Source organism: Lolium perenne, chromosome 1 (assembly GCF_019359855.2).
Source record: "Lolium perenne isolate Kyuss_39 chromosome 1, Kyuss_2.0, whole genome shotgun sequence".
Lineage (NCBI taxonomy): Eukaryota > Viridiplantae > Streptophyta > Magnoliopsida > Poales > Poaceae > Lolium > Lolium perenne.
The window spans coordinates 170,854,756-170,926,844 of record NC_067244.2 but is presented as its reverse complement, the minus strand read 5'-3'; the positions used below and the strand labels follow the sequence as shown (position 1 = coordinate 170,926,844).

Here is a 72,089-nt window from a genome sequence, read left to right as displayed (position 1 = left end):
TTATCTACATGTTTTATGCACACTTTATGTCATATTCGTGCATTTTCTGGAACTAACCTATTAACAAGATGCCGAAGTGCCGATTCTTTGTTTTCTGCTGTTTTTGGTTTCAGAAATCCTAGTAACGAAATATTCTCGGAATTGGACGAAATCAACGCCCAGGGTCCTATTTTGCCACGAAGCTTCCAGAAGTCCGAAGAGGAGACGAAGAGGGGCCACGAGGGGGCCACACCCTAGGGCGGCGCGGCCCCCCCCTTGGCCGCGCGGCCCTGTGGTGTGGGGCCCTCGTGCCGCCTCCTGACCTGCCCTTCCACCTACTTAAAGCCTCCGTTGCGAAACCCCCAGTACCGAGAGCCACGATACGGAAAACCTTCCAGAGACACCGCCGCCGCCGATCCCATCTCGGGGGATCCAGGAGATCGCCTCCGGCACCCTGTCGGAGAGGGGAATCATCTCCCGGAGGACTCTACGCCGCCATGGTCGCCTCCGGAGTGATGAGTGAGTAGTCTACCCCTGGACTATGGGTCCATAGCAGTAGCTAGATGGTTGTCTTCTCCCCATTGTGCTTTATTGTCGGATCTTGTGAGCTGCCTAACATGATCAAGATCATCTATCTGTAATTCTATATGTTGCGTTTGTTGGGATCCGATGAATAGAGAATACTTGTTATGTTGATTATCAATTCATGTCTATGTGTTGTTTATGATCTTGCATGCTCTCCGTTATTAGTAGATGCTCTGGCCAAGTTGATGCTAGTAACTCCAAGAGGGAGTATTTATGCTCGATAGTGGGTTCATGTCTCCGTGAATCTGGAGGGGTGACAAGAACCTCTAAGGTTATGGATGTGATGTTGCCACTAGGGATAAAACATTGGTGCTATGTTCAAGGATGTAGTCACTAATTACATTACGCGCAATACTTAATGCAATTGTCTGTTGTTAGCAACTTAATACTGGAGGGGGTTCGGATGATAACCTGAAGGTGGACTTTTTAGGCATAGATGCATGCTGGATGGCGGTCTATGTACTTTGTCGTAATGCCCAATTAAATCTCACTATACTCATCATAATATGTATGTGCATGGTCATGCCCTTTTTATTTGTCAATTGCCCAACTGTAATTTGTTCACCCAACATGCTATTTATCTTATGGGAGAGACACCTCTAGTGAACTGTGGACCCCGGTCCAATTCTCTATACTGAAATACAATCTCTTGCAATCTTTGTTCTCTTTGTTTTACGCAAACAATCATCTTCAACACAATACGGTTAATCCTTTGTTACAGCAAGCCGGTGAGATTGACAACCTCACTGTTTCGTTGGGGCAAAGTACTTTGGTTGTGTTGTGCAGGTTCCACGTCGGCGCCGGAATCTCTGGTGTTGCGCCGCACTACATCCCGCCGCCATCAACCTTCAACGTGCTTCTTGACTCCTACTGGTTCGATTAAACCTTGGTTTCTTACTGAGGGAAACTTGCCGCTGTGCGCATCACACCTTCCTCTTGGGGTTCCCAACGGACGTGTCAACCACACGCATCAAGCAAATTTCTGGCGCCGTTGCCGGGGAGATCAAGACACGCTGCAAGGGGAGTCTCCACTTCTCAATCTCTTTACTTTGTTTTTGTCTTGCTTTGTTTTATTTACTACTTTGTTTGCTGCACTAAATCAAAATACAAAAAAATTAGTTGCTAGTTTTACTTTATTTGCTATCTTGTTTGCTATATCAAAAACACAAAAAAATTAGTTACTTGCATTTACTTTATCTAGTTTGCTTTATTTACTGTTGCTAAAATGGCCAACCCTGAAAATACTAAGTTGTGTGACTTCACAACCACAAATAATAATGATTTCTTATGCACACCTATTGCTCCACCTGCTACTACAGCAGAATTCTTTGAAATTAAACCTGCTTTACTAAATCTTGTTATGCGAGAGCAATTTAATAGTGTTAGTTCTGATGATGCTGCTGCCCATCTTAATAATTTTGTTGAACTATGTGAAATGCAAAAGTATAAAGATGTAGATGGTGACATTATAAAATTAAAATTGTTCCCTTTCTCATTAAGAGGAAGAGCTAAAGATTGGTTGCTATCTCTGCCTAAGAATAGTATTGATTCATGGACTAAATGCAAGGATGCTTTTATTGGTAGATATTATCCCCCTGCTAAAATTATATCTTTGAGGAGTAGCATAATGAATTTTAAACAATTAGATACTGAACATGTTGCTCAAGCTTGGGAAAGAATGAAATCTCTGGTTAAAAATTGCCCAACCCATGGACTGACTACTTGGATGATCATCCAAACCTTCTATGCAGGACTAAATTTTTCTTCGCGGAATTTATTGGATTCAGCTGCTGGAGGTACCTTTATGTCCATTACTCTTGGTGAAGCAACAAAGCTTCTTGATAATATGATGATCAACTACTCTGAATGGCACACGGAAAGAGCTCCACAAGGTAAGAAGGTAAATTCTGTCGAAGAAACCTCTTCCTTGAGTGATAAGATTGATGCTATTATGTCTATGCTTGTGAATGATAGGACTAATATTGATCCTAATAATGTTCCGCTAGCTTCATTGGTTGCACAAGAAGAACATGTTGATGTAAACTTCATTAAAAATAATAATTTCAGCAACAATGCTTACCGGAACAATTCTAGTAACAACTATAGGCCATATCCTTATAATAATGGCAACGGCTATGGTAATTCTTATGGGAATTCTTACAACAATAATAGGAGTTCACCCCCTGGACTTGAGGCCATGCTTAAAGAATTTATTAGTACACAAACTGCTTTTAACAAATCTGTTGAAGAAAAGCTTGGGAAAATTGATATACTTGCTTCTAAAGTCGATAGTCTTGCCTCTGATGTTGATCTCTTGAAATCGAAAGTTATGCCTAATAGGGATATTGAAAATAAAATTGTTACTACAGCAAATGCCATCCAAGTTAGAATTAATGAGAATATAAGATTAATGGCTGAACTGCGTGCTAGGTGGGATAGAGAAGAAAATGAAAAACTAGCTAAAGAGAAGAATGTAGCTAAAGTTTGGACTATTACCACCACTAGTAATGCTAATGCTACACATGTTGCTGCACCTCCTACTATTAATAATAAAAGAATTGTTGTTAGCAATGTTTCCACTTCTAATGCAAAGCGCGAGAAACTGCCTAAATCGCTAAAATCATTAAACCGCTGTGATAAAGCTGCTGAAATTTTTTCCAACATTGGGGATGATGATCCCATTGCTTTAGATTATAATGGTTTGAATTTTGATGATTGCCACATCTCTGAAGTTATAAAGTTCTTGCAAAAACTTGCTAAAAGTCCTAATGCTAGTGCTATAAATTTGGCTTTCACACAACATATTACAAATGCTCTCATAAAAGCTAGAGAAGAGAAACTAGAGCGCGAAGCCTCTATTCCTAGAAAGCTAGAGGATGGTTGGGAGCCCATCATTAAAATGAAGGTTAAAGATTTTGATTGTAATGCTTTATGTGATCTTGGTGCAAGTATTTCTGTTATGCCTAAGAAAATCTATAATATGCTTGACTTGCCACCATTGAAAAATTGTTATTTGGATGTTAATCTTGCTGATCATTCTACAAAGAAACCTTTGGGGAAAGTTGATAATGTTCGCATTACCGTTAACAATAACCTTGTCCCCGTTGATTTTGTTGTCTTGGATATTGAATGCAATGCATCTTGTCCCATTATATTGGGAAGACCTTTTCTTCGAACTGTTGGTGCTATCATTGATATGAAGGAAGGTAATATAAAATATCAATTTCCTCTCAAGAAAGGTATGGAACACTTCCCTAGAAAGAGAATGAAGTTACCTTTTGATTCTATTATGAGAACAAATTATGATGTTGACACTTCGTCTCTTGATAATACTTGATACACACTTTCTGCGCCTAGCTGAAAGGCGTTAAAGAAAAGCGCTTATGGGAGACAACCCATGTTTTTACCTACAGTACTTTGTTTTTATTTTGTGTCTTGGAAGTTGTTTACTACTGTAGCAACCTCTCCTTATCTTAGTTTAGTGTTTTATTGTGCCAAGTAAAGTCGTTGATAGAAAAGTTCATACTAGATTTGGATTACTGCGCAGAAACAGATTTCTTTGCTGTCACGAATCTGAGCTGTTTTCTCTGTAGGTAGCTCAGAAAATTATGCCAATTTACGTGAGTGATCCTCAGATATGTACGCAACTTTCATTCAATTTGAGCATTTTCATTTGAGCAAGTCTGGTGCCTCGATAAAATTCGTCAATACGAACTGTTCTGTTTTGACAGATTCTGCCTTTTATTTCGCATTGCCTCTTTTGCTATGTTGGATGAATTTCTTTGATCCATTAATGTCCAGTAGCTTTATGCAATGTCCAGAAGTGTTAAGAATGATTGTGTCACCTCTGAACATGTTAATTTTTATTGTCGCTAACCCTCTAATGAGTTGTTCTAAGTTTGGTGTGGAGGAAGTTTTCAAGGATCAAGAGAGGAGTATGATGCAACATGATCAAGGAGAGTGAAAGCTCTAAGCTTGGGGATGCCCCGGTGGTTCACCCCTGCATATATCAAGAATACTCAAGCGTCTAAGCTTGGGGATGCCCAAGGCATCCCCTTCTTCATCGACAACATTATCAGGTTCCTCCCCTGAAACTATATTTTTATTCCATCACATCTTATGTGCTTTGCTTGGAGCGTCGGTTTGTTTTTGTTTTTTGTTTTGTTTGAATAAAATGGATCCTAGCATTCACTTTATGGGAGAGAGACACGCTCCGCTGTAGTATATGGACAAGTATGTCCTTAGTTTCTACTCATAGTATTCATGGCGAAGTTTCTCCTTCGTTAAATTGTTATATGGTTGGAATTGGAAAATGATACATGTAGTAATTGCTATTAATGTCTTGGGTAATGTGATACTTGGCAATTGTTGTGCTCATGTTTAAGCTCTTGCATCATATACTTTGCACCCATTAATGAAGAAATACATAGAGCATGCTAAAATTTGGTTTGCATATTTGGTTTCTCTAAGGTCTAGATAATTCCTAGTATTGAGTTTGAACAACAAGGAATACGGTGTAGAGTCTTATAATGTTTTCAATATGTCTTTTATGTGAGTTTTGCTGCACCGGTTCATCCTTGTGTTTGTTTCAAATAAGCCTTGCTAGCCTAAACCTTGTATAGAGAGGGATTACTTCTCATGCATCCAAAATACTTGAGCCAACCACTATGCCATTTGTGTCCACCATACCTACCTACTACATGGTATTTTCCGCCATTCCAAAGTAAATTGCTTGAGTGCTACCTTTAAAATTCCACCATTCACCTTTGCAATATATAGCTCATGGGACAAATAGCTTAAAAACTATTGTGGTATTGAATATGTAATTATGCACTTTATCTCTTATTAAGTTGCTTGTTGTGCGATAACCATGTTCACTGGGGACGCCATCAACTACTCTTTGTTGAATTTCATGTGAGTTGCTATGCATGTTCGTCTTGTCTGAAGTAAGAGAGATCTACCACCTTATGGTTAAGCATGCATATTGTTAGAGAAGAACATTGGGCCGCTAACTAAAGCCATGATCCATGGTGGAAGTTTCAGTTTTGGACAAATATCCTCAATCTCATATGAGAAAATTATTAATTGTTGTTACATGCTTATGCATAAAAGAGGAGTCCATTATCTGTTGTCTATGTTGTCCCGGTATGGATGTCTAAGTTGAGAATAATCAATAGCGAGAAATCCAATGCGAGCTTTTTCCTTAGACCTTTGTACAAAGTGACATAGAGGTACCCCTTTGTGACACTTGGTTAAAACATGTGCATTGTGATGATCCGGTAGTCCAAGTTAATTAGGACAAGGTGCGGGCACTATTAGTATACTATGCATGAGGCTTGCAACTTGTAAGATATAATTTACATGATACATATGCTTTATTACTACCGTTGACAAAATTGTTTCATGTTTTCAAAATCAAAGCTCTAGCACAAATATAGCAATCGATGCTTTTCCTCTATGGAGGACCATTCTTTTACTTTCAATGTTGAGTCAGTTCACCTATTTCTCTCCACCTCAAGAAGCAAACACTTGTGTGAACTGTGCATTGATTCCTACATATTTGCTTATTGCACTTATTATATTACTCTATGTTGACAATATCCATGAGATATACATGTTACAAGTTGAAAGCAACCGCTGAAACTTAATCTTCCTTTGTGTTGCTTCAATGCTTTTACTATGAATTATTGCTTTATGAGTTAACTCTTATGCAAGACTTATTGATGCTTGTCTTGAAGTGCTATTCATGAAAAGTCTTTGCTTTATGATTCACTTGTTTACTCATGTCATATACATTGTTTTGATCGCTGCATTCACTACATATGCTTTACAAATAGTATGATCAAGGTTATGATGGCATGTCACTCCAGAAATTATCTGTGTTATCGTTTTACCTGCTCGGGACGAGCAGAACTAAGCTTGGGGATGCTGATACGTCTCCGACGTATCGATAATTTCTTATGTTCCATGCCACATTATTGATGTTATCTACATGTTTTATGCACACTTTATGTCATATTCGTGCATTTTCTGGAACTAACCTATTAACAAGATGCCGAAGTGCCGATTCTTTGTTTTACTGCTGTTTTTGGTTTCGGTAAATCCTAGTAACGAAATATTCTCGGAATTGGACGAAATCAACGCCCAGGGTCCTATTTTGCCACGAAGCTTCCAGAAGTCCGAAGAGGAGACGAAGAGGGGCCACGAGGGGGCCACACCCTAGGGCGGCGCGGCCCCCCCCTTGGCCGCGTGGCCCTGTGGTGTGGGGCCCTCGTGCCGCCTCCTGACCTGCCCTTCCGCCTACTTAAAGCCTCCGTTGCGAAACCCCCGATGCGAGAGCCACGATACGGAAAACCTTCCGGAGACGCCGCCGCCGCCGATCCCATCTCGGGGATCCAGGAGATCGCCTCCGGCACCCTGCCGGAGAGGGGAATCATCTCCCGGAGGACTCTACGCCGCCATGGTCGCCTCCGGAGTGATGAGTGAGTAGTCTACTCCTGGACTATGGGTCCATAGCAGTAGCTAGATGGTTGTCTTCTCCCCATTGTGCTTCATTGTCGGATCTTGTGAGCTGCCTAACATGATCAAGATCATCTATCTGTAATTCTATATGTTGCGTTTGTTGGGATCCGATGAATAGAGAATACTTGTTATGTTGATTATCAATTCATGTCTATTTGTTGTTTATGATCTTGCATGCTCTCCGTGATTAGTAGATGCTCTGGCCAAGTTGATGCTAGTAACTCCAAGAGGGAGTATTTATGCTCGATAGTGGGTTCATGTCTCCGTGAATCTGGAGGGGTGACAAGAACCTCTAAGGTTATGGATGTGCTGTTGCCACTAGGGATAAAACATTGGTGCTATGTTCAAGGATGTAGTCACTAATTACATTACGCGCAATACTTAATGCAATTGTCTGTTGTTAGCAACTTAATACTGGAGGGGGTTCGGATGATAACCTGAAGGTGGACTTTTTAGGCATAGATGCATGCTGGATGGCGGTCTATGTACTTTGTCGTAATGCCCAATTAAATCTCACTATACTCATCATAATATGTATGTGCATGGTCATGCCCTTTTTATTTGTCAATTGCCCAACTGTAATTTGTTCACCCAACATGCTATTTATCTTATGGGAGAGACACCTCTAGTGAACTGTGGACCCCGGTCCAATTCTCTATACTGAAATACAATCTCTTGCAATCTTGTTCTCTTGTTTTCTGTAAACAATCATCTTCCACACAATACGGTTAATCCTTTGTTACAGCAAGCCGGTGAGATTGACAACCTCACTGTTTCGTTGGGGCAAAGTACTTTGGTTGTGTTGTGCAGGTTCCACGTTGGCGCCGGAATCTCTGGTGTTGCGCCGCACTACATCCCGCCGCCATCAACCTTCAACGTGCTTCTTGACTCCTACTGGTTCGATTAAACCTTGGTTTCTTACTGAGAGAAACTTGCCGCTGTGCGCATCACACCTTCCTCTTGGGGTTCCCAACGGACGTGTCAACCACACGCATCACCTGTACAAAGGTCTAAGGAGAAAGCTCGCATCGGATTTCTCGCTATTGATTATTCTCAACTTAGACATCCATACCGGGACAACATAGACAACAGATAATGGACTCCTCTTTTATGCATAAGCATGTAGCAACAATTAATTTTCTCATATGAGATTGAGGAAGTTTGTCCAAAACTGAAACTTCCACCATGGATCATGGCTTTAGTTAGCGGCCCAATGTTCTTCTCTAACATTATGCATGCTCTAACCATTAAATGAGTGGTAAATCTCCCTTACTTCAGACAAGACGGACATGCATAGCAACTCACATGATATTCAACAAAGAGTAGTTGATGGCGTCCCCGGGAACATGGTTATCGCACAACAAGCAACTTAATAAGAAATAAGATGCATAAGTACATATTCAATACCACAATAGTTTTTAGGCTATTTGTCCCATGAGCTATATATTGTAAAGGTAGAGAATGGAAATTTAAAGGTAGCACTCAAGCAATTTACTTTGGAATGGCGGAGAAATACCATGTAGTAGGTAGGTATGGTGGACACAAATGGCATAGTGGTTGGCTCAAGGATTTTGGATGCATGAGAAGTATTCCCTCTCGATACAAGGCTTAGGCTAGCAAGGTTATTTGAAACAAACACAAGGATGAACCGGTGCAGCAAAACTCACATAAAAGACATATTGTAAACATTATAAGACTCTACACCGTCTTCCTTGTTGTTCAAACTCAATACTAGAAATTATCTAGACCTTAGAGAGACCAATTATGCAAACCAAATTTTAGCATGCTCTATGTATTTCTTCATTAATGGGTGCAAAGTATATGATGCAAGAGCTTAAACATGAGCACAACAATTGCCAAGTATCACATTATCCAAGACATTATAGCAATTACTACATGTATCATTTTCCGATTCCAACCATATAACAATTTAACGAAGAAGATTCAACCTTCGCCATGAATACTATGAGTAAAGCCTAAGGACATATTTGTCCATATGCAACAACGGAGCGTGTCTCTCTCCCACACAAAGAATGCTAGGATCCATTTTATTCAAACAAGACAAAAACAAAAACAAAAACAAACCGACGCTCCAAGCAAAGTGCATAAGATGTGATGGAATAAAAATATAGTTTCACTAGAGGAACCTGATAATGTTGTCGATGAAGAAGGGGATGCCTTGGGCATCCCCAAGCTTAGACGCTTGAGTCTTCTTGAAATATGCAGGGGTGAACCACCGGGGCATCCCCAAGCTTAGAGCTTTCACTCTCCTTGATCATATTGTATCATCTCCCTCTCTTGATCCTTGAAAACTTCCTCCACACCAAACTCAAAACAACTCATTAGAGGGTTAGTGCACAATCAAAATTTACATGTTCAGAGGTGAAATAATATTTCTTAACACTTCTGGACATTGCACAAAGCTACTGAAAGTTAATGGAATCGAAAAATCCATCAAGCATAGCGAAACAGGCAATGCGAAATAAAAGGCAGAATCTGTCAAAACAGAACAGTTCGTAAAGACAAATTTTATTGAGGCACCAGACTTGCTCAAATGAAAATTCTCAAATTGAATTAAAGTTGCGTACATATCTGAGGATCACTCACGTAAATTGGCATAATTTTCTGAGTTACCTACAGAGAATTAGGCCCAGATTCGTGACAGTAAAGAAATCTGTTTCTGTGCAGTAATCCAAATCTAGTATGAACCTTACTATCAACGACTTTGCTTGGCACAACAATGCACAAAACTAAGATAAGGAGAGGTTGCTACAGTAGTAACAACTTCCAAGACTCAAATATAAAATAAAAGTGCAGTAGTAAAAACATGGGTTGTCTCCCATAAGCGCTTTTCTTTAAAGCCTTTCAGCTAGGCGCAGAAAGTGTGTATCAAGTATTATCAAGAGACGAAGCATCAACATCATAATTTGTTCTAATAATAGAATCAAAAGGTAACTTCACTCTCTTTCTAGGGAAGTGTTCCATACCTTTCTTGAGAGGAAATTGATATTTAATATTACCTTCCTTCATATCAATAATAGCACCAACAGTTCGAAGAAAAGGTCTTCCCAATATAATGGGACAAGATGCATTGCATTCAATATCCAAGACAACAAAATCAACGGGGACAAGGTTATTGTTAACGGTAATACGAACATTATCAACTCTCCCCAACGGTTTCTTTGTAGAGTTATCAGCAAGATTAACATCCAAATAGCAATTTTTCAATGGTGGCAAGTCAAGCATATTATAGATTTTCTTAGGCATAACGGAAATACTTGCACCAAGATCACATAAAGCATTACAATCAAAATCATTGACCTTCATCTTAATGATGGGCTCCCAACCATCCTCTAACTTACTAGGAATAGAAGTTTCACGATTTAATTTCTCTTCTCTAGCTTTTATGAGAGCATTTGTAATATGTTTCGTGAAAGCCAAATTTATAGCACTAGCATTAGGACTCTTAGCAAGTTTTTGTAAGAACTTTATAACTTCAGAGATATGGCAATCATCAAAATCCAAACCATTATGATCTAGAGCAATGGGATCATTATCCCCAATGTTGAAAAAAATTTCAGCAGTTTTATCACAAGCAATTTCAGTAGTTTTAGCAGTTTCAGGCAGTTTTTCGCGCTTTGCATTAGAAGTGGAAACATTGCCAACACCAATTCTTTTATCATTAATAGTAGGAGGTGCAGCAACATGTGTATCATTAGCATTGCTAGTGGTGGTAATAGTCCAAACTTTAGCTATATTATCTTCTTTTTCATTTTCTTCTCTTTCCCACCTAGCACGCAATTCGGCCATCAATCTTATATTTTCATTAATTATAACTTGGATGGCATTTGCTGTAGTAACAATTTTATTATTATGATTCTCATTAGGCATAACTTTCGATTTCAAAAGATCAACATCAGCAGCAAGACTATCGACTTTAGAAGCAGGTATATCAATTTTCCCAAGCTTTTCTTCAACAGATTTGTTAAAAGCAGTTTGTGTACTAATAAATTCTTTAAGCATAGCTTCAAGTCCAGGGGGTGTGTTCCTATTATTGTTGTAAGAATTCCCATAAGAATTACCATAACCGTTCCCATTATTATAAGGATATGGCCTATAGTTGTTACTAGAATTGTTCCGGTAAGCATTGTTGTTAAAATTATTATTTCTAATGAAGTTTACATCAACATGTTCTTCTTGAGCAACCAATGAAGCTAACGGAACATTATTAGGATCAACATTTGTCCTACCATTCACAAGCATAGACATAATAGCATCAATCTTATCACTCAAGGAAGAGGTTTCTTCGACAGAATTTACCTTCTTACCTTGTGGAGCTCTCTCCGTGTGCCATTCAGAGTAATTAATCATCATATTATCAAGAAGCTTTGTTGCTTCGCCAAGAGTGATGGACATAAAGGTACCTCCAGCAGCTGAATCCAATAGGTTCCGCGAAGAAAAATTCAGTCCTGCATAAAAGGTTTGGATGATCATCCAAGTAGTCAGTCCATGGGTTGGGCAATTTTTAACCAAAGATTTCATTCTTTCCCATGCTTGTGCAACATGCTCATTATCCAATTGTTTAAAATTCATTATGCTACTTCTCAAAGATATAGTTTTAGCAGGGGGATAATATCTACCAATAAAAGCATCCTTGCATTTAGTCCATGAATCAATACCATTCTTAGGCAGAGATAGCAACCAATCTTTAGCTCTTCCTCTTAATGAGAAAGGAAACAATTTTAATTTTATAATGTCACCATCTACATCCTTATATTTTTGCATTTCACACAATTCAACAAAATTATTGAGATGGGCAGCAGCATCATCAGAACTAACACCAGAAAATTGCTCTCGCATAACAAGATTCAGTAAAGCAGGTTTAATTTCAAAAAATTCTGCTGTAGTAGCAGGTGGAGCAATAGGTGTGCATAAGAAATCATTATTATTTGTGGTTGTGAAGTCACACAACTTAGTATTTTCAGGAGTACCCATTTTAGCAACAGTAAATAAAGCAAACTAGATAAAATAAATGCAAGTAACTAATTTTTTGTGTTTTTAATATAGCAAACAAGATAACAAATAAAGTAAAACTAGCAACTAATATTTTTGTATTTTGATATAATACAGCAAACAAAGTAGTAAATAAAGTAAAGCAAGACAAAAACAAAGTAAAGAGATTGGGATGTGGAGACTCCCCTTGCAGCGTGTCTTGATCTCCCCGGCAACGGGGCCAGAAAATCTTCTTGCTGCGCGTGGTTGACGTATGTCTTTTCCGTTCAACACGCGTCCGTTGGGAACCCCAAGAGGAAGGCGTGATGCGTACATCAGTAAGTTTTCCCTCAGTAAGAAACCAAGGTTTATCGAACCAGTAGGAGCCAAGAAGCACGTTAAAGGTTGATGGCGGCGAGATGTAGTGCGGCGCAACACCAGGGATTCCGGCGCCAACGTGGAACCTGCACAACACAACCAAAGTACTTTGCCCCAACGAAACAGCGAGGTTGTCAATCTCACCGGCTTGCTGTAACAAAGGATTAGATGTATAGTGTGGATGATAATTGTTTGCAGAGAACAGTAGAACAAGTATTGCAGTAGATTGTATTCGATGTAAAAGAATGGACCGGGGTCCACAGTTCACTAGTGGTGTCTCTCCCATAAGATAAATAGCATGTTAGGTGAACAAATTACAGTTGGGCAATTGACAAATAGAGAGGGCATGACAATGCACATACATGATATGATGAGTATTGTGAGATTTAATTGGGCATTACGACAAAGTACATAGACCGCTATCCAGCATGCATCTATGCCTAAAAAGTCCACCTTCAGGTTATCATCCGAACCCCTTCCAGTATTAAGTTGCAAACAACAGACAATTGCATTAAGTATGGTGCGTAATGTAATCAATAACTACATCCTCGGACATAGCATCGATGTTTTATCCCTAGTGGCAACAACACATCCACAACCTTAGAACTTTCTGTCAGTGTCCCAGATTTAATGGAGGCATGAACCCACTATCGAGCATAAATACTCCCTCTTGGAGTTAAGAGTAAAAACTTGGCCAGAGCCTCTACTAATAACGGAGAGCATGCAAGATCATAAACAACACATAGGTAATAGATTGATAATCAACATAGCATAGTATTCTCTATCCATCGGATCCCAACAAACACAACATATAGCATTACAGATAGATGATATTGATCATGTTAGGCAGCTCACAAGACCCGACAATGAAGCACAATGAGGAGAAGACAACCATCTAGCTACTGCTATGGACCCATAGTCCAGGGGTGAACTACTCACTCATCACTCCGGAGGCGACCATGGCGGTGAAGAGTCCTCCGGGAGATGATTCCCCTCTCTGGCAGGGTGCCGGAGGCGATCTCCTGAATCCCCCGAGATGGGATTGGCGGCGGCGGCGTCTCTGGAAGGTTTTCCGTATCGTGGCTCTCGGTACTGGGGGTTTCGCGACGAAGACTATATGTAGGTGGAAGGGCAGGTCAGGGGGCCACACGGGGGCCCCACACGCTAGGGCCGCGCGGGCCCCCCTGGGCCGCGCCGCCCTTGTGTGGCGGCGCCCCGTGGCCCCACTTCGTCTTCCCTTCGGTCTTCTGGAAGCTTCGTGGCAAAATAGGCCCCTGGGCGTTGATTTCGTCCAATTCCGAGAATATTTCCTTACTAGGATTTCTGAAACCAAAAACAGCAGAAAACAGCAACTGGCTCTTCGGCATCTCGTTAATAGGTTAGTGCCAGAAAATGCATAAATATGACATAAAGTATGCATAAAACATGTAGATATCATCAATAATGTGGCATGGAACATAAGAAATTATCGATACGTCGGAGATGTATCACTACCTTTTAAACAACACTTAGTCTAATTTGGGATTGAAATTTTATTTTTATATGTGACTAAACAAATATCGGTGCAACACCTTACAACGATTTGTTTATTATTTCTCCATACAAAACTATATATATATCTATATATATCCTTGGTTCTTCTTAAGTACTCAAGAATATTCTTACTATTTTTTAATGATCATCATATGAATCATTCTGGTACATGCTCATAACACTTTTAGAGCACATGATATCTGATTGTGTACATATTATTTGTGATCTATAATCACTCATATGTTTTTACTCATTGAGTGTCAGATACACTCAAGTCTTGTTAAACCTTCACATGACAAGAACATTTTCTTAATATTTCTATATTGAACTACTTCAATATCCATTCTATGTACTTTGACTTAAACTTATTATGTGTTTCAATCTATCTTCATAGATCTTGACACTAAATTTGTTTCAGTCCATATCCTTTCATTGAAGTTAATTTTCAATGAAACCTTTTAATCAAGTATATAATTACATCATTTATAACCAACTATATGTCATCTACATAAAGTATTATAAATATGTCTCATCGCTCCCACTTAATTTCTTGCAAATGCAAGTCTCTTCATCGTTTCTGATGAAATCAAAAACTCTTTGACTATTTCATCTGGTGAAGATTCCAACTCCATGATACTCACTTCATCCAATTAAAGTTCGTATACCTATTTAGTATTCCACGGACTAGCAAAACAATTGGTTGTATCTTGTATACACCTTTAATACACACGTCTGACAAGTAATGTGTTTTGCCATCCTACTAGCATATCTCACAAAAGAAATATGTAGTGATTACTAGAATAATCCACATAGACTATAAAGATCTAATCTTATCGTAGTCAACTCTTTGAACTTTGTCGTAAACAACTTTTCGACAAGTCGAGCTTCTTCAAGGATATTTCATCCAAGTCCATCAATTTTATAGATCCATTTACTTTCAAAAAGTATTCATCTATCTTGGATTTCATGGCGTATAGCCATTTTAACGGAGTCAGGGCCCATCATAACTTCTTTGTTTGTAGTTGGTTTATCATTGTTCAAAATCAATCCTTTGTCCACAAATCATTTATTTGATCACAAAGTAAACCATACCTACAAGGTTCAATATGTACTTCGATCTCCATGGATAAAACACTTTGTAGTCATGGGAGCCATGATCGTCGTGGCCGCTTCCGGAACCAATTCCGATGCTGCGCTACTCTGATCATTATGCTCAGGTTCATAAACCTTATCAAGTTCTATTGTCCTCCCACTCAAATACTTCGCTAGAAACAATTTCTTGGAAATAAATAAGAAACATCGACAAACACTTTTGTCTTTGTATCCATAGTGAAAAGAATTCCCAATCAATACTTTGGGATAACCAACAAAGACATTCATCCGATTTTGGTTGTAAACTCTTAGACAATTTTTTTAAAGAAAGGACTATTAGGGTTTATACCCATGCCATAACTTGTATGGTGTCATTTCAACGGATCATGATGATGCTCTATTTAATGTAAAAGCGGTAGTCACTAAAGCATAATCCACACAAAAATATAACGACATTCAATATTTTATCTCATCATTGACCCAACATGGTTTGGATACATCTCTCGGATACTCCATCATCATTATGATACTCCAAGAAACATGAGTTGTAGAATAATTTCATAACTCTCTTAGATGTTCACTAAAACTCGTAATTCAAATATTTCCACCATGATCCAATCATAGATATTTGAATTTTCTATTACGATGATTTCCACTTCATGCTGAAATTTATTTGAATCTATTCAAATGTTTCAAACTTCTTCCTTATCGAATATATCCACATATATATATACTCAATTCATTGTTGGAAGTTTTCATGAAGTAGAAGAATCTCCCGCACACAACTATGCCCAGTCAGCCACATACATCATCATGTATGTTTTCACTAAGTTAGTTGCCCGTTCAACTCTTGGCCTATGAACGGTATTTAGTCATTCTGTTTTAGAAAAGATTTGCAAGCGCCAAACGATTCAAAAATCAAATGACTCCAAAAATCCATTTGCATGGAGTTCCTTCATGCGTTCTTCTCTAAAATGACCTAAATGGCGGTTCCACACATAAGTGGAATTCAAATCATTTGCCTTATAGCATTTTAGCGTCAGTGTTATGTATGTGTGTTTCACCATTAAGATTTATAATAACTTATCCATCATACATGGAGTAATGTCATAATTTGAACAACTCATTGTTTTCATTTGACCAGAGCAAAATAACAATTATTAAGTTCTTTATTATAAATTCTAAGGGCTAGATAGAATGCCAACGACGAACATAATAACACTTTATTTTTGTTCCAGACGTGCATTCCTATCATATTCCTTGTCAGTCACTTAGGCCATTGTATTTTTGTATTGCGTTGTTTTGTATGACACTTCATACCAACCAATATGGTACTAATACCCAAGAATTTCATTGTGTGACCAAACAAGGAATACATCCATAACATGTATATCATTTATATACACCTGAGCTGGACTTTCTAGTCTTTTCTTTTCTTTCTGCCAAAATATCTTTTGTAGTTTCTCTTTTAGCTTTCCTCATTATTCAGAAAAACACTTCAACATCATTAACTTCTAGGTTTGTTGGTCAAATACCAATAACCTTGAGGTTCTTACTTTGAAGTTGATCATCATATGACAAGTGTTCCAGATTTCACTTATTAGTAACTTTGTAATATGATGAACAATTTCACTCATAATTTTATCCATCATATCATGACGACTTTCCGAGACCATGTCTGTACATGCTAGGCTCGTAAAGTTTTAACCTTGGTATTCGCATGTGCAAATCTGGCTTGCACCCGTTGTATGCACACGTAGAATCTATCACACCCGATCATCACGTGATGCTTTGAAACGACGAGTCTTAGCAACGGTGCATACTAAGGACGATAGTTGGAGGATTGTGACGCCTGGCGTCTTCAACCTTCATACATTCCCATAAAACTTATGAGTTTATGTAGTGTCACCAAATTATATTCTATCATCTTACAATAAGGTCTTAGATATCACATATATCTCATACCTTGATTATTTCTGAAAACTAAATTTTTAGCTCCTTACTTTTCAAACAGATTTGAACTTCAAGTTTCACGGAGACAAGATAACTTTAGGTACTAATTGAAACCATAGTTATTTGAATCAACAATGTGAGGTTTACTAAAAGTTTGCAATGGGACTTAATCATTTCTTGATACTTTAACAATACGGTACCAGTCCGTAAAGTTTCTTGTCAAATTTTAACAGTATTTCTATCTCAATTATAAGACTAGCGCATGGTAGAATACGGATGCCAAAACTACAAAATTAATTCAAAATACTACTCAGACTATGTTTATGATAATTAGTTCATGTTTTAATCAAATTACTAATGAACTCCCACTTAATACAACATCCCTCATAGTTGTTAAGTGGTACATGATCCAAATCCACTACACCAAAACCGATCATCACGTGAGATGATGTAGCTTCAATGGTGAACATCAACATGTTGATCATATCATCCATATGACTCGTGTTCAACCTTTCGGTTTCCGTTGTCCCGAGGCCATGTCTATACATGCTAGGCTCGTCAAGCAAACCCTAGTATTCCGCGTGTGCAACATGGCTTACACCCGTTGTATGTTGAGTTTATCACATCCGATCATCACGAGATGCTTCAAAACGACGAACTGTGCAATGGTGCATACGAGGGGAGAACACTTTATTATCTTGATATTAATGTGAGGGGTCATCTTATAATGCTACCGTCGCGTTCTAAGCAAAATAAGATGCATAAAGGATTAACATCACATGCAATTCATATGTGATATGATATGGCCCTTTAGTCTTTGTGCCTTCGATCTTCATCTCCAAAGCACGGACATGATCTCCATCATCAACGATGTAGCGTCAAGGTCCATGGCGCCGTCTTCATGGTTGTTCACCTCATGTAGCAACTATTACAACTACTTTGAAATACTACTCAACATGAAATTTGAAGACAACCATAAGGCTCCTGCCGGTTGCCACAATACAATAATGATCATCTCATACATATACATCATCACATCATGGCCATATCACATCACCAAACCCTGCAAAAACAAGTTAGACGTCTCTAATTTGGTTTGCATATTTTACGTGGTTTAGGGTTTTCGAGTAAGATCCAATCTACCTACGAACATGAACCACAACGGTGATACTAGTGTTGTCATTAGAAAGCGTAAATTGAATCTTCACTATGGTGGGAGAGACAGACACCCGCAAAGCCACTTATGCAACACAAGTTGCATGTCGAACGTGGAGCAAGTCTCATGAACGCGGCCATGTAAAGTTAGACCGAGCCGCTTCATCCCACCATGCCACAAAGATGCAAAGTACTCAAACTAAAGACAACATAAGCATCAACGCCCACAAAACAATTGTGTTCTACTCGTGCAACCATCTATGCATAGACACGGCTCTGATACCACTGAAGGGATTCGTTACATAGAAAACAAAAAAATTCCTACCGCAAGAACGCAATCCAAGCCAAGATGCAATCTAGAAGACGGGAGCAACGAGGGGATGAACGAGACTAACCCTTGAAGATTTCCAAAGCCTACAAGAGGAGGCTCTCGTTGCTGCGGTAGACGATCACTTGCCGCTTTCAAAAGCGCGTAGAAGATCTTGACGGTGCCACAATCAGGCAGCACCTCCGTACTCGGTCACACGTTCGGTGTTGATGAAGACGACGTCCTTCTCCCCGTTCCAGCGGGCAGCGGAAGTAGTAGATCCTCCTTGGAATCCCGGCAGCACGGCGGCATGGTGGCGGTGTCGATGGAGATCTCCGGCGGAGCTTCGCTAAGCGTATGCGGGAGAGGTGGTGGAGGAGAGGTAGCTAGGGTTTGGGGAGAGGGGGCTTGGGCGCTGGCCCTCAAAGGGGTGCGGCCAAGGTGGAGCCAAGAGTGGCCGGCCAGCCCCTCCCCTCCTCTCTTTATATAGGTGGAATACCCCAAAGATTAGGTCAAAAGTCTCATAAGACCCCAACATAAAACCTCGTTCAACCTCGTTCTCCTGATCGACTGAACCATTTACATACGATACCGATTCTCTTTGTCACGCGATATTTTACTTGTCCGAGGTTTGATCATCGGTATCTCTATACCTCGTTCAACCTCATCTCCTGACAAGTACTCTTTACTCGTACCGTGGTATGTGGTCTCTTATGAACCATTCATATGCTTGCAAGCTAATTAGATGACATTCCACCGAGAGGGCCCAGAGTATATCTATCCGTCATCGGGATGGACAAATCCCACTGTTGATCCATATGCCTCAACTCATACTTTTCAGATACTTAATCCCACATTTATAGCCACCCATTTACGCAGTGGCGTTTGATGTAATCAAAGTACCCTTCCGGTATAAGTGATTTATATGATCTCATGGTCGAAAGAACTAGGTAACTATGTATCGAAAGCTTATAGCAAGTAACTTAATGACGTGATCTTATGCTATGCTTAATTGGGTGTGTCCATTACATCATTCACATAATGACATAACCTTGTTATTAATAACATCCAATGTTCATGATCATGAAACTATGATCATCTATTAATCAACAAGCTAGTTATACAAGAGGCTTACTAGGGACTCCTTGTTGTTTACATAACACACATGTAACAATGTTTCAGTTAATATAATTATAGCATGGTATGTAAACATTATCATAAACACAAAGATATATTATAATAATCATTTATTATTGCTTCTTGGGCATATCTCCAACAGTCGCTCCCCAGCCGCGTCCCCCAAACACCGCCCCCAAACATTAAAAATACTTCTTTTTTGGCATTTTTATTTTAATTTCCACAAACTAATACATAATTAGGAACGTGGTTTACAGGAAGACACAGTTTGGAACATGGTTTTCCACAAACTAATACATAGTTTGAACCATGTTGGACACAAATATAAAATTTTGCAAAAAACTAAACCTAACTAGGCCGTGCATCGAAGGTTTCCTGTGTTCACTGCTAAGAAAGAACAATCGAGGGCACACTCAGTCATCCAAACTGGAAAATCCAGCGGGAGGATGGTGCCGTTGTTGGTTCTACCGATGAGGCAAACATCCAGAAACTTTCGTGCACGTATTCGCTGCGAAGAAACAGCACTCTTCATCATCAGTCATCCTCCTCGTCGGTGTTGTGGCCGTGGTAGTTCCAGCGGCAGCGCGTCTCGTCGAAGACCTTGACGCTCATGTCCCTGTCGCCGAAGTAGGAGAACAGGAGGATGAAGCCGGCTTCGAGGCTGTGGTGGCGCGCGAACTTCTCTCAGCCGATGTTGAGGTACATCTTGCCGCGCGCGTCGTAGATCACGTCGACGATCCACCGGTAGTAGCCGCACGCAGTCTCCCGCAGATGCATCGTGTGCGGGCGGTCGTCGCCGGCGACGTACTCGGCGAAGGAGTCCGGCAGTCTCTGGATGCCGCGTGGGTCGCCCTTGAGGACGAGGACGAACTCGAACATCACGCCCGGCTCCACGTCCATCTCCGACGGTGAAGACGACGGCGTGGAATGCGACGACGAGCGTGACGCTGTGCCGCGACCACGACCACGGCCACGATCACAGCCGCGAGCTCGGCCTCCGCCTCTACAAGACATGGCGTCGTCTCTTGTTGAGATGGTGGCGGCTAGGGTTGGGGAGAGAGGCGCTGGGATTTGTTTGTGAGAGGGACAACGAGAGGCGGCCCTTTTATAGGCCGGATGGAGGCGAGGGAGCGGTGGCGCTCATTAACGCCGACACACAGAGCTAGGCGCGACGAGACGCGTCGCTGCGCCTCTGCGGGAACTGCAACGTCGCTGCGGGAACTGCACCGTCGCTGCGTGCCAATAACTTTCGTCGCGAGGTAGGTTGCGGTTAGGTTAAAATTTATTGTGCCGCTGACGGGTCGGCCCCGCCACTCCCCACCTCGCTTTTCCGTGTGTCCGGCGTCCCCGGTGCGTCCCCTGTGGGGCGGGGATGAGCTCGGGGCGCCGGACACCGTATCGTGGCGCGCCGGACCAAAACAGGCTTTGAGGAACGCAGCTGAAACCGTTTTTTTAATCCGACACGGCTAAATTGCTTTGAGGGACGCTTTGGGAGACTCGACTGAATATGCTCTAACTAACTTGAGCTGAACGGAACAGAATACACCTGCCTTGCCTGCTGTTCAATCGAGTACTCCACTACAGTACATATACTGGGTATACGGGGATACTCCAGTCCAGAAGTAGCTTGTGTGCGATGCGAGCTCGCGAGCCGAAAGCGGAAAGGGGAAAAGCAAAGCGAGGGTGTGCTGTGCTGGGTGGCTGATCCATGTGAAGGACGACCTTTCTAGCCTTTTCACCGCTGATGCCACGCCTCTATGTAATTAACCTCCGTCAGCCAAATCTCAATCTCGTCTGTGCCGTCAGCACCAGCTCATGAGCATCTCCGAATGTGACGTTCAGACAAGGTGATACCATTGCTACTGTAATGACTACCTCACTTTCGAATGTGACGTTTAGACGGATTTTACTACTTGGACAAAGACTTGTGGCATGGAATACCCTAATTCAACGGCTCGGAGATATTTATTTATAGCTTGAACCAGACGAATTTAGATGGAACCTTCATGTAGATGGTACTTTTTCCGTAAAATCTTTCTACAATGCGATCCTTCTTTCTGATTTACCAGTTGATAGCAATAAGAAGATTTGGAAGATGAAGATACCATTAAAAATTAAAATATTTGGATGGTATCTTCGTCGTGGGGTTATTCTCACCAAAGACAATCTTGTTAAGCGGAATTGGCATGGAAGTACACGGTGTGTTTTTTGTCATCAGGACGAAACAATCAAACACTTATTCTTCCAGTGCCAGTTCGCGAGATCTATATGGTCAGTCATCTAAGTAGCGTCTACCCTATATCCTCCGACTAGTGTCGCCAATGTCTTTGACAATTGGCTTCATGGTATAGATTCAAGGCTTAAGATGCTTCTTAGGGTGGGGGCGCTAGCAGTTATCTGGGCGTTTTGGCTATGTAGAAATGACAAGGATCTTTAATGACAAAAATTGCTCTTTGTTGCAGGTCATCTACAGTACAGGTATTCTCCGTTCATGGTTACCTCTTCAGAGAGTGGAGAACCGAGACCTATTTACGGGGGTCTGTACACGGTTGGAGGCTACGACGAGGGATACTTTTTTCCTACATGGGTGGCAGCATAATCTACAGATAGATGCGCCACCTATACCTTAGGCGTTATATGATTCATCGTTCCGATATGTATCTCGCCTAGTTTTTAATATTCATCCTTTTGGACTTGAGACAACAAAATGGCTATGCAGAGGCTGATTGTAATTGCTTCTTAAAATAATAAAGCATCCTTTATCGAAAAAAACCAGCTCATGAGCACGTGTGTCCCTCCTCCCTCCACGTGTCTGCCCGCGGTCTCCGGTGAACGACAACTTTTGTCTGCGTGTCCGCCCGTGTCAACTCCTTCTGACTCATCAACTCGCTTGCATAAGTGCACTGGCCATGCACGTGCACTGTGATAAGTACACCGATCAGGCGATAATGACTGTAGTGCGGCAAGCTGCTTGTCTCACACTGTCTGCAGTCGAATTAATTCGAGCGCTGGCTAATAGTGGGAGCAGTGGTGCTGGTACATCATCTGCCCATCCGTGGAGCATCTCTTTTTTACTTAAAAGGCCGCGAAATTTTAGGGGAGACTTGTATAGGATCAACTCATTAGGTGGGATCGTAGGATCAGTTTATAAAAATTATATTACAAAATGCAAAAAAAAATTAGGAAAAAAAGTTTAGAACATACCTATAGTCTGTATTTGCAACTCCAAAAAAATTTAGCTCAAAACTCTATCACCATTTAGAGGAACAAAAAACACAAATTCTTCTGTGAATAGTGTCAACCTTGGGTGAATAGTACTTAACACTATTCACTCTCAAACTTATCTTTTTTGAATCTCTAAATGTAGGTCGAATTTGAGGTAGCAAATTTTTGTTGTTGCATATATAACACAGATGTGTGTCGTCACTTTATTTGAAAATATTTGGACATGTTTCTTGTATTATAAAAAATTGATCTCATAGATCCTACTCAAGTTGTCCCCAAATTTTGGCGCCGTGTGGGTTTTGCGCTACCCTACGCGTCAAAGCTGACACGCCGCTTCCAGCGCACGCGCACCTAACCGCCAGGAATTTTCACCATCGCTTCGCCACCTCTCCACCTCGCTCCACGCGTCGCTCCGGCTGCGCTTCACCTCGCTCGCGCGCCGCTCCGCCTCCACGCCGCCCTTGTGCCTCCCCGCCGCCGCTCGAGCTCCGGCTACCACGGCGTCCGAACTGAACGTTCTACGCCGAGATCTAGAGCGGCGGCAAGCGCATCGGACTCGGGACGTTCGAGATGGCCCATGAGGAGGCGCGCGTATTTAATTGTGTGAAAATGTAATTGTGGGTTGAATGCATTTTGTCACGGCGGTTTAGCACATCTACAAAAGCTGTAGCGGGCGCCCGGTGCATCAAAATGACGCGCATTGTAAATCTAAATATATAGCGTCTGATATAGCGCGAATCGGGAAAGATTACAAGAGCGACAAGTGCCACGGGCCCAGCTGTTCACGGCGGGCCACCATGTGACTGACAAGTTGCAGCTTAGTGGATATTTTATCTGTTTTTTGCTGCAGGATTGGCACTCCTATATTTGTTCATTTGGAAAGCCAAGGAACAGGGAGCGTGGACCTCCACCACCTGTCGAGCGCTCTGCACTGCATATTTGCATGTGGGTCTACCACAAGATCCATATGTCAGGATTAGGTTAATGCCGCCACTAATCAGCTGTGCCTAGGTTTCACAAAAAAAAAAACTGTTCTACGCGGTCAGTCCTGTGCACAAACAAGAATCTCCGTCCATGATAAAAACGAGTTCTACGCGGTCAGTCGTGTGCGCGCTCTCGGGACCGGTGGCTCCTCAAAAAATACAGTATGATAAAAGGGGTATCTTCAAAAAAGGATTTCACCAACAAGTTATGCATAGTTTTCTAATTGGAGTGATTCTAAGAGGAAGGGATAATGTATCGGAAAGTAGGAAAGGCGCGTGGTTAGTGGCATCTCAACCAACCGAAGAGGTAGGATCGAAGTGGAAACGCTGAACCGTTCAACGAAATATGAAACGACAACTGGAGCAGAAGCGTTGACCGTCTTGTGGCAGCATGTCGAGCGCGGTGCTCGCATATAAGCCGGTCAATCTAAATCTAAATAATCTCCGTGGAGGGGTGGACGATCGATCGAGAGAGGACGGCTTTGGGATTTGTTGACCCCTTTTGTGGATGGATGGATGATGGGGAAAGCGCGGTTTCACGTCCCACGCGCCAAAATTGTGGTCTTGCCGCGATGCCCTTTTGGTCTTGTTGATGATTACTCCTCCAAGTCACTCAACTGGGTGAGTAGCGACATCTCTCCATCAGGCTAATTAAACACGCAGCTTCAGGTCCCTTCGTCCAACTAATACAACAACCAGTGATGTGCTCGTATACTGCTGCTGCTAGTTTAGTTTATCCGCGGCAGGGTAGAAGCTAGGAGGAGTGGCTAGCGGTAGTTGTCAAGACATGAGTTTAGCGCTGGTGGGATGGAAGTCAGCCCCTGGCTGATTTGATGCGTGACGCGATGTGACCAGGCATGGGTGTGCGGCCGAGATACCCGGGCCGCCCGGCTCGTAAAAATAAACGGGTCGTTTAAATTCCGTCTTTTTGGGCTGCGACGGGGCGTACGACTGTTGCGATGCAGGGCTAGGCGACAGAAGCAACAGGAGCAGGCCGCAGGTGCAGCAGAGGAGGGATGAGCAGGAGCGACGCACGCGCTGCCAGGCACAGCACACTAGGTATAGGGCGGGAGGTATCCAACAGAGGGCAATTTTTTTAAAATAATACGATTTTTTAAATTATTTTTACAAATATTACGTGATTTCAAAAAATTTCATATCTAGTACTTGGTCGGTCTGTAGGATGCCGATCGGTCAGCTGGCTGCCGATCGGTCATCTAGTGGCCAACCAGGGTAGCTACGTTGATAATCGAGGTACTAGTACTTGAAGGTGCTAATCAGGCAGACCATGCATGCAGTAGTACGTGCATGTGTGCTAATCAGTAACACCAACTTAGCATATGTAGAGCATGGTCGGCTACTAGCTACGTAATCAGCCGGACACCAGGAGACTGATGGCCGATTAGGTCTGCCATCTGACATAGCACACACAGCCGACACCCTATCGGCCAACTTCAGACCGATCGGTCAGCAGCTGACCGACCGAGTCACAAAAGTGAAAATATTTGAAAACGCGTGCTACAGCTGTAAAAAAATAAAAATATCGTATTATTAAAGAAAAATTCGCTCCAACAGAGGCGACGGCGATCCGTGGGCTGGGCGGTGCACGACGAGAAGCCCTGGAGCAGAGCGAAATCCGCGGCCGTGCGCTACTACCTGCACGGAATTCAGAGCTACTAGCTAGGTCTAGGTGGAGGAGTAGCTCGCATTCTCTGTCTGGTTTCCGTGGCGCCACCATCCCCTATCGTTTGATTCCGCAGCACCTACTGGAAGGTAGAGCGAGTAGCACTGTCGGGGGGGAAGACCCCGGATAGGGCAATGGACGCGGAGCAGCCGGCTGGCCACTGGCCGGCTCGCGGCAAAAGCCGGCTGAGGAGCAGCCGGCTTGCGCTGTGGCCGGCTGGTCCGGAAGCATGCTGTATCTAGGTCCTAGTCGGCATGGCTACGGCCACCAATTCTGTAGCTCGGCCCGCTTCTACAATACATATCCGATCGGGGTTTGTACCTCGAGACCGACTCGAGGTCGGCGAGTCTTGCCTTGGAAGGAACCGGGTTGGTGATCCGGGTTCCGAAAGTCCACGCCGACTCCATCTTCCGTAAACGCGGGGCACCGTGGAGCAATAGTGCCACGCGCCGGACAGGCCGTCGGGGCTTACGACGATCCGTCTTGCTACAAGTGGGCGACGGCGACAGTGGACACCTCCTCTCCATACCTCTGACCGTGGCAGCCGGATGGGACAGGCCACGATGCCTCAACGGCTCCTGACGTCACCGCCTCGGGAAGGAGCAGAAGCCGAGGCCGGCCAAGCCGGCCAGTAAACTATAGGGTCTTATATGTAAAGTGCCGGCGCCTATATAAGCCGCATTACCCCCTCTCGTGCAGGGGATCGATCATTCTTACTTCACTCCACTCACAGAGCTGCCCTGAGAGAGAGACGATCATCTCCCTTAGCCTCCCAGGAGCAGCCGGACACAGCTCTAGGAGCACCATTGTATTGTGTGATCATCATATACACTCATAGCAGGAGTAGAGGTTTTACCTCCATCGGAGGGCCTCGAACCTGGGTACGTCGCCGTGTCGCTCGTGCCCATACCCGCATCCGGATACCGCCGAGAGATCCCTCAGGAACCACTTCGATTAGCCACCCTATGGCATATGCCGTGACGACACCACGACATTTGGCGCCCACCGTGGGGCCCTCAGCATCCTCGGCCGGTGTTTTCATCCGGACGGGCCTCACCATCACCACCGGCGAGCGAGTCGCTTCAGGCTTGATCTGGAGATTCGGCTCCCTCGACCGCGTCGCCGACAACGCTGGCTGCTTCGCTGACCGGCCCTTCCCGGCCGGCGGCGCGTCATCTCCTTCGGCGGCCACGACGTCTACGTCACTACCGTCGCACCGCCGCGCTACCCGCGGCAGGTCCTGCGCTGCGCAAGCCCTCCTCCGCGAGCCGGCAGCAGCGCACCCGCCAGCCCCGTCGTCGTGCAAGTCATGATGGCTGGCGAGGAGCTCCCCACCAAGAACCCGCGCACCCGTGGCCCCAACCTGGAGCGTAACGTCGACCCCAACGCCTCCGGCTCGGGCCCAAAGGCGCCACCGCCACCGTCCCGGCTGGACGAAGTCCGGCGAAGCCGAGCACCCCGCTCACGCCGGCGGCGACCCCACCACCATCGAGGCAGATCTGGAGGCGCACCGCTAGCTCCTCCTCAAGCAAACCGAAGAACCGGCTGCTGCTAAGCGCCGGATGGAGATCACCCAGCGCGAGTACAACCGCGCCCACGGCCTCACCTGTGCGGCGACGGTCCCGGCCGAGCCGGTCGGATCCGCCGCAGAGGCCGCGACCTTGGCGCTCGAGATCGCCCGCGACGGCGCTCCTTCGCCGACTCGTCCGCGGAGCTACCCGTCTACAACACCCCCGACAAGAACATGCGCGCGGCACAAGCCGCCGCAGAAGAGCTGAACCGCCTTGAAGGCGAAGAGTTACGCCGCCAAACCATGCGGGTGATCGAGCTGCTCAACGCAGCCAACAAGCGTGCGGCCGACCCCAGGAGTACGTCAATGCCCCCGCAGCTTCTCACGCTCGTGGCGCTGCAGTAACGACAGGGGAAGGCGCCGGGGACACGGCCGAGTCCGCCTCCCCGGCACCAAGCCGGCACCGTGACTCCCGGGCCACGCACGCAAGTTCGGGCCGGCCGAGCCACCACCGAGCGGCAGCAGCCGCAGCCGGCCTCCCCGAGCCGGAACCAGGAGCAAGACTCCGAGCCCCGCCGTCAGCACCGGCCGGCTCCAGAAGCAGCCGGCACACGCCAGCCGGCACGCTCCCGGCTGGGCCCCCGTATCGAGCCCACCGACGCCAGAGACCGCCTCGATCGGCTGGTCGAATCCCGCATCGCGGAAGAGGAGGCGCCGGCTTGCCCCAAGTGCTTCGGGCCCCGCATCGCCAACGAGCCCGTACTCGACGGCTTCCAGCTTCCCCGCGACACGCCCAAGTACGACGGCACCGCCAAGCCGGAGGACTGGCTGCAGGACTACTCCACCGCAGTCGGCATCTCTCGAGGCAACAAGCGATGGGCGGTACGCTACTCCCCCCTGATGCTGGTCGGCTCCGCCCGCACCTGGCTCAACAACCTGCCAGCCGGCAGCATCAACGGCTGGCTGGATTTCGAAGAGGCTTTCGTCAGCAACTTCACCGGCACCTACCGCCGGCCGGGTCGCCCTCAGCAGCTTGAGATGTGCAAGCAGGGCCCGGACGAGACGGATCGCGCGTACCTGACGCGCTGGTGCGAGATGCGCAACTCCTGCGAGGGCGTGCACGAGATCCAGGCCATCAGCTTCTTCATGGGAGGCTGCCGGCCAAACACCATGCTGTGGCACAAGCTGCGCCGTAGTGACCCCAAGTCGATGGCCGCCTTGATGGCCATCGCGGACAAGTACGCGCTGGCCGAAGAAGCCGGCAAGGCGCCGGCTGACCCAGCACCGGCTCCCTCCAGGCGGGACCACCACAAGCCGGCTGAGCACAAGCCGGCAGACGGCGCCTCTCATGGCAGCCGGCGGGACAACTACCGCGGCAAGCGTCACAGTGACCAGCCGGACCGCCGGTACGGCTCCGCCCACGTAGCCGCCGTGGCAGACAACGCGGCAGGCGGCAGCCGCCGCCAAGCAAGACCGGCCGGTGGAAGCCGAAGTACACCTTCGAGCAGATGCTCGACTCGCCGTGCAAGTACCACAGCGGCAAGAACCCCTCCAACCACACCACCCGCGACTGCCACTTCATGAAGCGGCTGACAAGCGGTGAACCTCTCCCGCCTCCACCCCCGCCCCCACCAGCCGGCGGGCCGGGTGGCGCAGCCGGCGCGGAGAACGCCAACCTCGAGCACCACGAGGCTAACCAAGTGCACCATGCCGGCCGATATCTGGCCGAAGATGCTACCTACATCATCTTCACCTCCGAGCCTGAGGACAAGACGAGCCAGCAAGCTGGGCATCCAGGAGGCCGAGTTGCGCCCCACCCCCACCGTCTTCCACGGCATCGTGCCAGGCCACTGCTGCCAGCCGATCGGCCGGATCACGCTGGAGGTGATGTTCGGGAAGCCGGATCACTTCCGCACCGAGAGAATCGAGTTCGAGGTGGTGGACCTCGTGAGTCCCTACCACGCGCTCCTGGGCAGGCCGGCCCTGACCAAGTTCATGGCGGTGCCCCATTATGGGTACCTGAAGATGAAGCTGCCTGGCCCCAAGGGGGTCATCACCGTAGCCGGCGACTATCGCCGCTCCATGGACTGCGCCACGCAGAGCTCCAAGATGGCCCAGACGCTGGTCATCGCCACCGAGAAGCAGCTCATCCACGACGCCGTCGCCCTCGCCAAAGCCGCGCAGACAGACATGCCGGCTGCAGGCAACCCGGCTGGGACGACTCACTTCCAGCCGGCCGACAACACCAAGAAGATCCTGCTGGACCCGGCGCAGCCGGACAAGTACGTCACCATCGGTGCCGGCTTGAGCAAGAAATAGGAAAGCGAGCTCACCAGCTTCCTCCGTGAGAACCGGGACATCTTCGCATGGACTCCAAGAGACATGCCGGGTGTGCCGAGGGAGTTGGCTGAGCACCACCTCCACGTCCGGCCTGAAGCCAAGCCGGTGAAGCAGCCTCTCAGGCGCTTCGCCGAAGAACGAAGGAAGGCCATCGGTGAAGAAATCGCCCGGCTCCTAGCTGCCGGCTTCATCATGGAAGTGCTGCACCCGGACTGGTTGGCGAACCCGGTCCTGGTTTTGAAGAAGAACGGCTCCTGGCGCATGTGTATCGACTACACCAGCCTGAACAAGGCGTGCCCGAAGGATCCCTTCCCCTGCCGCGCATAGATCAAGTCATAGACTCGATCGCCGGCTGTGAACTGTTGTCTTTCCTAGACGCCTATTCGAGCTACCACCGCATTCCTTTGAATCCGGCTGATCAAATAAAGACTTCGTTCATTACCCCGTATGGGGCTTATTGCTACACGACTATGCCGTTCGGCTTGAAAAATGCAGGCGCCACCTACCAAAGGTGCATGCAAAAATGCTTGCAGGATCAAATCGGCAGAAACGTTCACGCATATGTGGATGATGTCGTTGTAAAGACCAAGGAGACGACTACCCTCCTTGATGACCTGAGAGAAACCTTCACCAATCTGAGAAGATTTCGGATGAAGCTCAACCCGGCCAAGTGCACATTCGGCGTGCCGTCTGGCCAGCTCCTTGGCTACCTCGTCTCAGCGAGGATCGAAGCCAACCCGGACAAGATCGGTGCCCTGGAGAAGATGGAACTGCCGCAGTGCCTCAAGGACGTCCGTAAGTTCGCCGGCTGCCTGGCTTCCTTGAGCCGCTTCAGCCCGGGTTGGGGGAGAAGGCACCGCCCTGTATCAATTGATGAAGAAGGCGGACAAGTTCGTCTGGTCACCGCAGGCGGAGGAAGCTTTCCGTGACTTGAAGCGCGTGCTCTCAACCGCGCCAATCCTTGCAACGCCGGCTTCAACGGAGCCGATGCTGTTGTACATCGCAACCACCAATCGAGTGGTTAGCGTTGTCCTGGTGGTGGAGCGCAAAGAAGACGGCAGGGAGCAGCTGGTCCAGCGTCCAGTCTACTACCTTAGCGAAGTGCTCTCCCAGTCAAAGCAAAACTACCCCCACTACCAGAAGGTCACCTACGGCGTCTACATGGCGGCCAAGAAGCTCAAGCACTACTTCCAAGAGCACCTCATCAAGGTGGTTGCCACAGCGCCCTTGGCGGAGATCATCGGCAGCAAGGATGCCAACGGCCGGGTTGCCAAGTGGGCCCTGGAGCTAGCCGCCTACACCATCCTCTACGAGCCACGCACAGCCATCAAGTCGCAGATCCTCGCGGACTTCTTCGTCGACTGGGCCGAGATGCGCACTGCCGCCCGTGCCGGATTCCACACACTGGAAGATGCACTTTGACGGTTCGAAGATGCGCAACGGCTTGGGAGCCGGCATCATCCTCACCTCTCCCAAGGGAGATCGGCTGGACTACGTCCTACAGATCCACTTCGCCGCATCCAACAATGTGGCGGAATATGAAGCGCTCATTCATGGGCTGAAGCTGGCCAAGGAGATTGGCGTGCGTCGCATACTTTGCTTCGGCGACTCCAACTTGGTCATACAGCAAGCATCTGGCGACTGGGACGCGAAGGACGCCAACATGGCCTCATACCGCTTCCATGTCCAGCAGCTATCCGGCTTCTTCGACGGCTGCGAATTCCACCATGTGCCACGGGCAAACAACGAGGCGGCTGACGCCTTATCCAAGATTGGTTCAACCCGGCAAGCCATTCCGCCGGGCATCGCCTTGGCGGTTCTCAAGAAGCCGTCCATCATACCGTCACCGGATTCGGATTCAATATTCGTGCCGGCTGACCCGGGGGCTGTTCAGCCGAACCCGGGGGCTTCATCGCCCAAGTCGGGGGCTAACAAGCCGAACCCGCCGGCTACCATGCCGAACCCGGGGACTTCTCAGTCCAACCCGGGGGCTTCATCGCCAAACTCGGGGGCTAGCAAGTCGAACCCGCCGGCTAGCAAGCCGAACCCGGCGACCATGCAGTCGGATCCGGAAGCTCCCACGCAGGAGGCCCTGTTGGTTAGCGTATTCGAGATAAGATGCGTACCTTCATGGGCACAAGAATTCCTCTCCTACCTCACCGACGGTGTGCTGCCTGAGGATAGAGTCCAGGCCAGGCAGATTGAGAGAAGGGCCAAGGCCTATACAATCATCAACCACCAGCTGTACAAACGCAGCGTAAGTGGGGTGTTCCAGCGGTGCGTCGAGCCGGCTGAAGGGATTGAACTCCTACGGGAAATCCATCAAGGAGAGTGCGGACATCACGCCTCATCCAGAGCCATAGTGGCCAAAGCCTTCCGGCACGGTTTTTACTGGCCGACTGCGCTCAGAGACGCAGAAGAGTTGGTGAAGAGGTGCAACGGCTGTCAGCGCTTCGCAAAGAAAAGACACCAGCCGGCTTCCGCCTTGAAAACCATCCCCATCACATGGCCATTTGCCGTATGGGGCTTGGATATGGTAGGCCCATTCAGAACGGCGCGAGGCGGCATGACACACCTCTTGGTGATGATTGACAAATTCACCAAGTGGATCGAAGCCAAGCCAATCAAGAAGCTGGATGGCTCCACAGCCGTCACATTCCTCAAGGAAATCATCGTGAGGTTCGGCTACCCCCACAGCATCATCACTGACAACGGCAGCAACTTCTCCCAAGGCATCTTCTCTCGCTATTGCGGGGAAATGGGGATCCGGATGGCCCTATCTTCTGTGGCGCACCCAGAGTCCAATGGACAAGTGGAAAAAGCTAACGGCTTAGTCCTAGCCGGCATCCGGCCCCGGCTGGTGGAGCCGCTCGAGCGAGCAGCCGGCTGCTGGATTGAAGAGCTGCCCAATGTGCTGTGGAGCCTGCGCACAACGACAAACCGCTCAGTCTGCTTCACACCATTTTTCCTCGTATACGGGGCCGAAGCCGTCCTGCCGACTGATATCGAGCACGACGCGCCAAGGATCAAGCTCTACACTGAAGCCGAGGCCAAAGAAGCTCGCGAAGATGGAGTCGACCTGGTCGAAGAGGCCCGGCTGCTGGCCGCGTCTAGATCTACCATTTACCAGCAAAGCCTCCGACGCTATCACAGCCGGAAGGTCCAGCCCTTAGCATTCCGAGAAGGAGACCTAGTGCTCCGGCTGATCCAGCGGACAGCCGGACAGCATAAACTGTCATCCCCATGGGAGGGTCCCTTCATCGTGAGCAAGGCAGTAGGCAATGATTCCTACTATCTCATAGATGCCCAAGAGGCTAAGAAAAACAAGCCGGACAAGGCTGACGAGGAGACTAAACGTCCCTGGAATGTCAACTTACTCCGCCCATTTTACACATGAGAGCAGGAATGTATGTATCCCTTGTATCCCTTTTGTAAGCTATGAAAAAGCACGCGCCAAGAGCGCCGTTTCCGACAAGTTTTTCGCGTACTTTACCTCTGTTTCGCCAATTGGCTTGAATCCTCTCACGCGGTCGGCTCAGTAACGTGATCCGGTTTCCGACAGCCGGCTTCCGATCCAGCTACTGCACCGCAACCCGGCTGTCCGGCTGGCGGGAGCAAGGCCTAGGGAACCGACACGCGAAAAACGACTAAGGGAAAGAGTAAAAGCGAGTTGACTTGCAACTTTTCATAAAAGTGCCGGATTGCCGAATTCAGCTCGTTCGACTGAAATACTGTCAGCCTCACCCAGCGGCCCGCTCTTGATCCGGCGACGGATCGCAAGTCGGACGTACGACCGGCAAGAGCACAGCCAAAGAGTGGGGCGGATGGGAAAAAGCGAACGAGTCGAAAGAAAGCAACTCGGCACACAAATGATTAACAAACACATTAAAGTGTGACATAATTAAAGGACGATAACATTCATACATGCGCACCCGGCATCCCGGGGATTTAATAAATTGTCTTGGCAAAAGAACAACTGGAAAGACAGGTAAAACTAAGACGCGGCTGGAGAAGGACCAGCCGGAGGAGCGTCCGCGGAGCCGGCTGCCGGGTCGTCTTCGGGCTCGTCTTCCGCCTCCTCATCTTCCATGTAGTCCTCATCGGATGGAGGAGGGTTCGGGTCCGCGACAAAGAGGGCCTTGTCGACGAAGTCGGCGATGGTGCTGGCTCGAGCAAGCCGGGCGGCCTTGTATTCGGCTGGGAGCTTGTCCTCCACGCCGGCTCGCCGGAACTCAAGCTGCCCCAGGTCCACCTCGTTGTACCAAGAGAGGACGAAGGACAGCGCCATGTCGGCGCCAGCGCGCGTGGCCGACTCCTTCCAGTCGAGGAAGCGATCCGGCGCCCGCTCCATCAGGGAGGTAAGGCTGGAGATATCTTGCGGCACCGTCTCCTCAGGCCACAGCATCGGCGCCAGCTCTTCAACCGCCTTCCGGAGCTCCCAGCCGAGCTTGGTGATGGGCTCGACGCGGGCAGCCATGGACGCCATGTGATCCTCCATGGAGAAATACTCCGAGCTGCCCTCGCCGGTCTCCTGCCTCCTGGACTCGCGCGCAACGCCAACGGCTGCCAAAGCCGCGTCCTGCGTCTCCGGGAAGGCCGCTGCAAGACGAAGCAAGTCAGAAATCATCGAAGCCGAAATAAGCTGAAAAATGCAAATTTTCGAAGTCCTAAGCCAAAAGGAAAAAGCCTGGCGGCAGCCGGCAAGAACCGACCGCCACCAGCTCGAAGATGGAGATAGCAAAGACATCAGAAGTTTCTGCTGCCGGCTGCCAACGAAAGCCGGCAGCCGAAAGCCGGCAAAGGGAAAGGAACATTAAGGTGCACTCACCCGCCAAGCCGCGATCAAGTGCGCCAATCTCATCCGTCCAGCGCTTGGCGGTAGCCGTCAGCTCCGTGGACTTGGCGGTGACCTCCTCTTGCAGCGCAAGCCGCTGCTTCTCCACCTCCGTTAGCCGCCGGCTCAGATCGTCCACCTTCTCCTTCTCCGCCGTCCTAAGGGAGTTGAGCTCAGAGAGGTGGTTCTGCTCAGCCAGGCGCAGCCGTGCCAGCTCCTGCTCAGCTAGCTTGAGCTTGGCGGCTGAAGAACGGCCCGCCTCCTCGCTCTCGGCGCACTGGGCGCGAGCAGCCCGGAGATCCGACTCCAGCCGCGGGACCTTGGCGGCTTCAACTGCGAGGCAGCCGGAAAGAAACGTCAGCCAACGAAGATTCAAAAGAAAATAAGACATCGAGTCGAAAGAGGCTAGAGCTCACCCTTGGCGGCTCCCAGCTCGCGGGCCAAGTCGGCCCGGTCCAGCTTGGCCTTGTGGTAATGGGTAACGGCGCGATTATACAAAGTGGTGCGCCGATCCATCACGGCCTAAGGAAAAAAGAAAGTCAGTCAGCTAGGCGAAACCCGGGCCGGCTCCAAGCAGCCGGCCCATGCCTCGGAGGGCTACCAGGATGATAACCAAATCAAAAAACAGATAAAGCTTACCTTGCCGGCTTCCTCCACCTTGGCAACGCTGGCCGCGGTCTCGGCAGCCCTGGCCTTGAGGTGGGCCTGCAGGCTGGAGAAAAACATCTCCACCGATGCTTGGCCAGGGTTCCCCTCCCGGCTGGTCACCTCGTAGGAGTCGGCGCGGAGCCACGCCTGCTCCATGGTGGCAGCCGACCCAAGGCTGGAGTCGGAGGCGGACGGCACCTGAAGAAGAAGAGCGCCCTTGGCCACGTGCAGGCCCTGCTGCGACGCCGATGGGGCTTCCGTCCTCACCAGTGCGCGCGAGTCGGCGCCCTCCGTGCGCGCCGGCTCATCCCTTGCCGGCTCCCGCCTGGCTGGCTCATCCCTCGTCGGCTCCGGCGGCGGCGATGCTCCGGGCGCAGCAGATGGCCCAGCCGGCGCAGCTGTCTCCGGCGCTGAGGTGCCCCTCCGGGCTCTCATCCAAGCACCACCACGCTTGGCGGGCGCCGGCTCCGGTCGCAGCGGCGCGGCTCTGCCGGCTCCGGCTCCGGTCGCGGACGGTGCAGCCCTTCCGGCTCCGGCTCCGGTGAAGGCGGCATGCCCCGGCCGGCCCCAGCAGCGGGGTCCGAAGGCGAGTCCGGCGCGGGAACATGTCGTCCGGCGTCGGCTGCCGAGTCGGCTCGACCCGCGTGCCGGGATCGGGCGCCGAGGCCAGCGGCACGGCGAAGGAAGGTGCCCCTGCGGAAGGCGCAGCACCCGCAGCGGCGGTGGCGTAGGAGCGCGCGATGAAGGCTGCGGCGTCGGCTCCCTCCTTTGGCGCAGCGGCGGCGACGCGACGCGCGGAGCCTGCCGGGAGCCGCCACCCTGGGTAAACTTGATGGGAGCCCTAGCCGGACAAACAAAGAGAAGATAAGCATAAAAAGTAAGGAAAGAAAAGGAATCAAACGAGAAAGAGAACTCACCCGGCCTGCTCCGGAACCTTCTTCGGCTGCTGCCGGCGGAGCTTCTTCGCCTTCGCCTCCAAGGCGGCAGTGGAGCGAGGCTCGCTGGCCCGCTTCTTCCCCTGGCGCGCCGAAGTCGCCGTGGTGCTTGGCGGCCTCGCGCGCAGAGGCACGGCCGGGATCGGCCCCGTGCCGGACGTCGCCGGCTCCTCGTCCTCCTGCTGCTCTGGTGAGGGGGGCGGATTGTGCTCCCCCTGGCCGCCTAGATCAGGCGCCTGCAGCAGGTCATCGTCGCCGGCCGGGTCACCGGCTTGGTCAGCCGGATCGACGTGATCCGGCGTCCACCTCCTCGTCGCCAGGTCGCCGTCCTCGGTGTTCTGGCGCTCAAAGAGCTAGAAAGAAAGAAAAACATGAGCAAACGACAAGCCAAAAATGGGCAGAAGCAAAAGGAAGTCGGCCTCGCAGCCGCAAGCCGGCAGCCGGCGAAAAACACAAGCTTACCCGTTCGGGCGGGTGGTCCCTGTCGCGGGGCGCCAGCCCGTAGTTCCAGTCGTCCGCCATGTTTGCCTTGGTGATGTTGTTCACCCGGCTGGCCACCTGGGCCTTGGTGAGCACCGCCTTGGACGTCCGGTTCGGGTCGAACCGGCCGGACATGTGCCCGATTTTGTGGGTGCGCCTCTGGAGCGGCAGCACCCGGCGCTCAGCGATGGTGCAGAGGAGATCCTCCGCAGTCAGCCCGTTCTCGACGGCCGCCCCCAAGAAGTCCCAGAGCTGGTTCACCTCGGCGTCCGGATCCGACGTGCGGGCGTTGTAGCTCCAGTTGATCCGGCCGACGGGAGGAGCCGGGTTGAACTCCGGCAGGTTGATCCGGTCGACGAGCTGCCGCTCGTTGCGCACGTAGAAGAACGACATCTGCCAGTTCTTCACCGAGTCAACGGTGGGGATCTTGGGGAAGGGCGTACCAGGCCGGGTGTAGATCGAGGCGGCGCCGCAGGCTCGCAGGCGGCCCTCGGTGGTTTGCGCCTTCAAGTAGAACAGCCGGCTCCGTAAGTCGATGTCTGGCCACAAGCCGGCGTAGGCCTCCATGAACGCCACGTAACAGCCGAGGAGGACGCACGCGTTGGCCGGCAGTGGTGCGGCTGCAGGCCGGTTGTCGAGGAACTGCCGGAAGAAGGTTGAAGCCGGCAGGCCCAGCCCGCGCTCAAGGTGCGCGCCGAAGACGACGCGCTCGCCGGGCTGCGGCTCGGGCTCCGTCTCCTCGCCGGGCGCCCGCCAGACCACCGCCGACGGGATCCGGCGGAGGCGCACCAGCCGCTCGATGTCGTCCTCCCGCATGTATGAGCCTCTCCACGATCCGCTGGCGGAGGCCATTGTCGAGGTTGAGGAAGAAGATGACCAAGAGAGGCGAAACGGCGAGGAAGAGCCTTGCGACCGCGGCGGCGATAACGGCGGCTGAGGACGCTCCGTGGAGACGCGCGGCCCCGTGGCGCCGGATTGGTGGAGTGGCGGCGGTGGCCCGGCGGGAGAACGTCGGGGCAGCTGCTCGCCGGAGTTCGCCAGGAGTGTTGGCGTGCGACGGAGCGCTCGAGCGAAGAAACAAGAGAGTTTGGGCGAGAGGACGAAGAGCGCGAGGAAGAAGAAGGGCGCCTCGGTACCGCTACCGGGGGCATTTATAGCCGCCTGGCGCGCCAGTTGCGCGGCCACGTGGCGATCGTGGGCCACGATCGGGATTTACTGCGCTGTAACTCCCCCCACGACGGCAGCGGTTACCGAAAACGGCCACACCACGTCCCCCACTACCGCACCGGATCCGGAGGAACATTGATGTGACCAGACGAAGCGACCGCGGCGCCAGGCGTCAGACCGGTCAAGTCGGGCGCGGGACCCGAGGCGGCGGAGGCTCCGGCGCGCCGCAAGCCGGAGCCGGACAATAAGTTCAACCCGGACTAAAAGTCGTCAACAAGGCGGAGACGCCGCCAAAACTCGCGAGAAAGCGAAAGCTGTATAAGTGTAAAAAGCGGCCGGCTAGAAGCAGTCGGTAGGAACGAGCCGGATGAGGGCGCAGCCGGCTGAATGGAAATTCTCAGTCGGCCCCTCCAAGTGCCGTCAAATATATTCGAGAAGCCAGAAAACCTGCCTAGGTCCTTCTAGACGCAGGACCTTGCCAGCTTCGGGGGCTAATGTCGGGGGGAAGACCCCGGATAGGGCAATGGACGCGGAGCAGCCGGCTGGCCACTGGCCGGCTCGCGGCAAAAGCCGGCTGAGGAGCAGCCGGCTTGCGCTGTGGCCGGCTGGTCCGGAAGCCGGCTGGCTCTAGGTCCTAGTCGGCCTGGCTACGGCCACCAATGCTGTAGCTGGGCCGGCTTCTACAAGTCATATCCGACTGGGGTTTGTACCTCAGACCGACTCGAGGCTGGCGAGTCTTGCACTGGAAGGAACCGGGTTGGTGATCCGGGTTCCGAAAGTCCACGCTGACTCCATCTTCCGTAAAACGCGGGGCACTGTGGAGCAATAGTGCCACGCGCCGGACAGGCCGTCAGGGCTTACGACGATCCGTACTGGCTACAGTGGCTGACGGCGACAGGGACACCTCCTCTCCATACCGCTGACCGTGGCAGCCGGATGGGACAGGCCACGATGCCTCAACGGCTCCTGACGTCACCGCCTCGGGAAGGAGCAGAAGCCGAGGCCGGCCAAGCCGGCCAGTAAACTATAGGGTCTTATATGTAAAGTGCCGGCGCCTATATAAGCCGCATTACCCCCTCTCGTGCAGGGGATCGATCATTCTTACTTCACTCCACTCACAGAGCTGCCCTGAGTGACAAGGGATTAACTTGTCAATGCCTATGGATTGTAGGCTAGGGTTTAGTTAGAAGTAGAGGGCAAGTAGATCTCGAAGGTTTCAGCCGAAAAGTACTCGACGACTATGAAAACTAGGGTTTGCAGACAATGATTCGATTGATTCTTTTGTCCCTCGACTCCCCCTTATATATGAGGTGAAGCCGAGGGATTCGTGCTATACAAGTTTACAGAGTCCGGGACGGTTTCTAACTCGTCCCGCCAGATTACAAACAACAATTTCTATTACAACTCTATCTTTCCTTAGTAAATCTTGGGCTCCCGAATCTTCTTATTCTTCGGGTATTGGGCCTCCAGTAAACCCCGGGTACCATCTTCGGCAGACCCATTTGGGATGCCTATGTCAGTAGCCCCCGAGATTTTGCTTGAATCGTAGAGTCAGGGAAAATCTCCATTGTTTATTTTTACTCGAAAGCTTTAACCTTTTATATTTCTTCACATAAAATTCTATATTGTACAGGGATACTGGTAATTGGGGCTAGTTCATCTGACGGATCAGGTACTAGTTAACTGCTCTAGTGGCAATCCGCAAAAACCTACTTCAAAATCACGTCCCCGGACATGATCTCGGGATACTGGTGTAAACGTCGACAGGTGCCGCTTAAGGTCTTACCATTCTGTCGAGTCCCAGTCAAATTTATCGGGTACCTAACGCGTCCGTTAGGATTTTTCTTCGTATCTGTTGATACGGATAAAAGTAGCAGAGCGCAGTCTTTGGCGATGCCACGCCCAGCAGAACGGATCTGGGGTCTTACCTTCGCAAATTTTGCGGCATTCAGAAATTGATCGCAACTTCGGCGTTCTGAGAATATATTGTCGAGTGCTTTTCCGGCTGTTGGAATGGCACATTTTATCGAGTCATATATGACTTATATTGTTCTCCCGATGGGAGTATATGTAGAGTTAATTATAACTCGAAATATACTCTCTTGTTTTTCTATTTTTGTTAATTTCATCGGGCACGCGAACAGCGTTCCCGATGGGAGTAGCCCCCGAGGCTACAACCAAGAACTTGTGCTTGGTTGTAGGCTCAACATTTTAGTCCACCTTGTCGCTATATTTTCATTACTTCCCAATATGATCTCTTTCTTCTTCTCTCTTTTTTTATCTCTCGGGTGCGCGAACAGCGCTCCCGATGGGAGTAGCCCCCGAGGCTACAGCCAAGGACTTGTGCTTGGTTGTAGGCTCCCGCAATTTCTATATTTGTCATACTCGAAAATTTACTTTTTTCTGAAGTAGCCCCCGAGCATTTGGGCAAAAACTTGTATTTGATCAAAGGCTCCCGAAGTATTGAATAATTCTTTCTGTCGTCACTTTTTTATTTTTCTTGTCGACATACTTCCCTTAATCAAATTTACTTCATCCTTCTCGAATAATCGTGATTTTTCTGCCCTGTGGGTCCATTGCTTCTACTACGTTGACACGTCGTGCAAGTAGTGGACACACGTCCTCCGCTTTTCCTGGCGCACGTACGGTAACGCCTATTTCAGTAAAAATACTCTTTTGCCCTTGTGTCTAGAAGATCCATCCTCACCACACGATTTCTTCATCCAACGGCAGACTGCTTCACCCGAATCTTATATAAACCCTTCTTCAACCTTCGTTCATCCCCTCGCTTGCGCCGCTCACCTGTTCCTCTTCGCATAACTTCCCCTGCGCCCAACTCTCTTCAATCTTCCGTACGCACATACATTGCTCTGCCCACTGCCGTTGATGCCACCGCGCACGCGTCTGACTCGCCACAGCACGCCGGAATCCAAGATGGCCACAGCACATACATTGCTCTGCCCACTGCCGTTGATGCCACCGCGCACGCGTCTGACTCGCCACAGCACGCCGTTGTCTTGTTTATTTTTCAGTTGATATTTGATAACTATACTCCATCTTCTGCTCCTTCCAATGTTTCGCCTTCTTCTTCCCGCGCGAGGAAAGCTTTTGGTGATACCGCTCCTGTCGACGATACCTTGTCGCAAGAACTGGATGAACTTCGGCAACAACTTCAGTATGCGAAGAAGCAAACACTTGTGATGATGGAGCAATCTCGTAAGTCATCTGAAGCCGAAAAAATTGCTCTTCAACAAGCTCGCGAGGCCGTAGCTGCTAAGGAAATTGCTGCTTCCGATGCTGTAAAGGCGACTATTCGAGAAAATTTCATGCTCGAATTAATGAATGAAGCCAGTGCAGATATGTCGGGTATGTCTATTTCATCCTCTGATATCTTCCATCTTCATGCTACTGTCTTTTAAAGGTTTCCACTTCTTTGTTTTGATAGGTGCCTTTACTGATGCTGCTGCCGAGGAAGAGAGGGTGAATGCTAGGACAACCCTCCTTGTTAATCTCTCCTTGGACCATGGTTCTTTGTTTTGGGCTACCCCGGAAAGGACCCGCCAAATTGTCAGATTTCAAGATCGCGCCTCTCAAACTCGCGATTTCCTCGACTTCTGTACCAAGACCTTGTCCATGGTTTACAACTCCATGTTTCCTCGCAACGTCCAACCAAAAACTCTTCCTGAATTGATGGAAAGGTTCAAGGATGCTCGCAGTATCCATGATTTTGTCAAAGCTCAACTAGTAGCTGGTGCCAGATTTGCTCTTATCATGCTCCAAATCTGCCACTCGAAGCTTGACCTTACCCAGGTTGTCGAGAAGGTTCACCAAAAAGTAAAACGGCGGAGAGTTGGTGTTGACAGGATTAACACGAAGGTTACGCCTATAGCCGAAGAAATGATTGAGGACCTACTTCGGATGGATGCCGACTTTTTGCCGATGGCCATTATGCCGATTTTCTTGGTGCTGCTCCCGAGGAAAACAGGTCACTCTTGATGACATATTGAATCAAGACTAGTTAGTTTCTTCTTGTAGATATTTCTTCTTTGTAATCCATGACTATATTGTAAAGCAATCATTATATTTCTCTGTTTGTTTAGCCCCCGAGTGTTTCGGTGACTCTTTACTATATTTGTATACTTGCGAGGTTTTGAACCAAGGCATTTATATATTTAAGGCGAATATGAGCCCCCAAGCTTTTTATTGAGCATTATTTTGTATTTTTGTTGACTCACGAGGTATTTGAATACCAAGGCAAGTTTTTCCTTTTGTCGATGAACTATATTGAAATTCGTCGGAGCGAAGACTTTGGTCATGTCGATAAGGAAGAAAAGTTATATTGTCACTATCTTTATTATATTGCAGCACCGCGAGCCCGCCTCATTAAAAACCTTCTCCGGCCCCACTCGGTGCCCCGAAAAAGGAAAAGAGTGCGTCTGAAAACTCGCGGGCGTTTCAATACATTGAAGCTTTACAAAGACTATATTTTGACTCTAGGCGTAAAAACGCCTAAGTTGCGCCACGTTCCAGGGGTTTGGCTCCTCCACCCCTGTCTTCTTGTCCTTTATTCTGTATGCTCCTCCTCCAATTACTTCCGTGACAATGTAAGGGCCAAGCCATGGTGACTCGAGTTTTTCATGACTTTTTTGCGTGAGCCGAAGAACTAGGTCTCCCACCTGAAAAGATCTTGGCCGCAAACGTCGACTGTGGTAATTCTTCAAGTCCTGTTGATATTTGGTTACCCGAGATAATACTTCATCTCGAGCTTCATCAAGTGCGTCGACGTCGTCTTCTAGCACTCTTCTCGTCGGTTCTTCATGATATTCTGCGACACGTGGAGAGTTGTGCTCTATCTCGATTGGTAGTACGGCCTCTGCTCCATGAACCAGGAAAAACGGAGTTTCCTGCGTTGCTGTGTTTGGTGTTGTTCGGATGCTCCACAACACGCTTGGTAGTTCTTCTGGCCAGGTATGTCGAGCTTTTTCCAGTGGTCCTAACAAGCGTTTCTTAATACCATTGCAGATGATGCCATTGGCTTTCTCGACTTGCCCATTGGTTTGAGGATGTGCGACTGACGCAAAGTTCAGCTTAATACCCACCTCTTCGCAATAATCTTTGAATTCATGGGATGTGAAGTTGCTGCCGTTGTCTGTGACGATGCTGTGGGGCACTCCAAATCTGAAGACGAGGCCTTTTACGAATTTTATCATGGATGCTCCATCTCGGTGAATTTATCGGCTTCGCTTCTATCCACTTTGTAAACTTATCGACAGCCTACTAGCATGTACTCCTTTCCTCCTGGCCAGGATTTGTGTAACTTACCCACCATATCAAGTCCCCATTGAGCAAAGGGCCAAGACAATGGTATTGGTGCTAGCTCTGCTGCTGGAGAGTGAGGTTTTGCGGCGAACCTTTGACATGCGTCGCAAGTTCTTACTATGTCCTTGGCGTCCTCGATTGCTGTCAACCAGTAGAATCCTGCCCGAAAAACCTTGGCTGCGATAGCTCGACTACTTGCGTGGTGGCCACATATTCCTTCGTGTACATCCTTCAGATTATTCTTCCTTCTTCGGTGTAACGCACCTTTGCAAAACGCCTGAAATACTTCGCTTATACAATTCTCCCTTGACCACCGTAAAAGCTTTGGAGCGTCGAATTACTCGCCTTGCTTCAACTGGATCATCGGGTATTTCTTTCCTCATGATGTATGATATGTACGGCTGCATCCATGGTAACTGTATCACCATGACCAAGTCCTGATCTTCTTCTTCGTCCTCTTGCTTTTCCTTGGCAGCCCCCGAGGGTTTCTTCTCCTTCTTTTTTGACTTTGTTGGCTTAGTGGATCTCTCTGTTATCTCTTCCCAGAATACACCTGGCGGGATTGGAAGGCACTGTGACCCGATGTTTGCAAGAACGTCGGCTTCGTCATTGCTCAACCTGCTAATATGATTTACTTCGCATCCATCGAATAACTTCTCAAGCTCGTTGTACACCTCCTTGTATGCCATCATGCTATCATTGATTGCATCACATTGGTTCATAACTTGCCGAGCCACCAACTCGTGAGTCGCCAAAGATTTTTAATCGAGTTGCTCCGCAGTGCTTTCGCCATCTTCATCCCGTGTATGAGAGCCTCATATTCTGCTTCATTGTTAGATGCGTTAAGGAACGTCATCCGAGGATGTACTTCAATTTGTCGCCTTCAGTGATATGAGTACTACTCTCGCGCCAGCTCCTTCTAGTCTCTTGGACCCATCAAAGTTCATGGTCCAAGTTCTCGATAAATCTGGTGGTCCTGTATTTTGCAACTCCATCCATTCTCGCGATGAAGTCCAGCGTATTTGCGACTTTATTGCTTTTCTTTTTCATACGTGATGTCCCGAGGGGAAAGTTCTATTCCCCAAAGGGAGACACGACCCGTAGCTTCTGGGTTATTCAGTATATTTGATAAGGGAGCTTCATTGACCACTATGATCGGGTGTGCCGAAAAATAGTGGCGCAATTTTCGTGCTGTCGTGAACACTCCATATGCTAGTTTTTGGTACTGAGGGTACCTTTGTTTTGAAGGTGACAAGACTTCGCTCACGAAGTATACTGGCCGCTGCACTCCATGGATTTTCCCTTCTTCTTCTCTTTCGACAACTAATACCGTGCTAACCACTTGGGGCGTGGCTGCAATATATAGCAGGAGAGGTTCCTTTTCCTTTGGAGCCACCAGGATTGGTGGTGTCGAGATTTTTCGCTTCAGATCCTCGAAAGCTCATCGGCCTCTTCGTTCCACCGGAATTTATCTCCTTGTTTTATCAGCGCATAAAATGGTAACGCTTTTTCTCCTAACCTGGCGACGAACCTGCTCAAAGCTGCGACTCGCCCAGTTAGCTGCTGTATTTCTTTCAACTTTGTTGGCTTTCTCATTGTTACTATGGCTTGTATTTTGTCGGGATTTGCTTCAATCCCTCTTGCCGAAACTAGAAACCCCGAAGTTCTCCCGCTGGGACGCCAAAAGAACACTTCGTCGGGTTCAGTTTGAGGCAGTAATTTGTCGAGGTTGTCAAAAGTTTCTTTGAGATCCTCGATCAATGTTGTCCCCTTTTTTGATGTTATGACGACATCATCGATGTATACTTGCACGTTTTTCCCGATCTGTGTTGCTAAACACTTCGCATCATCCTCGATATGTTGCTCCCGCATTTTTTAGACCAAAGGGCATTGTTTTGTAGCAAAACACGCCGTAAGGTGTAATAAACGCTGTCTTGGCTTCATCATCTTCTTTTTAATCTGATCTGGTTATAACCAGAGTATGCATCCAAGAAGGAAAGACGTTCGCAACCTGCCGTGGAGTCGATAATTTGATCGATCCTTGGGAGGGGAAAGTGATCCTTAGGACAATGTTTATTGAGACACGTAAAGTCGACGCACATGCGAAGGACTGTCGTGTTTTTCTTCGGCACCATCACCGGGTTAGCTACCCATGTGGCTTCAGTAGATATTTCTCTCGATAAAACCAGCTTCTTCGAGTCGATTTATTTCTGAAAGCATGGCTTTGCGGTTTGGTTCCGAAAAACGCCGCAAAGGTTGTCTCGATTGGTTTCGCTTGTTGGATCCAAATTTAGGTGGTGCTCGGCAAGTTCCCTGGTACTCCTGGCATGTCAGCTGGACACCATGCAAAGATTTTCCAGCTTCTCACGGAGGAACTTGACGAGCGCGCTTTCCTATGCGATATCCATATCGTTTGCGATAGATGTCGTCTTTTTTGGATCTGTCGGGTGAATCGCACCTCCTTAGAATTTTTCTCTCGTGTTGAAAGTTGATTCTTTATTTGGCCTTCCAACGCCTGGCAAGACGTCGTAATCAGTCATGCTTTTTGACGCCAAGTACTCGGCTTGCATCCCGAAAGTTTCGCCAACCCGTGAAAATCCTTGTCGCACTTATCGGCTAAGGCAAAGCTTCCCTTGACTGTGATTGGTCCTTCTTGGTCCGGGCAACCTCCACAACAGGTATGTATAGTGTGGTACTGCCATAAATCTAGCATATGCTGGTCGTCCCAACAGAGCGTGGTATTGTGATGGAAAATCCACGACTTCAAATTCGAGCTTCTCGATTCTATAATTTTCTCGGGTCCCAAATTGAACATCGAGATTGATTTTTCCCAATGGATAACTTGGTTTCTCTGGTGTAATGCCGTGGAACCTTGTGTCTGTTGGTTTCAAGTTTGCTAAGGATATGTTCATCTTCCTCAATGTATCTCGCATACATGAGGTTCAAGCTGCCGCCGCCGTCTATGAACACTCGAGAGACATCAAATCCTGCGATAATCGCCGCGTAATAAGTGCCGACTGCCCCGGTCGAGGAACTTGTCGCGGATGATCTCGCTATTGTGAAGCCGATATCTTGTCCCGACCAATTAAGGTACTCAACTGTTGGTGGAGGCATTTTCTCTGCCATAAACACCTGTCGTGAGATTACTTTTTGAGCTCTATTGGACGGCCTTCCCTTCGAATCATCAACACCGCTCCGTTGGAATTAGGATCAACATAGGGTGGTGGTGCAAAGGCCGCTATTCTTAGCTGGTGTCGATTATCCTCTCGTAATCGCGGGAGGTGGCGGGAGATGAACCTCGCCTCCTAGGCTCCCGAGGGTTTCTCTGTGCTGCTCGAGCGTGAGCATTTTCTCGCGTATCCGAACATTGCCTGAAAATTTCGACAGCCTTTCTGCAGTGCCCCGACTGTCTTTTCCCGTTGTCGTCGAGGAAGAAGTGCATCCGGCACGGTCCGTTCAGCATTTCCTCGGGGGACACGAAAGGTCTTGGAAACCTCGGCCCACTATTTTGCCTCGTTGCGTGAATCATCCCTATTATCGCCTCGCTGTTCATCGCTTCTCCGGTAATCATCTCGTTGCCTCCCGTATTTGTCCGAAAACCCGCCGAAATTTGTCCCGGGGCGTCGTAGTTCTGGTACGTCCGAGGAAATCTTCGCCTCGGTTGATAGTTTCGACCACGGTCCTCCTCTCGGCGACCCGTGTCGTTTGTTGTGGACAGCGTCTTCTCCATCTGCCCATTTATTTGCTATCTCCATCAACGCGGATACTGTCCTTGGATTGGTCCTTCCCAAATCTTCGACAAAGTCTCCACGCTCGACTCCCGCGACAAACGCATCTATTGCTCTCTCGTCGATATGTTTTCTCGCCGAGTTTTTGATGATATTCCACCTCTGGATGTACTTTCTCATTGGCTCATCTCGGCTTTTGTCGACACGCTCTCAACTCCTCTAACGATGCGGGTTTTTGCACGTGGATCTGAAGTTCTTGACGAACACGTCCTCGAAACTTTCCCACCGTCGATGGATCCCGGAGCGAGTTTCTTTATCCATGATCGTGCGGCACCACTCGGGTGCACCTGGATGCTTTGCATGGCTGTTGCCCTAGTTCCTCCCGTCGCCTTCACCGTCTCCGCATAGTCGACTAGCCAATCCTCCGGATCTTGAAGGCCGTCGAATTTCTTGAAATTATCGGGTAACTTGAATCCCGAGGGGACTCGTTTTTCGGACTCTCCTCGTGAAGCATGGTAAGCCGCACATATCTTCGTCGTTGAGTTCTCGGGGATTGCCGATGATCCCTTCGTTTTGCCGCGCTCTCGTCGACTCTTGCTTGTGCCGCCGTGTCTCTTGCTCCACTTGGCCCTTCAAAGCCGCTGCCGTTGTCGTCATGGTCGCGGACTATTTTGCCTTGCCACTTCTTCGGGAGGCGTTGATATAAACGCCGTCCCCATGGCTCCAACTCCTGCTACCGCCATATTGTACAAGTTGTTTCCCTTGGGTCACCCGGAGGTGGTTTAGATGCAAGGATAAAAGCATGTGTCGCCATATACCCAGCCTCTCGGTGTCTTAGGGATGATGTTTCCTCTTGTATCTATCGACATAAAGGACATGTCGAGGTTTTGAACCAAGTGTTCTCTTTCTCGCCTCGGGTATGTGTTGCAGCCTTGATCTTGCTCTGTTCCGCGCCTCCCGATGGCTATCACCCGTAGTTCTAGATTGTCGACTTAGATCTGCCCTTCTCCCGCCGGATGCGTAAGCTGCCTCCTTTCTCCCGTTCAACTCAGCCGTCTGCTTTTCCAATTCCCTGGCAGCTCGTGCGAGCCTATATTGATATGCTTGCAATTCTTCCGGTGTGGCTGTGGTAGCCATTGGTTCTCGTGCCGTTCATAGCTCTCGCAGCTCGTCCCACGCTGCTTGTGAAAGTTGAACTCTATCTCGCGGCTCGGCCCGACGTATTTGTTGCCCAAGCCTTGTCGCAGATTGGAGGGATCGACGTATGGATTTCCCAAACTGTCGAAAGCCTCAGATGTCTCCTCTTGACCTTCAATGGCGTAAATCTGATGATACCTTGTACTCAGATCTATGTTGGGTTTGGTGACATCATCGTTGAGATTGATGAGGACCTTGCCCACTGTGAGAGATTTGTCGATGAAGTCATGACTGTCGACATCGCTTGAGCCATCGCTTATATACGAGTCCGCAGATGACTCAAACGATATGTCGTTGAAGATCTTGGCGAGTTTCTCTCTTGCTCTGATACTGACGTAGCGTGTCGCCGAGGTTTCTTCTTCTCCTGACTCGTTTGACGATGCATAGCTTGAAAAATCGGAGTCGGCCACTGATGATCCCGACGAAATCGGATTCTCGACACGATACGATCCTTCCTTCTCGACGCGAAAGTGGAACCTTCCGAACGTCATCTCCATGGGCTCCGCCAGATACGCATATGCATCCAAACGGGAGGGTGGGTGAGGAACAAAATCGACAAGACCAGTAGCGATCTGTTTACCTCGATCCATTGTGTTGCTTGCGGTTGACGATGTCGAAGATCTTGAGCGTGCCATCGAGATCAGCTCCTTACGCCTCTAATTCCCACAGACGGCGCCAATTGACAAGGGATTAACTTGTCAATGCCTATGGATTGTAGGCTAGGGTTTAGTTAGAAGTAGAGGGCAAGTAGATCTCGAAGGTTTCAGCCGAAAAGTACTCGACGACTATGAAAACTAGGGTTTGCAGACAATGATTCGATTGATTCTTTTGTCCCTCGACTCCCCCTTATATATGAGGTGAAGCCGAGGGATTCGTGCTATACAAGTTTACAGAGTCCGGGACGGTTTCTAACTCGTCCCGCCAGATTACAAACAACAATTTCTATTACAACTCTATCTTTCCTTAGTAAATCTTGGGCTCCCGAATCTTCTTATTCTTCGGGTATTGGGCCTCCAGTAAACCCCGGGTACCATCTTCGGCAGACCCATTTGGGATGCCTATGTCACTGAGAGAGAGATGATCATCTCCCTTAGCCTCCCAGGAGCAGCCGGACACAGCTCTAGGAGCACCATTGTATTGTGTGATCATCATATACACTCATAGCAGGAGTAGAGGTTTTACCTCCATCGGAGGGCCTCGAACCTGGGTACGTCGCCGTGTCGCTCGTGCCCATACCCGCATCCGGATACCGCCGAGAGATCCCTCAGGAACCACTTCGATTAGCCACCCTATGACATATGCCGTGACGACACCACGACAAGCACCTAGCTAGCTAGCATTGGTGTTGGCGTGTCCGGCCGGCCGTCCGCGTCCGCGTCCTCTCCTCCCTCCATCCGATTGGAGGCAAGCCAACAATGCCAAACAATGCAGTGCGATCCACATGGACATTTGCACAGGCACAGCGATGAGATTCCGGCCGGCCGGGGGATGGCATCTGATTTCAGAGCCATTTCTTTCCTCGGTGGTCGGGACCGCGCGACGCCACCGCCGCCCGCCCGCCTGTTTCGGCAGCGATCAGGTCCACATCCGCCCCCAAGTGTGACGCGCCGTTTCTTCTGGCCCTGGATCACGCGAATACGCATATCGCCGCCCTGTGGTGTGGATGGAGGCATGGAGCGGTCACCGTCGATGTGGACGCTCCCGGTGTCCTTTTGGCCGTCACCACGGGCTCTACCCTTTTGCGTTGCATACGTGGCCAAAAAGAAAAAGGAAAGGTCCGTCCCTAAAGTTCCGTGGCCGTAAAACATTTTGGGCCCAGATTCACGAGCCTCATTCATTCTCTTCCTTTTTGGCTTTGGGATATACTTCAAAATGTTTACGGCCACGAAAGCCAGATCTCATCTCATCATCTGTACTTCCGTGACTAGCCGACGGCCGTTGGAACCTCGTCATGAGCACGCGTGTCCCTCCTCCCTCGACGTATCGGGTGAATGTAAATTTGCATATCCGTACACATGTCAATTCTTTCCGAGTTATGACTAGCTGATGCCCGAGTCAATTCTTTGCGAGTAATGACTAGATCGCGTGCGTCAATCCATGCCTGGTGATGCTCGAGCACTGTGATAAGCGTGCCGATGATGACTGTAGCGCAGCCAGCTGCTTGTCTCACACTGTCTGCGGTCGACCAGGACATGAAGTTAATAATAGAGCACTGGGCAGTGGTACATCATCCCTCCATCCATGGAGCATCCCATTTTTACTTAATTAAAGTGTGAGGAAAGGTCATATGACTGTGCTCTCGCTCGGTTTGCTGAATTGGGCAAGATAACAAAGTGAGGCAGGTGCCTGCACGGAGCCACGGGCCCCGCAGATCGCAACGGGGCGCCATGTGACATTGTTACTGTCTTACTGACAAAGTGGAGTGGAATTGTAAATTTTTTTCCTTCCATTATAAGTAAATTTTATTATTCAGAAATGGAGCGAGTGCATGAGGACCACCACCACCTGTCCACCACTGTACATATGTGCATGTGGGTCTACCACAAGCTTTCATCTGTGTGTGGATTAGTTTGATGCCGCTGGGCGCTGGTAATCGTCTCTACTAGAACTAGTACATATAGCAGGTTACGCGATTAGAATAACCAAAAAGGTGACTGACTGGTTTAGTGGCATATGAAAAAACCGAGGAGGAAGGAAGAGGAGGAGGATTTGATGGGTCAAATCGCTGAACGGTTCGAAGAAAGAGGAACGGAGACCTGAGCGGAAACGTTGACCGCGACGACGTTAGCCGGTCAGTCTCGTCACCGGAGATGTGTTAACCCCTTTTTTGTGGATGGGAAACGCCCGGTTCACATCCCACACGTGCGAAAATTGCGGTTTCACGATGCCTTTCCGCCTTCTTCTACTTGCTCAACTTGATGAGTGGTAGTAGCGACATCTCTCCATCTGGCTAATTAAACACGCAGCTGAGGACCGTACTGTATTCCTTTCGTCCAACTAATACAACAACAAGTCAACAACCATTGAAAGCACTCTACGCACTGCACTGTACTAGTGTAGGCAGAGGGATGACAGTATGACACACGGGCACGAGTAGGTCCTGAGCGGACACGACGAGAAGCTCTGTCGCCGTGCCGGGCAGAGCGATGCTGCTACTGTACCAATGACGCAACGCCAAGCGCGTGACCTGCTGCTGCTGGTAGGTGCTACCTGGACGGACCAGCTCGGGATTCAGAGCTGTAGCTAGCTCGGGAGAGTAGGTAGCTCGCTGTTCACTACTTTTCTTCCCTGCTCGGTATGCGCCGTGGCGCCACTATCCCGTTCTCCCTCTCGCTGGTTTCTGCGGAGCCACCACCACCATCTGACCATCCTCTATTGTTCGCTTCCAAACCACCTACACCTTCCGGAAAGAACGAGTAGCACCTAGCCAGCTTCCTAGAGTAGTTCCTAGATGCTGGCGTGTCCGGCCCGCCGTCCTTCCCTCCGTGTCTTGCCATTGGAGGCAACGCAACGAAATCATACAGACAATGCAATATGATCCACATGACATCACGTCCACGGAACGGATCGAGCCAGCAAGCAGATTCCCGGCCGGGAGATTTGAGCCATTTCTTTCCTAGCTCGGGACCGCCACGCCGCCGCCCGCCCGGGCATGCCGGTAATGGTTTCGGCTGTGATCCAGGAGCGGAGGCACGTCCTAATCATCCTCGCCAAATGCGGCGGTGCGCTTTGGTGGAGGTGCCGTTTCTCTGGCCCTAGATATATCTCGCGCATCCGAACCTCGCCTCCGTGTGGACGGAGCGGTCGCCGTCGACGCGGACGCGCGGTGTGTCCTTTTGCACGTCGCTACGGACTATGCCATTTTGCCACGCATACGTGTTCCAAAAGGGAAAGCTGCGCGCATAAAGTTCAGTTGCCATAATAAATCTTTTGGGTCTACAAGATATATACACGCGGATGTATCCACAAGATACACTCTCCCATTATGGATTGTGAGGCCACCTGCAGGCTGCAACATATCACGGGCCAGGAAGTACATGTTTTCTCGGGAACAAAAGAAATATCGCCAGAAATATGTTACCATGTCAGTCCACGTATCGTTGGACATGTGTACTTTTGTGGCACATGTTCAAATCCTGGAAACCTTCAAATATACCCAAAATATATCTTTGATTCTTGTTGCTTTGGCCAATGTTGGCTTCTGTGATGTATAGGAAGCATTTTGCTTAAGATTGGTAGGCTAGGGTTAGGACTGTTGTTATGTTCGGGTTAGGATTATTGTTAGATTTATATGTTAGGATTTGAACCTATAATGAATAAAGATCAAGATGTAAGTACAAATATATTATTGTAACATGCACATGTGGAGAAAGATATAAGAATATGAACTAACCTGAAACTCGTGCAACCATGCCTAACGGTCGTGTCTCTCGGCGACCAAGGGCCCTACAAAGCCACGAATACTATCTGGATCTCCTGCCGATGTGGATGTTGGAGAGAGTGGCACCAATCAACAGTTGAGGCGGCCATAATCGCTGTCGACATCTGCGATTTCGCAAGTGAGCTATTTGAGGAAGAGGAGGGGGCCACTCTCTCCTCCGACAGGTGTACATGTGCGTGGGTTTTCCTCTCACCCCCGGTCTCAAGCGGCTGACACGCAACTCACAGAACCAACATGAATTCCACCGGCATCGCTTCCAAGTAGGCCCCAACGATAGAGATAGCCCGAGCAACCACAGGGGCTCACAACCCTGGAAGCTTAGAGCTCTTCAGACATTCTGGAGCAACATTTGTCGTGTAATCAAATCCTATTATAAACAATTTTATCACAACTTTTGCTTTGTTGATTTTCATCACCACGGCAAATCAGAGTATTTTCATATGCTATCTCACCGCCTCACTGGAGCTTCACTCCGGACGAGTAATCAGAACAGAGTGCGCACAGCTTACCCCGGTGTAGCAAGTGCTTCACCTGTAGCACATGAACATGTAATTCACAACATTCGGCCTGCATCCCACTGTGGCAGGTGCCAAGTGACACCTCTGTTGGTCAGATTAATGAGCAACCAGCACATTTTGCTGCGAATCAGTTGCAAATGCACCTCAAATTCTTCTGGTGAATTCGAGATCCCAATGGTTTCAGCAATACTGGGATGATCATGGAAAATTCTCCGTCAATGGACACCAAATCTTCAGGAAACTGCAGTACAAGAAAATAGTTGCTAGATTGAAAAAAAAAGCAACAGTAGCATTTTACGTTCTGAGAAAGTTCAATATACGACATTTCAAACTGATGTCTATTGTTACCAAACAACAAACTAGCTACACATTAATTGAAGAAAAACATGACACCTGATTCCAGACATCTCATTTACTGAGATCTTCCAAATAGCCTTAGGTAATATACAATCAGAACTGAAAATTTTGAAAGCTCGTCTGTAACCACAAAAAACTCCATGCATTTCAATGTACTACATAGCAAATACAAGGAAAATAAGGGCCAAGGTGCACTACTTCAGCTGTATATTTTCTTGGTAATATACATTTACACTTTTACAGACATGCTCGACATTACTTCAACACCACATGGTGCACTTCCTCATTCTGTCATTAAGGGCCAAGGTATTGCATAGCAAATACAGGGGAAATATTACAGACATGCTCGACATTACTTCAGCACCACACGGTGCTCCAGAAGCATGACATGCAGCTGTATATTTTCTTGGTTGCCTTCCCTTGCATGTTGTCCACATACTGATGGAACGCACACCTCCAGGTCTCGCTGTAGAACAAGAACATGCCCCAGTACAGCCAGAACCCAAAGACGAATCCAGCAGCCACAAAGCAATACAGCCACAGTGCCTCTCTATCTACAGCCTGGCCCACTTCGTTTCGTGTAGACGTTGATGAGTTCATGCAGCCTTCCAATGGGAAACCACATAGCCCTAGGTTGTGGCTGTATATTGACGGATCTACCAGCGTCTGCAGCTGTCTGCCGGTAGGTATTCTCCCTGACAATCCATTATACGAGAGGTTCAGAACACTGAGGCTCATCAAAGCTGCAAAGCTTGGAGGAATTCCCCCCGAGAGCTGGTTCTGCCGAAGGTCCAATGATTCTAGCAGAACCAGATTACCCATGTCGTTGGGAATACAGCCTAACAGATGATTTCCTGACAAATTCAGGTACCTGAGTCCAAGAAGGGTTGTGAGCCCATTAGGTATCTCTTCTGAAAGAAAGTTGTCAGACAAGTCCATACCCACCATGACTCCCTTCCACAGATTGTAAGCATGACCGGCATTTTTCCAAATTATTTCAATCACCTCTCTATCAAAGCCTTTGTACAAGAATTCGATTTCAATGGGTTCTTGTTCTTGTATCATGCCAGTAAAATTGGTAAAATCATCTGGAATGGACCCAGTGAGCCTATTTTTTGACAAGTCCAATAACTGGAGTTCACGAAATTGTAATATCTGGTGGGGTATGATGCCGTAAAAAATGTTTGATGACAGTAGAAGAAATCTCAGTCCAGGCAAGCTCCTGCTTAACCAGGAAGGTATCGTACCAGAGAAATGATTGCCTCCAAGATCTAGAGTGATAAGGTTTTTGCATTTCTTAAGACACAAAGGAAAAGTCCCTCGGAAATGGTTATTGGCTAGGTGTAGTTGGTTAAGACTATCTTGGCATGAGAACGAAACTACACCACTGAAAGAGTTTCCGGACAGATCCATGAATATCAATGGCAAGTCCCCGATACACTCGGGGAGACCTCCATTTAAAGCATTGTGTGAAAGGTCTAAGTATAATAAATAAGTAACGTTACAAACAAATGCCTCACCCTGCTCTGTCAGAAGTGAGCCATACAGCTGGTTTTGACTGAAAGCCATGAATGCAAGCCATTCTGGGTGCTCGCCAAAGCAGTCCCTTAGCTCTGCAACAATGTTGTTTGCCGTGAAGTCAACACTTACCAGGGTTGTGCAGTTTTGAAAGGTCTGCTGAATGCCGGTAAATCCATTATATCCAGCACTGATAGTTTTCAGTGCTCCTCGTTGACAAACGGATGACGGGAACAACCCGGAGAAGTTGTTCTTTGCAATCTCGATTGTATCCAGGAGGCTGCTATTCCCAAGCTCAGGGAAGATATGGCCTCCAAGCTGATTTCCTGACAGAGCCAAATACTGGAGTTTGGCCAGATGTGACATGCTACTGGGTAGCTGCCCCTCCAAATAGTTCCACGAAAAGTCCATAAGCAGCAGTTTTGTCATGTTTCCAATCTCCAATGGGATGCTGCCAGTCAGATTGTTGTGTGCCAGATCCAGAGAGTCGAGCTTCACGAGCATCCCAATTGTTACTGGGATTGATCCAGTCAAAGTAACCGAGTTGAGCTGAAGCGCCTCCAAGCTTGTCAGGTTACCAACCTCTTCAGGTAGTGTGCCATCGAGCCCCAAAAATGCCAGTTGCAGTTGAACAAGGTTTTTCAGCTGGCCGATGCTGCGTGGAATGGCGCCCCTCAAATACGGGTTGGTGTCAATTTCCAATATGACCAAGCTTGTCAGATTGCCAATCCCGGTTGGAATGGTACCGTGTAGACCATTGTTGTTAAGCCTTAGTTCCTTCATGTGAGGAAAGGCCGAGAAGTCGAGCTCGTCAAGTGTGCCGTTCAGACTTACGTCCTGTAGGTCGAGCTCTATGATATGCCCAGCCTTCGGATCGCAAGTGATGTGCAACCACCTGCAAAGGCTGGTGGAGTTGGGCAACGACCATGATGCAAGGGAGCCATCATCACCTGCCAAGGTAGCCTTCCAATTCACCAGTGCTGCAGCTTCACGCTGGATGTTAGCTCTCACCGGTGCAGTGGCGGATAGCAGGAAACAAGTGCAAGAGATTAGGAGATGGATGCGCTTCATGATGGCTTCAGAATGATGGTGCTTCACTGCTGTAGAGGATATAAAACCACCGGATGAGCCAGCCGGCCGGCCAGCCGGCCGGCTAGCAATCACTAGTGGCCAGTCTTGTGGACCTCGTTGTTTACAAATGGCACATTCTTAGTAAGTGATGTACTACTGCTAAGTTATATTAAGGAGAGGAGCTACACGCTAGTGTTGACGAAGTCGGAGGGCTACATTCGTAAACCAACACAAAACTGATGGAGTTTATTTAGACGCAGGAAAAAACTACGGGGTGGGCACACTCCAAGAAAAATATCCACACTAGCCAAGTGCGATAAAAATTTGCGAAATGAATTATACAAATAGCCAATCGTTTCACAGTATTGTAGTTTAATATATATATTCCAATACAAATAGTTCGAAACATAAATAGATTCTTACATGATGAACTAAAGGAGATGGTATATATCATGTACATAATAAGATAAGCAGGGAAAGTGGCTTTCCTAGGATTGAATAAACATGTAGATAGCTGATTTCCGTTTGCTTTAATAGCAATCGGAGTGTAGGAGGGAAGACAAACAATTTAGTGGAAGTGTGCAGTAGGGTACCTTTGTTAGATCGGTTTCTTACATAAATATTTAGCATCTACCACCGTGATTCTGTTTCACGAAGGGTCATCCAGGTGTTTCCTCCTGAACTGCTATTTCTGTATGCAGCCTTTTTGAACTCTCAAAGAGCGAGACATGTTCAACTGTCATTATACGCATTTCACTAATTACTGCCGCTATTTCTGAGACGTTTTGCACTGCCATTTGGGTTCTCCCAGATCTCGGTATATCTGTTTTAAGTTACATGGTGCAAGGTCTCAACTTTCGTTGGCATTGCTCTGTTTTTCTCTAGGCGTACTAGCTGAACAATCATCCTAGTTTGTGTTATATAACTAAAAACTAGCAGTACAGTGTTGCTTCTATACATTTTTTTTTTGTATTTTTTATGTGGTACACCATACTGATAGTGATACCTTTATTTTCTACTTGCACCGAAGCTTTCGATTCGGTAGAGCACAAAGATGAAAAGGCATACCTTCCTGCACTCCTTCTTGTGTTGTGTAGTGCTGTTGCTGGCTGCTGGACTGCTGCAACAGCGCCTACTCCTGCTCCTGCTCTGAGCTTGCGCGGTGGCCGCCCGAGCGGCCGAGCCGCCGAGAGACGTAGCAAGCCTGCAGCTCAGCTCTCTTGCCTGAGCCGGAGAGGATTCGAAGGGAGGGGGAGTGGTGGAGGAAGCGGTGGGGGGGAGGCCGGGGAGCCGCCGAGGGGGGTCCGGGAAGGCGGGAGCGGAGGGGGCAGCCGCCGGTGGCGGCGAGCCTAGGGGAACTTCCGTCTTCCAGGTCGCGTCGGCCCGTCCAGAGAGTCGACCGAGAGCGAATTGAGGGAAAAAGGCCGTACTGGGCCTCCATGTGTGGCTTTTATGTTTTCCAGATATTACCTGTATTCCTTTGAACATTGTAGGAAAATGAAATTATCCTTAAAAAATTCATAAATAAAATCCTCTTAATCTGATAAAAAATCCTCTTAAAAAATAAGATCAAGAAGCACCTAAAATAAAAAGAAGTAGAATTTTGTGTAGCCTATGGCGCACCCGGCCCACCCACCAGGCATTGTCTTCTTTAATTTGCCAAAAAAACTACACACCTCCCTATCGACGGGAACCCCGGGTGGGCAGAATGCGCTTCCACCTCAAAAAAGTGTTCCATTTACAATGTATAATAGGTCTACTAAAAAGGGACACATATTTGCAGCACTTAGGCACACTAGCTAGTGCCCTCCTTTTGAAAATTATTTTTTATATTTTTGATTTTCAATAAATTCAAATTTTATTTCACAGACATGTATACATTATCCATATAGCCGTGCAAAATTTCGGTAGAAAATCATTCTATTTTGGGCTATAGAAAAAGATAAATTTCTTACTATAAGTAAGAGTAAATTAGTAAATTTCTGTGAGGAATTTATATTTTTTATTTACCAAAATACAAAATATTTTTAAATAAAACTTTTGGCGTACAATCTTAGGATATCTATCTCTAGCTATCTATTTTCTGGCACATAATTTGGAGGCTCAGAAGTTGGAGATTTAAAATTTGGCAAAAGAAGGGCTCACTAGCACGCATGTGCACATATTAGTTCTGGCTTTAAAAGCCATGTTGTTATTCATCATAGCATGGAGTACGAAAGTAGGAATTTATGCCGGTTCATGTATAGCGAAGAGAAAAGGACGAGGACATGTACAATGGGGCAACGATCTATTCACTTTAGTTGTGGAGATAACCCCGTTGCTATCCGAGAGCAGTAGGGTGAAACTTGTGGAGATGTTCTCGCTGGTATTGCTCGTTAACTACTGATCTATTCACTTCATTTGCTGAGATGATGTCAATTTCCATATTGAGTAAGGGGGTCGAGTCACGTGCGGGAGGAGAGAGAGAGAGGTGAGTCCGGTGGCATCTCGTTTATAATTTGTTGGACGCGTGACACCACACATTCACAGGCCTTAACAGTAAAGACATAGGTTCACCGAATTAACGAGATTTCCTAGACGATTTGTTTTTGAGTGGTTTTGTGAGAGTTTCTAGTTTTTTTTTTTTTTTGAGAAACACAGTACAAACGCAGACGCTCACATACACGCGCATACACTCACCCCTATGAACGCACACACGCACACCCTACCCCTATGAGCACCTCCGGAAGACTATATCATGATGTGCCTTTATGACATGTATAACATTATATATAGATAAATGATATAACACCACATTACTACACATCACAGTACATTTTATTTTCCTAGGGAGCCATCTGGATGACACATACAAGCAGCGAGCATATCCATATATATCTACATACGCCGGCGAGGCCAAGGCCACATACACACAACAGTGGCGCCAAAGTGGATGACGATGATGCATACGAGCCAAGGTCGTTCATTCACCCACCATTCGTGTGGATCCGTGCCCACAGCCGGTTCATATCAACGGAGCTGGACAAATACATACACAGCTTTCGTACGCGAAGAGGATCGATCAGCAGTTAAGGCGCGCAGGCCGTAGGACAGCAGGAGGAAGAAGACACCCGCTAGCTACACAGCTCACATTCTTATCGATGGACATACATACATTTTCTGATCTCTTCCGTCTCCTTCTGGTCTGCAGGCCCGTGCGAAAATGGATATTGTAGGCCGCCCGGAATCCAAGCGAGAGAATGGACAGAGGTTTCGTTCCTTCGGTTGGTGGCCTGTCTACGTCCGTCGAGTCGCCATCGGCGGCCGTTGCTTTAGTTTGCTACTAGACAGCTAATCCGTTGCCTGTGTTCTTATCGCCGTCAAGGCCACGGGCGTGCCGTGCTACTAGTGCCCGTGCTGAGACTGAGACACAGCGCATGACTTTGATGATCAGCACTAGTTAATTGGTGGCTAAATTTTCTATGCGTGAGATGCATATGCTGCCACTGATAAAGTTTCAAGTGGTGCAGGCAGGTGTGTTCGAGAAAATCAAAGTGGTGCAGGTGGCAGAGAAGAGACCAGTTCGGATTTTGTGCTCGTCATGCAAGTCACATCATTCGATGTATTAGGGCAGTGCACAAATAATAATACACTAGCAAGAGTTCGACGGGTAGCGGTCGGTGGACTGAAATTTAGCAAGCAAATCAGTCGGCCGAAATCTAAACTAGAATCAGGCTGTTTTACAAATGAAAATTTAATGAATACAATTGCATATCATAAGTAGAGCAGTTGTATCTCAAAACTAGTTGGTGGAACCTGGGTCTAGGTTGGTGGATCCTTTTTCCAAAAATCGACAAAATGCTACTCCGTACTTCATAGTTTTCTTAAAAATGAAATAATTCCATATACATATTGCATTGATACTTACTTGTGCAACTTTTTTTTATTAAAATGTAATTGTATATAGCCTACATGAAGATGACAAAATGTCCAACTAACACAACAACTGACTTCACGAATAGAAATAATACACAAGTAAAAAATCAAAATTATACATTGCATATTCAAAAATACATCAGCTGAATATTTTATAAATGTACAACTATGTACATTCAATGTGCAATTATGGAACAAATTTAAAAAATAGACCAATTCCGCACAACAAGCAGTCAACTGAGCTAAAGCAAAACCTTGGACTCCCTACTAGTTTAGATTAGCAATACTTTCTCCGTTCCAAACTTAAAAAAAAAGAATGTAACGGAGGAAGTACTATTTTTTTCCAAAAAAAATATGGAGTTCTATTATATTATAAAGTTGACAAGCAAATATCAAAAACCGAACAAAAAAATACGCATGGGACACAAGATTTTAACGTGGAAAAAACCTCTCCAATAATGAGAGAAAAAATCTAGGGAGTCAGCCATCGAAATTCACTATATGGAGAGTATTTACAAACGAGTGGGTTGTCTTATGAAGCGATCAACCCTAGCCGGCGGCTTCAAAGAGGTATAAATAGATGGTTATACGATCCGTACCACGGTGATGATGTTCTTGGCTAGACTTTGCAAAGCTTGACTTTGACTAAACCTAGGATGAGAGGTAAATAAACTGAGGGAGTAGATCTTTTCCTATGCTTAATGTTTGAAATTGTGTTGTAAGGGCACAGAAAATGGTTGACGTTAGGTTTTTCCTTAGAGTTATGAAGTAGGGTTTTTGCTTACTTGGAGAAGAGAGAAAGAAAATTGTGTCTTCCCTTAACTAAGAGAAATGCTATTTTGTGCGTTGTAGCATATTTCTTTCCTTAACAAGTTAGTTTCTTGCCCAGAAATAGTTAGTTCTCATTAATTATTAGAGATGGCAATAAGAGATAATGCATTTTACAACTTATGCCTATTGCTTTCTCTAGACAACGTGGATGCTAAGGAAAAAAATACATGCTCTAAAGTGTTTGTAGTCATTGCTAGATGATCAAAAGACCTTTTTTTGGTTTGTATTAAAAAATTAGGTTTCTTATATTGTTGTTGAGGATTATGAATAATCGGTGGATATTTTACAAAAAAAAATACTTGATCTAACGAAATGATTTGTCATTCTCTCAAAAACTATATCACTTACAAAATGTCTTGCTTGTGTACGTAAGGAGTTGAATAAAGATCGATTACTCATTACTCCCTCCGTTTCTATATATAAGCCATATTTCGTAGTAGTTTTTTTAGAAAAATTCCAAAATATAAGGTGTATTATGTTGCTCCGTTTGTATGGACAATATTTTTAGGAATTTAATTAGGTTTCCTTACCTTATGCAAAGTTTTCTATTAGCTCATATCAACTGTCTATGGTTAAATCTAGCCAGACATGGTATATTCTTTTTAAATGCGCGTATTTTAATTTCCGTGCCAGAAACTATATTTTTTTTTGTTTTTTTTAGAGAAAAGGGCCCCCCCCCCCGCGGTTCCATTAATAATGCAACCGTTTGCCAGAAACTATATGGCTTATATTTAGGAATGGAAGGCGTATTATTCTCTAGGCACTAAGCGTCTTCTCTTCTAGAACGTAAATGAAAGAAAAGGGACACGAATGATACGCATGTGGCCTATGAGAATTGGTACATTTTAGAGATATATATATATAAATATTTCTCTGGTCCCACAAGTCGGCGGGTTAAGATAGCCCCACTGGCGACTCGGCCGAAAAGGAACTAAACCAATCGTATCACCTCGAAAAAGGGAACATGAAGATCAGCATGGATGGCATGCATATATACCTTGACGCGCGCAGCACAGGCCACAGGAGACAGAAAATCAGCGGCTGCCTCCTGCAACTGCGAGCAGGAGCTTCATCGATCGGAGTATCGGACTAGCTAGGAGGTAGGAGCTGCCATGGCAGCTAGCGCTCTTCTCCTGGTGGCTCTCGCCGTGTTCGTCGCCGCGGTGGCGGCCGCGGCGCTGGACACGTCGCCGGTGCCGTTCGACGCCGGGTACGCGGCGCTCTTCGGGGGCGACAACCTCGTGCGGTCGCCGGACGGCCGCGGCGTCACGCTCAAGCTCGACCGATACACCGGTAAGTAATTAGGCAATGGAACAGTATCTGCAATATTCAGTTTATCAACCCGATTGCGACCGAATCAATTTGGTTTCCGTTTGAGTAATTATGTGATTGTTCGATCGATCGATCGGTACGTAGCTTAGTGATTGCAAATTTCAGTTAGTTATGGATGCGTTATGAATTGATGATCGATGATGCAGGGTCTGGGTTCGTTTCCAAGGCGGCGTACCGCCATGGGTTCTTCAGCGCCTCCATCAAGCTGCCCGGCGACTACACCGCCGGTGTCGTCGTCGCCTTCTATGTACGCGCCCCAGCCTACCTCCCTGTTTCGCTAACCCTTTACTTACTCTGTTCGATTGCTTCCTCTCATGCACAACAGTCTAGATGTTTACTCCCTGCCTCTGTGTTTTATGCGAGTTCAATATTCCGATATGATCGAGTCTAAAAATCAGCTATAGTCTAGCCCAGGTTCAGTCAATCACGCACGCATGATCATGAATTGCTTGTTACGTAACTTGATTGCTTCAAGCTATGGATTCAGTCTGCAGCTTACGTATATATCCAGAAATGCACACACATAATAATCTCAGAGTGAATTGACATATCGGCTAGAATTTTGCAAAGTGTTGTTCATTCCCGGTCCGTCCACGAAATTTCGGGTCAGGCAGGAAGCAAGGAAGAGAAATTCCATCCACTTTTCCCCTCTCGTGTGGCGTGGCGTGGCGCGGCGCGGTGCAGACCGGTCGGCATCGATCGATCGCTGTCGCTTTACCACCGTCCTACCACCGTAGCCAGCCGGGTAGACGGACACGAAACACCCATCCGTCATCAGCCGAAAAGAGGAAGAATATATGTGTAACATATACATTTTTTATAAAGAAAATATACATAGTATGTATTAGTGTAGAAATGGACGTCCATCATCACCATCATCATCTTGCGTGCGTCTTGTGCCGTTGGAATCGATCAACTGCCCTGCGGTATGGGTAATGACCTGCATATCTAGCTAACTCGATCGACATCTTAGTGCTTGCATCGGTGGGATACGTCGACATCGATGGCGAGCTAGCTAGCTTTTCTGGCCTGAAATTTGTGCCTGGTCTTATTGCCCTACTCGGCCCAAGCATGGCTAGTGGTGGTTTCTTAACACCATCTCTTTTTGTTCAAATAAAGGAGTTGATGCGCTGGTGGCGCACCTTACCTTCACATGGTGGGTTGTGTCAACATCGGTTATTTGCTTTCCCGGCCTAAAAATTCTTAGCAATCGATTGCCCTAACTAGCCCAACGCGGCACTCGTTCACATTTTAGTAATGGAGTTATTAACTTATGATGATGAGATGGATTGCCTTTCAAGTCTATGAAAGAAATGAACTAAGCAACGTACGGGAGAAATAAAGTAAATGTGTATTCATGCATTAATCTTAATCGACAATTCTTCATTTTCCCCCCAAAAAAAGGTTAAAACCACCGGCCTCCGCTTTGAAACAATGCATGCAACCTTTATTAAAACTAGCAAAAGTGCCCGTGCGTTGCATCGGGAGGAAAAAACTCAAACGATCTAGTGAATCATCTGTAATGACATATCCACGCGTTGCGAAATGACAAATCGCTCTTAACGAAGCACAAGTACCTTCAAGAATGACAGGTTTTTTTGTGTATGGTGCTCGTAAGCTCGTTCTAAATGCCGATACCATTGGTAATTTGGTATGTCCAAGCCAATAAAGTCTTGCTTCGTACATGTCTTTTCTATATGTATATATCATCGTCAAGAAATCAGGTTGGACATCCACGTAGCGCAATCGTGCGTAGCAGCATATTTCTTTGGCGTAACCAAATTTTGGCTTGGCAAGATCTCGTGTAGAGACGAGGCTTGTTTGGTCTATGCTTGTGCACATCTCTTTTTCCTGCTTAAAGAAAACACAAACAATCCTTCTCCTTAACACTCACACTACAACAAAATCGGAGCACTCGTGACATTGGCTTAGAGGCATTAAAAAAACATACCACATAAACGGAGTTTGTGTTTTGCAACATAACATGTGTCACACAGGTCGACGTCATCAGGAATGGTAAAAGTTCTAGTGGCATAGAAGATCGATCGCGCATGTAGGAGAGGACCCCCCAGCTACTCCAGCCAGACCGGCCCAAGGCCCAAGTCGTGGGCAAAACCCTAGGCACGCTAGAGATTCCCTATCCCAGGCGCCGCCACTTTCACGAGAGTCTCTCAATATTCTTCTGCTCCTCTCACGACAGGCTCCGTCGTCTTGGCTGGCAGTCGGCCACAACCAGCTGCTCTTGCCGCCGGGCGTTATCCTACTACGGGCTAGCCTCTCTTGCACACGCTGCCAGCTAGCCGAGGTCTCCACCACCGCATCTGGCCGCCGGCGTTCGCTCCACATCTCGGGATGGCAACATCGGTGGCGCCTCTCGTCTCTGTCGTAGCTGTTAGCTCCTGCCTGTTGTGCTCCTCTCAATCGCTCCCGCTCACATGGGCGAAGTTATTTCCTTTCTCTACTTTCTGTTCTTCTAAGGAGGCTTGTTAATATCCAGAAATCTGAGGTATATAAACTGATGTGAATTCGTATAGAAAAGCGAGGTGGTACTAATATTGCAGGGGGTGGAAGGGGCGAGCACCGTGCCTCACCAGGCCCAATGGCGACGATGCGGATCTGGGGAGCGCCGTGCCTCACCAGGCCCGATGGAGACAATGCGGATATGGGATGTGTTCCGGATGCGGTGTGGATGGAAACAAGGTTATAACTGAACCGGTATCATGGTGGCAAGTGCAGTATTATGCGGTTTGGTGGGAGGGCAAAACGGTCAAAAAAAACGTTGACGAAACTTTTTGGCAGAAACCTTAGCTCCTTTATTATTAGGTATAGACTAGCAAAAGTGCCCGTGCGATGCTCCGGGATGAACAAATACTCTAACGCTCTAGAAAACCACCCGTGTTGACACTTGTCTTCTTTGTTGTCAACATCGATGGAGGTAACCTTTTGTCCTACTCAGAAAAGATATAATTATGCCTAATACCATTAGCTAACTCCAACGCTCATGATCAGAACAACAATTTTTATAAAGAAAATTTAAACATTTCATACTCAGATTGTTCAAACAATTATTCAGAAATGAATGCTTTCAGAGACGAACTCCAAAACCGTAATAACCGATCAAGCATGATTGTTTCATTGGCGGAAAACTCACAAAAAGCAATTGAAAATTTACCTCCTCATCCATATAAACAAAAGAATTAGCTTAACTCTGTCCAACTCCCTCACTTCTCTTGACCAGCTTCTTGGGTTTTGCCGAGCCTTGTCTCTGGACATATCGTTTATGAATTGCCAGGTTTCATATTTCATAAAGCATTCTAAGGAAGAAATAGATTGACACCCTCATCTAATGGAGCATCGATTCTAAAAGCCGATCTCTGTATCTTGTTCTGGCACGCCATTCAGCACCATCCGTCGGGGATTTGATGTTTGAACTCTTCTATCAGGTCTCTGAAGCACAAACCATCCGGGCCAGGGGCATTCAGAAAAGCCTTTACAACCATAGCACTATCACTGGCAATATCCAGGTTAAAATAATGCAGCGCAATTTCAGTTCCTCCACGTAGTCATAGGCTTCAGCAAAGCGAGCACCTGTGCAGATAGGAATTTTGCCACAGGCTCCAAAACCGATCAAATTTGGTCCCGGACTTGCCGGGTAATCCAGGTCAGATCTTTTAAGCCTATCCTCATAATCAAACCTTGAACTCACCTAATCTATCAGTGGAATCGGTAAAACGAATGTTCTGATGTCCATGCTTGATGCTTCAATTAAGAAGGTGAAAAAAAGCACACGAACACATCAGCGATTGCCCCTGGGTCTCCTTCATGTAGGTGGTCATGCCCAGCCTTAGTGCCTTACACCGCTACGGAATCTGACTCCAGAAAATGTCAGTAGCCGCAACAACATGATGGAGGACGTCCTCCCCGGCTTCCTCTTCGCGACGCAGCAGGCGGCGCGCGAGGGCCATCAGGGCCGGCGGCGGTGCACGCGACACGGCCGGAGAAGGCAGCTCGACGGTCGGCAACTGCTTCCCGGCTCCTTGGGGATTCCTGCTGCAGGCCCTCCCAGGCAACATTGCCGAGGCATGGCTCCAGCTGTGGGCCTTCAATCTCTCCCTCTTCGGTGGCACTATCTTTCTCGTCGAACCTTTCTGATCTGGGCAGTAAAATATCCGGCGCAGCAGGAGGTGGAGGGGATCCGTCTACGGGTCCCTGAGTTTCTTCAGGATTCGCTTGGACGCAGGCGAGATCGGGTGGCGCTGGGTTATTGGTAGCGGAGATTGAAATTGACTTCGCTTCCGTCAGCCGTGGTTACTATCGTGATTCAAGCCCGGCTAGCACGCTTCCGCTGGAGTACCGATGGCTTCCCGCACCTCCGCGTGGTCCCAATACGGAGCTCGCCGGCGCCCCTACCGCCCGGCTGGCACGCCACCGCCGGAGCTCTTGGGCTTGCGGCCGTCCAAGCCCATAGGAATCTCGTCTCCCCGTGCCCCTGCCGCCCGGCGCACGCCACCACCGGAGCACTTGGTCATGCGGCCGTCTTAGCTCATAGGAATCCCGTCAACCCCGCGGCGGCGGCGCGTTCCAACTCCATGGAGATCGATTCGATTTGGCCTGATTTAGGATTGGATTCGTACTATAACCGGACTCGCATCACGTTTTTTTTTCTACCTAATAAGCGTCGGGGAAATTGGTAAGGCCGGATCTGGTTCCACCGCCCGCGATAGGAAATCTTCGACGGAACTCTGTTTTGATTTGGTCGGTGAGGGTAGAAGAAAATGACCAAACGTTACCCGTTGGCATTTTGTGCGTATTATGTAGTTCGGTGGGAGGGTAAAACGGTCCAAAAAAAAGCGTTGACGAAACTTTTTGGCAGAAAACTTAGATCATACGGACCAAACCGAGGAAACGCTTCTCCCTTTATTATTAGGTACTAGGACAATGCCCGCGCGTTGCTGCGGAAGCGTAAAAATATCCTTTGTTGGTGGTGTCGAGAAGATCGACACGTAATCAGAAGATCCGCTAGTTCAGCTCTTTTCCCAGTATCATGGTGTGGAATCTCTCCCCAAGGTTCCTTGTTAGTGGTGTCGTCTGTAAAAACGACCCGGAAAAACCTCTTATATTAAATTTTATTTGCGGCTCTTTTTCCGTGTCGTTCCGAAATTATCAGCATCATGCATATTTTTTACCACAAAATTATTTTATTGAAACATTAGTTTGGTTGCCAAATTTACTTCTCTCTTTTATCCTCAAATTAAAACTATAGTTTTCTAATATTTTGTGGTCCAAAAACTATTTTTAAAATGACTTTAAAGCAATAAGAAAATAAAAACAGGAAATTTTTTGGAAAAAAAAAGAGGAGAAGACTCCCATGCGGCCAGGCGAACCCAGCCCAAACAAGCACACCTGGCCGAACCCTAAAAAGCCAGCGATGCTCTGGCGGCTCACATTGTTCATTACTCTCGATTCCAGTCGGATGCTATGCCAGATAATTCTTTCCTTGTTATTCTTGGAGGTGGCTTGCTGATTCTAGAAATCTGATGTATATAAACCGGTGGATAAAGGTATAATGTAGCGATGTGGGACTATCTAACACGGCAAGATCCAAGGTATTATTTGTACGTGACGGATTTCATGAGAACGAATTTGCACGGCCCATTGAATTAATGTGAACCAGGCCACCAACGCATCCACACATGATTCGGTTTTTGTCTCATCGAGCGGAAGAAGTGTGAGAAAACTAATTTATTTTTCGGCATATATTGTCCTTCACATTGCAGTGGGATACTAAATTTCAGCTAGGCTGTATATAGACATCACACAGATCTGAATTGCAAATAAATAGGCTACCAGCTGCAGCAGCATTGCAAATGAAATCCTTTTTCTTCTCTCTGCCGCCGACTTGACTGTACCTAAGCAGGTGAGCTGAAGATCCCCTTTCTTCTCTGACAGTATGAAATCAGTTGGTCAGTCAAGTCCGTGTATTATCAAACTTGGGAGGGAATGCATACGCGAGTTCACGCCGCTCGGTGTCCGTAGTTTCTCATACAGTATCAATCAATTGATTGATTCTCCCGCGGAAAAAAATCAGGAAGTACCTACCAAAGACAAACGATCCGCATCAATTTAGGCAGGCTCGAGCCTTGCTCGTCCCTCCACCGTGCACCTCCCGCGTCATCGTCGCTCCGTCAGGTCCCTTCCCACCATCGCGGCCGCAGGCGAATCCTCCAGATGTTTGCCGGACGCGCAAGCCAAGGCACTGGTCGTGTACCCCGACGGGCACATGTCCACCACGGGGCGGCACATCGACTACGGCGGGCGATGGGCGGCCGGGTGTTGTCGAACTTTTTTTCTGCTGTACGAAGGCGCACTCCGCAGCGGCGGATGCCTGAGCACCTCCTCCCAGCTCCCACAGTCCGCGGACGATAACGACGGGCAAGACAGGGATTTTTCTGTCGGTAGAAAGAACCGAACCGGTACATGGCAAAAGTACATAATATATACTTTGGTGGAAGGGTAAAACGGTCCAAAAAAGCGTTGACGAAACTTTTTGGCAGAAACCGACGGACCGAACCACGGAAACCTTAGCTCCTTTATTATTAGGTATAGATAGATAGATATAGATTTAATCAAATCGACCATACGACACATGATTAATTATTGGTATTTTTTATTGATACGACAATTATTCTTCTTTCCGCCGTCGTATTTGTCTCAACGAGAATTATGTGTGCTGTTCTGACGTCTGACCTTTTTTTCCATGCGCCGGTGCAGCTGTCGAACTGGGACGAGCACCCCAAGAACCACGACGAGCTGGACTTCGAGCTGCTGGGCAACCGGCGGGGCCACGGCTGGCGCGTCCAGACCAACATGTACGGCAACGGCAGCACCTCCCGCGGCCGGGAGGAGCGCTACCTCCTGCCCGTCGACGCCACCGTCGCCGACGCGCACCGCTACGCCATCGCCTGGACACCCAACAACGTCGTCTTCTACCTCGACGGCGTCCCCATCCGCGAGGTGGTCCGCGTCCCATCCATGGGCGGTGACTTCCCCTCCAAGCCCATGTCCGTCTACGCCACCATCTGGGACGGCTCCAACTGGGCCACCGACGGCGGCAAGTACAAGGTCGACTACGCCTACGCGCCCTTCGCCGCCGAGTTCTCTGACCTCGTGCTCAGCGGCTGCCACGGCGCCGCCGAGGAGTGCCAGGTTGACCTGCTCACGCACGACGTCGCCGTCATGGCCCCGGCCAAGCGCGCCGCCATGAGGGGGTTCCGAGAGCAGTACCTCACCTACACGGCGTGCCGCGACAGGGTGCGCTACAAGACCATGGTGTTCCCCGAGTGCGACGACCTCGCCGACGGTGGCTCTACGTTCCACGAGTGGGGCGAGTCCAAGAAGACGCGCCGCCGGTCGGCGTCGCCGTTGCTCTACTCTTCTAGGATGCAGTAGGTCGTGGTTTCTGATCGAGCGGGTCGAGCGCCGATCGATGCGTGGCATCAAGATAGTTTTCTCGATCGAGATTGGTGTGCATGTATATGTAAACAGAGGATTACAGATAGATGCAATTTTAAATCGAATACTGTACTAGTATATCACACGGTAGTACGTCCACAGTTCACTTCACGAATGCCACGGAGAACAAGATCAAATGTCGATTTATGAGTTCAAAGAGAGAGAGAAACAAAAAAAGTCTGCATCCTCTTAGCTCAAGATGATCACCTAGTAAGTGAGAATGCCACTTTTGCTATAAAAAAAACCAGTCAAGAGAGGTCGGAGTAGTTTGGTGTTTTCATGAGAATGCCGAGGCTTGCTTCGGTGTCCCCCCTCACAAGGGATAAGTTTTTTATGTGTCTTCTTTTTAGCCCGTAAAAATACATATCAAGCCCTATATATACTCATATAGATATACTAGATGTACTCAATATTTTTATCAGCCAATGTGGCCGATGGAATATTTTATCCACGGACGTTTTGGTTTTCAACGTACATCGTTGTCTGCATGTCTGACTACTGAACACTATAGACTTAAACGGACCGTACGGGCTACTGTAGGACTTGTACTTATACCTTTTTATTCACTTCTAATTATTGTGCCCCTGATTCCGAAGAGGTAAGAAGAGATCTTGACCATGCATGTGTTTCAGTTCACCACAGTTTGAACGAAGCGGGGGACACCGAATCAATGCTCGAGAATGACACTTTTAGCACACGAGATCCATGGAGCTCGTTTTCAAAACTTCAATTTGAAGTTTGAAAATTTCAAAAAAATACCAGAGTCTAGTGAATGATTTATTCTACTTGTGTACATTTTCAATGCAGAATACCTTGTATTCTATCCTTGGAAAAAGAGATAAAATATGTAGATCTCACAGCATGAACTGTCCCTAGGGGCGGAGGGGGGCTGCTCAAGGTTTGCCATTAGCTACTGGTGGCCGTAGATCAATACTAAGTAATTAGCCCATAGTTAATTGATTCTGCATCTTAGTTATGCAGAGGCCAGTATTACGTTAAACTTTGAAGTAATAAAGGGCTATTTTAGGGAAAAAAGGTCAATTGATTCATATGTGGACCAACGAACTAAAATCCAATACCCATCTCTCCATGCACATAGATTGCCTTAGTTTTCCTTAGTTTTCCTCGAATTAGCAGATAGATTGTGCCTTCGTGGGTTGACAAAACCGTGCCTCTATGTCTCGCTGCAGCCTTACGTCTTCCACAGTAGATCAGATGCAGGGAGTCTCCGACACAACCGGTGTGCAATCTCCATACTGCCTCGCCTAACACATAATCTCCATTCCTAAGGTCTGTTGTACGTACAGTCGTAGTATTAAAATTCAGTTCACAGATACCCGGCTAGCCTTTTTATGAGATCGAATAGGATATAGATTTTTGACAATGTTATAATTTTGCTAATCAACTATATTTTTGAGATATGTTATATCATGGTATACTATCTTATATGCCTTTAAAAAAATCTTCTATGTCATACATTGGCTATTGTCTTCCTTGCCCCCCCCCCCCCCCCCCCCCAAGCCAAATCCTAGCTCAGGCTCTGCCAATCACACTATGGAATCTTACAAATTTTGCCTTTTTTGCTGAGCCTAAAATGCAAGGTATTTCATATTAAAAATTTGCACACCCATACTGTACATAGTTGAGTACATCCAGGTTTTTTGGAAGAAAAAAATCAAAAATTGAAATTATATTATTAGTTTTTTTTTAAAAAGGGATCCATGGTGCTCAGTGTCGGGGGGAAGACCCCGGGTAGGGCAATGGACGCGGAGCAGCCGGCTGGCCACTGGCCGGCTCGCGGCAAAGGCCGGCTGAGGAGCAGCCGGCTGGCGCCGTGGCCGGCTGGTCCGGAAGCCGGCTGGCTCTAGGTCCTAGTCGGCCTGGCTACGGCCGCCAATGCTGTAGCTGGGCCGGCTTCTACAAGCCATATCCGACTGGGGGTTTGTACCTCAGACCGACTCGAGGCTGGCGAGTCTTGCACTAGAAGGAACCGGGTTGGTGATCCGGGTTCCCAAAGTCCACGCTGACTTCATCTTCCGTAAAGCGCGGGGCACTGTGGAGCAATAGTGCCACGCGCCGGATAGGCCATCATGGTCTACGTCGATCCGTACTGGCTACAGTGGCTGATGGCGACAGGGACACCTCCTCACCATGCCGCTGACCTTGGCAGCCGGATGGGACAGGCCATGAGGCCTCAACGGCTCCTGACGTCACTGCCTCGGGAAGGAGCGGAAGCCGGAGCCGGCCAAGCCGGCCAGTAAACTATAGGGTCTTATATGTAAAGTGCCGATGCCTATATAAGCCGCACTACCCCTCTCGTGCAGGGGATCGATCATTCTCACTTCACTTCCACCCCTAGCGCTGCCCTGAGAGAGAGACTCTAGTCTTCCTTAGCCTCCCAGGAGCAGCCGGACACAGCTCAAGGAGCAACCTTGTATTGTGTGATCATCATATACACTCTAGCAGGAGTAGAGGTGTTACCTCCATCGGAGGGCCTCGAACCTGGGTACGTCGCCGTGTCGCTCGTCCCCATACCCGCATCCGGATACCGCCGTGAGATCTCTCAGGAACCACCTTCGTTAGCCACCCTATGGCATATGCCGTGACGATACCACAACATTTGGCGCCCACCGTGGGGCCTTCAGCATCCTCGGCCGGTGTCTTCATCCGGACGGGCCTCACCATACCACCGGCGAGCGGGTCGCTTCAGGCTTGATCTGGAGATTCGGCTCCCTCGACTGCGTCAGCGACAACGCTGGCTGCTTCGCCGACCGGCCCTTCCCAGCCGGCGGCAGCGTCATCTCCTTCGGCGGCCACGACGTCTACGTCGCAACCGTCGCACCGCCGCGCTACCCGCTGCAGGTGCTGCGCTGCGCAAGCCCTCCTCCGCGAGCCGGCAGCAGCGCTCCCG

The 72,089-nt window shown here is 48.0% G+C and overlaps 3 protein-coding genes across 3 annotated transcripts; 1 reads left to right on the top strand and 2 right to left on the bottom strand.

Moving 5' to 3' along the window:
- Positions 1-33,287: 33,287 nt before the first annotated feature.
- Positions 33,288-49,356, bottom strand: LOC139833313 (uncharacterized). The gene is made up of 3 exons (XM_071823557.1): positions 49,108-49,356; positions 34,204-34,396; positions 33,288-33,974 (listed from the first exon to the last, which is right to left on the bottom strand). The coding sequence occupies exons 1-3, from the start codon at positions 49,354-49,356 to the stop codon at positions 33,370-33,372; spliced, it is 1,047 nt and encodes a 348-aa protein (XP_071679658.1). The 3' UTR covers positions 33,288-33,369.
- A 3,749-nt stretch (positions 49,357-53,105) lies between these two features.
- Positions 53,106-56,649, bottom strand: LOC127312590 (uncharacterized). Its single transcript, XM_051343118.2, has one exon. The coding sequence runs from the start codon at positions 55,586-55,588 to the stop codon at positions 53,357-53,359; it is 2,232 nt and encodes a 743-aa protein (XP_051199078.1). The 5' UTR covers positions 55,589-56,649; the 3' UTR covers positions 53,106-53,356.
- A 4,684-nt stretch (positions 56,650-61,333) lies between these two features.
- LOC127312579 (probable xyloglucan endotransglucosylase/hydrolase protein 28) lies at positions 61,334-69,243 on the top strand. The gene is made up of 3 exons (XM_051343110.2): positions 61,334-61,627; positions 61,813-61,913; positions 68,438-69,243. Exons 1-3 carry the CDS (start codon positions 61,447-61,449, stop codon positions 69,113-69,115), a joined length of 960 nt encoding a protein of 319 aa, XP_051199070.1. The 5' UTR covers positions 61,334-61,446; the 3' UTR covers positions 69,116-69,243.
- The last annotated feature ends 2,846 nt before the right edge of the window (positions 69,244-72,089 follow it).

Coding starts and splice junctions, on each gene's coding strand:
- LOC127312579 (XM_051343110.2), top strand. CDS start 61,447: ATGGCAGCTAGCGCTCTTCTCCTGGTGGCTCTCGCCGTGTTCGTCGCC. Junction 61,628..61,812: donor CAAGCTCGACCGATACACCG/GTAAGTAATTAG, acceptor TCGATGATGCAG/GGTCTGGGTTCGTTTCCAAG. Junction 61,914..68,437: donor GTGTCGTCGTCGCCTTCTAT/GTACGCGCCCCA, acceptor GCGCCGGTGCAG/CTGTCGAACTGGGACGAGCA.
- LOC139833313 (XM_071823557.1), bottom strand. CDS start 49,356: ATGCCTCCATCCACACCACAGGGCGGCGATATGCGTATTCGCGTGATC. Junction 34,397..49,107: donor CATGTGGATCGCACTGCATT/GTTTGGCATTGT, acceptor CTGGCTGAGCAG/AACCACCTCTCTGAGCTCAA. Junction 33,975..34,203: donor ACTTGATCGCGGCTTGGCGG/GTGAGTGCACCT, acceptor TTCGTCTTGCAG/CGGCCTTCCCGGAGACGCAG.
- LOC127312590 (XM_051343118.2), bottom strand. CDS start 55,588: ATGAAGCGCATCCATCTCCTAATCTCTTGCACTTGTTTCCTGCTATCC.